This window comes from Belonocnema kinseyi, chromosome 4 (genome assembly GCF_010883055.1).
Source record: "Belonocnema kinseyi isolate 2016_QV_RU_SX_M_011 chromosome 4, B_treatae_v1, whole genome shotgun sequence".
Lineage (NCBI taxonomy): Eukaryota > Metazoa > Arthropoda > Insecta > Hymenoptera > Cynipidae > Belonocnema > Belonocnema kinseyi.
The window spans coordinates 90,708,208-90,779,869 of NC_046660.1; the positions used below are offsets into that span (position 1 = coordinate 90,708,208).

At 31.4% G+C, this 71,662-nt stretch overlaps 5 protein-coding genes across 12 annotated transcripts in view; 2 read left to right on the top strand and 3 right to left on the bottom strand.

Annotated features, from left to right (window-relative positions):
* Positions 1-2,920: 2,920 nt before the first annotated feature.
* On the bottom strand, positions 2,921-12,639 carry LOC117171707 (solute carrier family 26 member 6-like). Of its 2 annotated transcripts, none has more exons than XM_033359260.1 (12): positions 12,505-12,639; positions 11,836-11,916; positions 7,523-7,627; positions 7,177-7,449; positions 6,664-6,848; positions 6,425-6,589; positions 6,232-6,336; positions 6,012-6,145; positions 5,763-5,925; positions 4,091-4,291; positions 3,640-3,888; positions 2,921-3,560 (listed from the first exon to the last, which is right to left on the bottom strand). In XM_033359260.1, the coding sequence occupies exons 2-12, from the start codon at positions 11,861-11,863 to the stop codon at positions 3,129-3,131; spliced, it is 2,040 nt and encodes a 679-aa protein (XP_033215151.1). In that variant the 5' UTR covers positions 11,864-11,916; positions 12,505-12,639; the 3' UTR covers positions 2,921-3,128. The 2 variants fall into 2 exon arrangements, with proteins under 2 accessions (XP_033215151.1, XP_033215152.1); XM_033359261.1 differs by having other exon boundaries at positions 12,451-12,512.
* Positions 12,640-13,451: 812 nt separating this feature from the next.
* LOC117171469 (phosphoglucomutase) lies at positions 13,452-22,706 on the bottom strand. Its single transcript, XM_033358818.1, has 7 exons — positions 22,325-22,706; positions 20,264-20,702; positions 18,571-18,773; positions 18,272-18,473; positions 17,969-18,161; positions 14,039-14,222; positions 13,452-13,963 (listed from the first exon to the last, which is right to left on the bottom strand). The coding sequence occupies exons 1-7, from the start codon at positions 22,568-22,570 to the stop codon at positions 13,739-13,741; spliced, it is 1,692 nt and encodes a 563-aa protein (XP_033214709.1). The 5' UTR covers positions 22,571-22,706; the 3' UTR covers positions 13,452-13,738.
* A 4,465-nt stretch (positions 22,707-27,171) lies between these two features.
* On the top strand, positions 27,172-37,553 carry LOC117171170 (phosphate carrier protein, mitochondrial-like). Its single transcript, XM_033358232.1, has 6 exons — positions 27,172-27,301; positions 27,408-27,549; positions 32,093-32,253; positions 32,328-32,564; positions 32,754-33,050; positions 36,996-37,553. The coding sequence occupies exons 2-6, from the start codon at positions 27,432-27,434 to the stop codon at positions 37,221-37,223; spliced, it is 1,041 nt and encodes a 346-aa protein (XP_033214123.1). The 5' UTR covers positions 27,172-27,301; positions 27,408-27,431; the 3' UTR covers positions 37,224-37,553.
* Positions 37,554-45,507: 7,954 nt separating this feature from the next.
* LOC117171530 (mucin-5AC-like) lies at positions 45,508-70,850 on the bottom strand. Of its 7 annotated transcripts, none has more exons than XM_033358917.1 (15): positions 70,272-70,850; positions 67,849-68,554; positions 67,575-67,762; positions 67,414-67,494; positions 65,210-66,886; positions 64,956-65,057; positions 62,683-62,787; positions 61,758-61,965; positions 59,234-61,674; positions 58,397-58,801; positions 56,240-56,455; positions 55,620-56,143; positions 54,053-54,296; positions 53,859-53,961; positions 45,508-48,589 (listed from the first exon to the last, which is right to left on the bottom strand). In XM_033358917.1, exons 3-15 carry the CDS (start codon positions 67,677-67,679, stop codon positions 47,847-47,849), a joined length of 6,954 nt encoding a protein of 2,317 aa, XP_033214808.1. In that variant the 5' UTR covers positions 67,680-67,762; positions 67,849-68,554; positions 70,272-70,850; the 3' UTR covers positions 45,508-47,846. The 7 variants fall into 7 exon arrangements, with proteins under 7 accessions (XP_033214808.1, XP_033214807.1, XP_033214811.1 ...); XM_033358916.1 differs by having other exon boundaries at positions 47,847-48,589; positions 70,507-70,850; XM_033358920.1 differs by having other exon boundaries at positions 47,847-48,589; positions 61,758-61,902.
* The window catches only part of LOC117171531 (protein fuzzy homolog), a 17,258-nt gene continuing 16,398 nt past the window's right edge, over positions 70,803-71,662 (top strand). Inside the window, exon 1 of the mRNA XM_033358924.1 lies at positions 70,803-70,918. The gene's annotated coding sequence lies outside the window, so the exon portion shown is untranslated. The remainder of the gene's footprint in view (positions 70,919-71,662) is intronic.

A 71,662-nucleotide genomic window follows, 5' to 3' on the forward strand; every position in this document is an offset into this window, starting at 1 on the left:
AATGCAATGCTGGAAAATTCATTTCTTTCTTTAAATATTTAACTATTTTTTTCGCAATTTATCTTCTTTAATTGAAAATTAAACGACTTGGTTAAAAGTTGAACTTTGTCATTAAATACTCATATTTTTAGACTCCCCTTGATCTTTGGGTTTGACTCTTTTGTTGAAAATTTAATTTCTCGATTTAGTTGAAAATTAATCTTTTTTTAACATGTAACAATTTTCTTGACATTTTGGGTTTTTTGTTTTGTTTATAATTAATTTTTTATCTGAAAATTTGCAATTTTACATTTTTGTTAGAGATTTAGACTTTATAAGTTTAAAATTCAATTCTTTTTTAGAAATTCTTTTGTTTTGTTGAAAATTCATCTTTTTGGTCGAAAATTAATTTTCTTGATTTTTTTTTACATCGTCTTTTTATTAAAAATGCAATTGTTAAGTTCGAAATTAGTATATTTTGATTAATGATTTAACAATATGGTAGAAAATTGAAGTACGATTCGTTTGTTAATGAACTTTTCCGTGTTTTTTTCATGTTCGTTAAATCTAGTTTTTTTTTAATCATATTTCTGCAAGATTTACCTCTTTGGCTTAACATTGAACTTTTTTTGTTGACAATTTGGGTTTTTATGTTAAAAATTACTTTCTTTGAAAATTGCAACATGTCTACTCTTGATTAGAAATGGATCCTTTATAAGTTGAAAATTCAAATATTTGGTTTAAAATTCATGGAATTTGTTAAAAATTTGTCTTTTTGGTAAGAAAATTAATCTTCTTTATTGCAAATTCATTAAATAATAAATCACGATTTTTAAACCCTTAAAACCCCTAATTGGATAGTTTTTCTTTGTTATTGCAAACTTAAAAAAAATTCACTTGAAGAAATAAATAAAATCAAAATTTTTTTCAATCCTTGGTGGGAATTGTTTTACAATTACGAAAAATTATAACTATTTTTACAGGAAAACACCAAAGAATATAATAATTTTTTAAAATACTAAGAAATCCAGGTGGCCGTTTTAATCAAGGAAACAAATTTCTGGTCATTTCCCGGCTCGCAAAAAATTATTGAATTATTTTAATGCTTTGGAATTCTTTCCTTTTTCATTTTTTTTGTAATAGCCTTAGTTGCTGAAATTCACCCCTAAACGCCTTATATTTCTTTAGAATTTTTTTGGATTCTTCGATTCTTTGAATTATTTTTATAAACTCTTTGGATTTCTTTGAAGTTGTGAATTCTGATGAGCAATTGCAAGTGATTAACTGCCCTCAACCTTCTAAAATTAAATTTTAATGTGCAAGGCATAGTCTAGTTACTGGCTTTTGTAATTAAACAAATTATAAGGAAAAAGATTATACGTTTCAAATAATCAAGAAACAAAAACAAACAAAAAACAGAATTTTAATATAATTTTGATAAATAATTAAATGAGTAGTGAAAACCTTACATTTTTCCTTGGAATTAAATGTAAATTGTCAATTCGATACTACAGAGAAGTGTAAATATTACTTCAGTTATACCTTAATTATGCGAAAAAATAATAAAATAGTTTAGGATTTAAAAATACATGTAGGATAAATTTATACAGTGAAGTATTCGAACCTTCAATTCACTATTTTTGTACAAATTATATTTTTTTAAATAATGTTTGAAATTTCGCTACAATTCTAAAATATGACAAGAATTTTTTGAAACTTATTTATATAGTATTTCGAAAATTTCTCTTTTAAAAGAAACGAGGAATTAAATTAACCTTTTCCTTTAACTAAATTCTGAATAATTTTAAATTCATTTACTATCTCGAAAATGTCCCTTTAAAAAAAAAAAAACCGTAAAAGAAATTAATTAATTTTAACGTAATAATAAATATAATAATTTTAGGCCCTCATTAATTTTAATATTGTCGGCGTGCATGGACAGCCCCGAGTCAGCTATAGATATGGCTGGCGAAAGCAAGCACGAGAATCGAGAAACAGAAAATCACCACCGGCACTTTCGGCAAAGATATTATAAACTTTCGGTTTGGCTTTCGCCTTGGCCCCACCCCTCCCCTAGAAGTAGGCAAAGGACGCGGTTGCCATAGAAACATCGAAAAGTTGAAGAGGGCAGCACCTCGAGGCATGCAAAAATGTAGTTAGATAGATATATCGTTCTCCCAATCCGACCTCCCGTGCCGCATCAAATCTCTGATATTATCAAAAATATTCCTATGTCCATGGTCCATGTTTGTTCCATGTAGCCCACAAGATAAGTGGCTATTCTACATTACCGATTATTTATCGAAGAAACTCATCATGCGTTTATTATTTTCGTCGGGCTTGCCCCCCTGGTCAGGCCTCAATTATTTATGAAATTTAATATATTTGGTCTTGAATTACGTCATTATAATTATAATTCTGTGATATTGTCTTATCTGCCAAAATATCAATTTTCTTACTGTAAGTAGTACCATTAATGTCTATAACTTTATATTTCTGTCAGGCTTTAGTAAGTACCACTATCTCTATAAGAAAATATATTTGTTTGTTGAAGATTAGAATTAAAATGGTTCAATAATAGCGATGATATAAATAGTCACCTTAGCCCCACCGGTTGGCGCTGCCCTTCCTAACCCTAGATTGCCTTACAGAGAAGGCACCCCCAACTAAAGAAAAAGCTAAGCAAGTATTTTATTCCGTTATTATAAATAGCATATATATTTCGAACGTTTTCAAAAGTAAATTTTAATGTAGCAAAACAAAATTAGTTTGTTATTACAAATAAATTTCGATTATGAAGATGAAGGGTGAAAGAGGAAGAATTTTTCATATTCATGACAATATTGCTTAGAAGCACTTTCACATTTTTCGGTTAGCTGGGCAAATATATAGATTAAATTACGACTTAATTCAACGGAATGAAATAAATAATTACAAAATTAATTTTATATTTCGTTATCGTGTTATATATTGATTTCTGACATTCCTGTTTCGTTATAGAATACTCTTTTTTTAACGCTCCATAAAAAATATAAAGTCTATTCTTCATACAATCTTTGTACACGAGAGGCACTGATTACCATATATGATTTGTACCAAACTGCGTCATGTAGCTTTTAAAAAATGCGTTGTCTCGAACACCGTTATTTTTATGGAATTAATGGCCGTTCTGAATAAAATACTGCATCGTGAATTGTTGCGAAAATTCTAAAACTAGATATCCCTTTTTCATACAAATCACACTTCTGTATATTGTCAAAAACCGACACCGAGCAGGCTGCGAGATAAACTGGAATTTCAATTTGTGCGAACTCTTCAACGATTTCGCGCAAAGCCTTGACTCCGGTTGGATCAATATATGTTAAAGCACTCATATCAACTATTATAAATTGCACATCATCATTATCACAGTCATTTTCGTTTAAGTATAAGCCCCTTTTCGCTAGTTTCAACCTGTGTTTTAACACCTTCCGAGGAACAATGCCTACAGCGTTTTGTATCTGCGTTCGAAACTGCCCTTCAGTGACGAAATTTAAACTTCCGCAATAATGGACAATTTTTGTTCCTCGAATTTCCTTGGTCTGGAATGAGAATTTAATGAGAGAGGATTTCATGAAGAAGTATTCAGAAAAAGATGAAAAGAATTCGTGAGAAACTTACACCTTGGTATCGACTTTGATCTAAGTACAAATCCGTATTTGGGATATGACCCAAGAGACAAGTATAGGATTTTATACTGTGTATCCAAATACTTGCGAGTGAGGCTAAAATTCCTACTAATAACCCAACATCTATTCCTATTAAAACTACAGAGAGCAGAGTTACGATCCAGATTAACCCATCGGTTTTACTCAGCTTCCAAAATTTGAAAAGGGCTTTTGCTTGGATCAGCATTCCTTTCAAGGCGACCTGTAAATAATTCAAATTTATTATAAATCAAAAAGAGTATCTTCAATTTATTAAAAATCTACATAGATTTGAAATATCTATAAGCAAGGTGTTGATCTCGCTTGAAATCGTGTGTAAAAGCCTTCATGAAATATTGGAGAAATCTTTTCAAATATCTAAAATCGAGTGGTAAAAAGCCCTCATCTATAAATAGACATCTTACCACAATTATGGAAGCTAAAACACATCTTGGTAATGGCTCGAAAAATGGACCAATCCACAAAAGGATGCAAAGCAAAATTAAGCATGAAACAATGCTCGCCAGTTGAGTTTTCCCACCAACTGTCTGTTGAATCAGAGATCTGCTAAGGGATGCCGAGACTGGCATGCAAGAAAAAAATGATCCAAATATGTTTCCAGCACCCTACATTAAAGGAAAAACACTTGGCCATTCAAAACAATACAAAAAGCACAAATCCAGGGTGGCCATATTAATCACATCAAACAATTCTCTTTCATTTTCCGGAGTTTTGCCGGTTCGCAAACATTTTTCACGGTCAGTCAAATTAACAGATTCGAACTCTATAGCTAACATATTTTCCATTTGAAGTAATAAAAACTGTGCTGTAAATTACTTTAAGCAATTTTAAAACATAAATATTAAAAATTGAAAGATTACATTTTTGTTATAAACTGAACACTTCTTAAATTAAAAGAAAATTATTTTCATTTTAAATAGTTTAAAATTCCTTAAAAAGCTTCAAAATTCTATTTCGAAATCTTTAAACATATACATGTTATTTTACATTTATTCAAATTTTAAATTATTTTTGAAATTTTTTCAGAACTTCTAAACATCTTATCAAATGAATCGAATTCTTTCTAAATTTTTCTCCTATACACTGCAAAATAAAAACTACTTCCCTAAAATCTTCCAGATTCATTTTCACAATTTCGGAATTCTTATTAAATATTCTCCTAAAATTTTCTTTTAACTCTTAAAAAGTAAACTTTTTTTTAATTTGAAATCTGCAAAAATCTATATTTTGTTTTAAATTAGACCGTGAGCTATTTGCATCGAAATTCGGCATGGATAGCCGGATTTTTTCCTAACTTTATTCTACATCAAAATTTAACTATTTTACTTGTTAATTAAATTTCGTAAATGGGAACAATTGAAATTGTAACGTTCAAAGTTTACTTTTTTGTTAAGTTTTGAATATTTGATTTATAATTGCTGATTTTGCATGAACAATAAAATATTTATAAATATTATGCGATTGTTATTTTTCTTAATTACAAATGTCAAAATATTAAATTTTAGACTAAAATAATATTTTAAATTTAATAAAAGCCTTTTAATTACGAATATATTATTTTGAAGTTATTTAAAACTTGAAAATAGTTAATAAAGTTTCAATCGTGCTATTACAATTTGCTATTAAATTTTGAACTGATTTCTAATCTCCTTGTAAAATCAATTATTATTCACTTTTTAATCCTTATTCACATCTGATAAACCAAAATGTTTTTTTTTAATGTTGATTTCAAACGCTAATAATTTTTTATTTTGTAAGTCTGAAACTGCATTTTAAAATTGCTTAAATGAAAAATGTACGCTTAAAAATTAAAATCCAAAATGGAAAATTTGTAAGTGTAAGATTTTCAAATTACGGATTGTAATCGGAAAGATATCATAATTGAAAATAATAAAAATTGAATTGATTATATAAAAAACTAGCTTTGATATATTTTTTTCTCTAAAAATTTGGAAAATTTTGAGTAAAAGAATAAATTCATGGTCATTTCCTGGTTTTTCCCGTTCTAATAAAATTCCCGGTTTCTCAAGCCAGCGGCCACCCTGAAATATATCAATTTTTGAAAACATGTCTCACCATGGCAAACAATTCTTGATTAGAGTCCACATCGTAGTGAAGTTTTTGAGCAAATATCAAGCTCATAGACATGGTGACCGTATAAGAAACCATAGTCACTGCAATGCTATCCAACGCAACAGTGGATAGTAAATCAAAACTCGGTATCCCCGGGTTTGGGAGTCTGGTGATCAAATTACCTTAAAAATTTATAGGAATTTTACATCGCAGATGACAACTGTAGTTTTTGAATGTGAAAACTCTACTCACCCCGTTGGAATATGACCGACAGTTCGAATTCCGTATTCTGAAGGTAGATTCCAGTAGGTTGATACCAAAGTTCCACTGACGACTGCAATTAATTCGATAGGGATTGGAAAATTGCACAATTTGCTAACTTGGGGCTGAAATAGAGCACAGTGGAAATTAGGGTAATATAGAGTCGGAAATATATATTCTTATGTTGAAGTACAAATAATTGAAAACTTACTTTTAAAAGTTCGTTATTTATAACCATGATAATAATTGATACGGTTGATATGATCAAAGCAGCCACATTCGTGGTTTCTGAAAAACTAAATAAGTCTACAATCGTCTGAAATGAAGAAATTAATCAAATTAATATCTAGGAATTGTTTTTCGTAATTAAAGAAATGATTGCGTCTATTTCTTGTTCCACGTACATATACAATCTTAAAATACCCTTTACGTTTTGGCAATTTTACACCTAAGAGATCAGGAAATTGAGAAACTAGAACATGAATAGCTGCTCCAGTTGTAAAACCATTTACGAAGGTCTCACTTAAAAGTGTACTGATAACTCCTAATCGGAATACATACATCAGAAGCTAAAAGTAAAAAAGATTCTTGAATGAATTATAATAACCATATTATCATAAACTTCTTTGATAATCAAAATCACCTGCATTATTCCGACCATGCAAGTCACCGCAGTTGCAACCTGCATATGTGTATAGCCATCTTCAGCATTTATTAGTTCGGTATCAATGTCTACATTTGTAAAATTCGAATCACTCGAAATTACATCATGGGCTGAGTATGCAGTTACAGCTTTACCTGTCATGAGACAAACAACAGCGAAGGTTCCTATGAGTTGGGAATAAAATTCGCAGTTAAAAAATAGGTCACTAATACATCATTCTTATTCGACACATCGATACTTCTCTTATAAATATTCAAGAAGATTTAGAATATATTACAAAAAGATAATTTCAAGTAAAAATTGAGAATCAGAGGTTTTCAATGTTTAAAGCCTATTTTCATTCTTAATATAGTTTACCTCATTATGTTTTTTAATATAAAATTATTTCCAATCACTTCATAAATTTTACCTAACTTAACAAGCGATAGACTTATGAAGCAAGTATGTGTAAAGTTAATTAGTAAATTGAAATTTATTTTATTATATTCTTACCCATCGATACATGTTTTGAAGTTCCTAGAGCGAAATAAATAAGTACAGGAAAAAATGCCATATAAATGCCAACAACTGGTGGCACGTTGCCTAACATGGCATAAGCCATACCTTGAGGAATGTGCATGATTGCAACCGTAATACCAGAAACTACATCGCTCATGAAATCTTCTTTCCACTTATAACTTCTGAGCCAACTTACTGCTGGTACCATATTTGAGACACAATTTTTAAAACTATCTGGTGCCAAGGATTTTTTCAGTTTAGAGGAAACTGAAAAAAGGAAATATTTGTTTCTTATTGCAGATCTAGATATCAATCACTTTTTTTCCTTATAAATACTCACTGTTTACTTTTGGTTTTTCATAATTGTAGGTTTCATTTAAGGTCTGCTGATCATACAAGGGACGATCCACGTGTAGGTGTATTAAGGGCTGTTTTTCTTCGATAGCTATTCAACATTAAACGTTCAGTTTTGAATAATCCTAGAGTAGAATATATATGGAAAGAGTATTTTCTTGTGCTTCCTCGTATAGGGAGATTTTTAATATATCGTACATTTAATTTACTTTTTTGATCTATTTCGGTGTAATTCCACCCCGGGAACTTGAAAATTCAATTTTTAAATGTCCACGAGGTGCCTGAACGAACTCTAAATGGGAGTGACAAAAGAGGTCTTATATTATTTTTGGATTTCGTTCTAGAATGCTTCAGAAACAATTTTAAAAAAATTAAAATCATTCATCGAGCCGTTTTTTATTTTTGTTTTTTCTAATGTCAATTTTTTTAAGTAATTTGAAAAAAATGGATTTATTTTCGAAATAAGTTATGTTTAAAGTACAAAAATGATATTTAATCTTATTTTTAATATAAATCTTGTATAATAAGTGTATTTTTACATAATTTTTAATGTACTATTATATTCTTGTACACGTACATCCTTTATTAAATTATTGGAAAAATTATCATTACTTTCTTTAACCTTGAATTCGTATTTTTTGCAAATATATGCAACAAATACAAATAAAAGATTAAAAAGAATAATAAATATAGTTTTTGTACTTTAAACATAACTTATTTCGATAATAAAGAAAATAATAAATAATTTATGTTTAAAGTACAAAAATCATATTAATTATTCTTTTTAATATAAATCTTGTAAAATAAGTGGATTTTTACATCAATTTACATACGTTGGCACATTAATAATTATTTAAAAATACACTTATTATTCAAGATTTATATTAACCCTCATCACTTACATGGGGTCAGAATGACCCCAACATCAACTCCAGAATCAAATTTGAATTGGATTTTGAGAATTTTTGTATACACCTTAACATAATTTTGATTTTAAAAAACTGCGAGAATCTAATTTCTATGTCTTAAATAGCGTATACAATCAATATGACAATATTTCAAAAGTCAGCTGGGGTCAGTTTGACCCTATGTGAGTAATATGTCATTTTTCAGAGGTATAAGTGATGAGGGTTCAAAAGAATAATAAATATCATTTTTGTACTTTAAACATAACTTATTTTGAAAATAAATCCATTTTTACAAATTACTTAAAAAATTGACATTAAAAAAAGCAAAAATAAAAAACGGCTCTAAGAATGATTTTAATGTTTTTCTGAAATTGTTTCTGAAGCATTCTGGAACGAAACCCAAAAATAATATAAGACCTCTCTTGTCACCCCCATTTAAAGTTCGTTCAGGCACACCGTGCTAGGTTTGGTAGGATTTTGACAAAAATTTGTTGATATGAGAAATGCTACAGTACTATATCGAAAACATTTGTTCGCGTCTTCGAGATGCGCCTAATGATCTACTGAAGGAACGTTCTTGTCCTTTTACGATGTGGCAATACCTACTCACAATCTTTAAAAATATATTGTTTATATTGTTTATTTGGGGAAAACTTCTTTGATATTTTCCATACAAGAAAACTCTAAACAATGTATTTGTTCGCGTCTTTTATATGCCTCGATTGAACCACTGAACAATATTTCATGAACTTTCACGCCCTACCAATAACATGTTTTAATTTTGAATAGAAAATTATTTACCTTGTTTACAAGAGGATTTTTTAAATGAGGATATAACAGTATTGTATTCTATGTACTTTTCCACATCTTCGAAACGCGCCGATTGACCTATTGATCCACCTTTGATGACCTTTGATGATCAATCAATAGCGTAAATAAAGTTGACCAAAAAGATTACATTATTTAGCAGGAAAACTTTTTTTTAAATTGGAATATAGCACTACCGTTACTTAAAAAGTTTTAAGACAAAAAACAAAAGCTAAAAAAGTATATTAAAAGCTTCTAGTTTTTTATTATGGTATCTGATTTTATAAAAAAAAATCGGTAAGCCATAAACATAAGATTACAAAATATTGACTTTCCATTTTTTCATCTTTTAAAGAAAAACTCGGTATATTATCTTTTATCAAAGGCGAATGTTGAGTAATTAATTATCACGGATTATTGCACCAGAGGGCAATTTATTACTGTGGTTGCAGTAAATTTCTATATTTATATACATATAAATGTGCACTTTAAAATGGCTGTAAAATTACTGACTTCTAGGATACATTAATTGTGATTATAATAGTAATAGAAAAGTTTGCGCCTACTTAAAAGGCGTAGAAACCAGGACCCATTCTCAAAATTGAATTACCTTATATTACCCCGCAAATATAGAATTGTATATTTTTCTAGACAATTATGGCCTATATTCCGGTGTTGAATCAAGTCTGTATTCGGACTGGAAAATTGACCAATTGCAATAGTTTTTGTGTAAAACGTTTTTTGTATGCTCATTAGAATAGAAAAAAGCTGTTTTACACAAACAGTATTTAAATTAGCCAGTCTTTCACTCTGAATGTAGATTTGATTCAAAACTGGAATAGGCCCTAATTATCTAAAAAGTATGCAAATCTAGCATTTATGGAGTAAAATACTAAAATAAGACAATTAAATGTCGAGGTGCGGTTTTGGTTCCAAGACCCATAAGTGGTCAATTTTCTTCGCAACAGATATGCATATTCTCAGCTTCAAAGTAATTATAAAATTTACACGCCTTGTATAATTCTAAAGATACCCTCAGAAACAAGCTTTTAACATTTTACATTGACAAAAGGTTGTCAATATCCTATAAAACCTGACAATGAGTTTTAAACGAATTTGAGATGCGAATTGATACTGAGAAGCCAATTAAATAATTTACGTCAATTTGTTATGCAATAGCCTGGTTGACAAGTTTAAAACTTCCACACGTGTACCAACTTTTATAGTCCTTTACATACAGCATAAAGTAACATTTTTATAAAAATTATTCTATTCATAAACAATATACAATCAAGACCATTGCATTTCTTAGGAATAAAATAACATTCTCTGTTGTGAAACTTAATTATTTTTTAAACTGATAAGTAAGAAAAACTTAACAAATTCTCATTTACTTAAAATGTGAAAAATTATTGACAAAAAACAGTTGTTAATCTAAATTGTTCATCTAGAAAGTATAGAGAAATAAATGAAATTTCGAATACAAAAAAAGTATATTGATTAGGGTACCAATTTAAAATGAAATATATCTTTTCTAAATTTGTTCAGTATAACAACAAAAAAGACGACGTATTTTTTATTATTAAACATTTTCTTGATCCCGTAGGTTGAGACGCCGAAAATTGATTAAATTGGCTCAGATGCGACACTAAAGTAATCTAAGTTTTATCAGTTCATTGGTTCTTACCCACTGAGATTTTTCTTCGAATGAAAAAAATTTTCCCGTTTTTTTATTATTTTTTAAACAAAAAGTATCTTAGATCTCCTTGAAGGTGATTGAAGATAACATATGTATTCTTTGACTTTTCTAATCTATGGACTCTAATGAATAAATGAATATAATAAAAATATTTCATTTTTTTGCAAGGAACAATTTTTAATAACAGATTTTTTATCTCAAACCCTTATATGGAACAGTGCATCACTTAAATTTCAAGAAAATTGTATTTTTCACTATTTAGCTGAACTTAGGGTTTCAAGTGAAAAAATGTCTGTCAAAAAACATTCTGCTTTTTCACAAACATTATTTTTTGTTTATATCTGAAACATGAAATCGAAAAATAAAACGATAGGTGCGGAAATACTTTAAGTCTGTTGGTAAAAAAAGGTTTTATGCGAAATTCCAGCTAAATAAGTGAATAATATCATTTTATTGACATTTAAGTTATATACTGTTCGAAAGAAGGGTTTGAGATAAACAAGCTGTTATTTAAAAATGTTCCTTGCACAAAGTAAAATATATTTATTATATTTATTCTATCATTAGAGTCTATAAATTAAGAGATGCGACAAAAAAAGGAAATTTTTTATCTTCAATCGCCTTGAGAGGAATCTAAGATACGGTTTTTAGAAAATAAAAATCCTATAGGATTTTTTCTTAAAACAAAAAAATTACCCTTTCTTTTTCCTTTAAAGTTTAAAGAAATATTTAGCGAACCTATGCCTTTGAACGACTTGCGGGAGTTTAAATAAATTTTATTTAAAAACAGACGTCGTCTTTGTTTTTTTTTAACTGTATAAATTTATAGAGAAAAATAGGAAAAAAAATTTAATTTTAAATTGGCACCCTTGTATTTATTCTTACTTCGAAGAGCTTCTTGGGAACCGTCCATCCTGACACCGAAAAAAATGTCTCGTGTCTCGTTAGAATATTTGTCCGCACCAGCTGACCGGAAAGATAATTATAAATACATACATATATATATTATATATATCAAAGCAATATAAGATAATAAAATTGATAAATTACAATGAGTCATCAAGCATTATCACTATTGTCTTCTACTGGAAAGTGTGTTGCAAAAATTAGATTATGAAAAATTATTATTATTATTATTATATGAGTATATCAAAAATTTGATAAATAAAGGGAGTGTCTGAACGTAACGAAAAAAAATCAACTATTTGTACCTAAATTTTGGTGCGAATATTAGCTCCTTTTTCAGATTTCGCTATATTCGTATCAAAATGTCGATACGTGTCCACGGCCATAAATAAAAGTATAATAAGAACTAAATATAAAATATTCCATGCAAATTTAAATTGTTTTTCTGTCAATTGAAAATTCAGAATAAAATAAAAATATGAAAATTACGCCTGAATTTGGATTTCGTTGCTGAAATTTGGCTAAAATAACAGAAATAACTCACTCTGTTGAAGAATTGTGAAATGTAGGAATAAATGTTCGCAAAAAACTTACCTTTTTTATAATTAAAAAATACGTCAAACAGAATGAGAAAAATTAAATACGAACTTGGGAAACCTTCGCACGGTGACTGCTACAAGAGAGACATGTTTTGTATTTATCTTCCTGTCTTTCAAGGATAAAAACTAGAAAAAAATCTTCGCCAGTCATGAGAGAGACACTACACACACACGCACTCACAGCAACGCACACGGATTTAAACATCTGTTGGTCAGGGCCGAAGAATGCGAGAGGTAACCATGGGGTTTCAATTTCAAAATGTGTAGGTAATTTAAATTTTTAATTTTTAATACAAATTTAATAGTTTGTTAAATAAGAAGTCCTTTGATTAGTTGTATAATATTAAAAAATATAAAAATAGAATGGATTTGAACGATAAAATACTAAAAACATCCCTGTAAATAAAAAAAGATTCAAAAGAATTCAAAGTTAATAGGGGATAGTTGCAGGATTTATAATGAAGTTTATGGAACTTTCCGGATACATGACTGTTTTATTAGTAAATATCAAATAATTTCATTTAAGAAATTAGCCCGCACTAATATTCGACGGAAAGCTCTTCTCTCATGGATTATATTTGATTCCATTGATTCCAATTAAAAAGTTCTTCGAGACATAACCTCAAAAAAAATTACACCAAGGATTAAAACCATTTCTTCTAGTCATTATATTCGAGATTCGAGGTAATTTGACGACCAGGATTTAAATCCTGCTTCTCTATTAACTTTAAATTCTTTTTTCATTTCCTGAGATAATTAATAATTTTTCGAACTTGTCTCTATAAAGCAGTCCATGAATTTTAATAATTTAAACAAATTTCTACTTGGATCTTCTTATATTTAAAATTCAGTGCATATTTATATCTCTAATTCTTAACTTTTCAAGTAAAAATATTGCTTTTGCACCAATTCTATTTTATATTTTCATATATAAAATTGACTTAAACGATGAGGGGATATTGAATGAAAACGTAAGAATGTTTAAAAAATACGGAATTTTTCGTTTACAAATTATTTTATTATTAAGAATATCAACTTATATAAGACTAGACAAGCGCAGATCAATTGAACAATTCTCTGAAACTTTCTTACAACAAAAATAGCCTCTTTCAAAAGAAAATAAGGTTTATTATAACATCTCGTAGAATAATATATCTTTTGTAACGAATAGTAAAATATAGGTCATGATAAATATTAAAATACATTTTTTAAATATAGTTCATTGTGTGCGCTTTCCATTGAGGAACTGATGAACCTTGGAAATGATAAAATCGAAGAAATTTTTACGTAATCACGGTTGGTGCTTCCCTGCCAGTGTACTCTTTCAATTTGCTTAACTGCAAAGCAATTTCAACCAATGGCTTCAGTACTTTTTGCGCGTCTTCAGTAAATGTTGACGGATCCGATTCGTAACTTTCTATGTATACTCTAATCGTTGCCCCTGAACTACCGGTTCCCGAAAGCCGGTAAATAATTCGAGAACCGTCCTCGAACAAAATTCGCAAACCCTGAAAAGACCAATAACAAAATGTAATTAAATAAATGCAGAAAAAATTACAGAGAAGTAAAAAATAAGATTTTACCTGTTTGTCTGCGACGCTATTATCAACCGGATCTTTATATGAATAATTGTCAGCTTCTTTAACGACATACTCCTTGTTCTGGGACGACAATATTCTACCAATGAATTGTGGACTCTCTATTTTATCTTCTACCTCTTTGATCATTTTGTTTGCAGATTCGGCGTTGCAATTTTCATAATCGTATCTAAAAAGTAAGAAATTTACATTGTCAATTATGACTGCGGTCGTAGAGTTAATTCATTGTGTCTATAACTTTACATCTTGAAACAAAAATCCCTGACAATTTCAGGTTTTTTCAGGGTGGCCGCTGGACCGGGAATTTTTTGAGACCGGGAAATGACAGTGATTTTTTTTTACTGAGAATTTTACAAATTTGTAGAAGAAAAATCTGCCCACGTTCGATTTCAACAGTTTTTAAATCATTAGTTCAATTTTTATGTTTTTATCTTCTAGAACCTTCTTTGCAAATTTTGTTTCAATATTTTAAAATCTTTTTAAATATTCTCTTAAAATATTGTTTCAAAATGAAAAACTATTTTCAATTTTCCTAGGAATCTTAAGACAATGTTTTTATTCTTTTGAAACCTTTCACAATTTTTGAAAAGAATCTAATTTTTTTATTTAAAATCTGCGAAAATCTACATTTTGTTTTATAATAGGCTATCATTTCAAGTTTTACATTAAGTTTGAATCTTTTCCAATCTTCTACATATCTCTTAAAATTACTCAAATTTCGCCTATAAATAATAAATGTTCAATTGTTATTTATACATTCAAATTGTAAAGAAATTTTCTAAAATTTTCAGGATTTTCTGAAAATTGTAGTAAAAATTCTAATTATTTCGACAGATATTTAGAAGTTCTGAAAAAGTTTTCAAAATAATTTTAAATTTAAAACGTCTGGATTTCACAAGATTTTGAAGCTTTCCAGGGATGTTTAAACTATTTAAAAAGAAAATAATTGAATTTTTAATTCAAGAAAAGTTCAGTTAAAATTTTCAATATTTGATGTTTCTAGCTTAAAATTCCTTAAAATTATATAATTTTGAAAATTTTAAATTTCATTAATTGATTTTTTAATTTAGAGCATTGAAAATGATAGCGTGGATTTATATTTTTGTATATTTAAAAATGTTAGCACCTTCAATTTTATACGCGTAAGTTATTGAGCATTTGAATGCAACATTTTTAAATTAAAAACTTTTAAATTTCAATTTTAAAAGTTCAAAATTTAATAGTTCCACGTTGAGTGCTTTCATTTTTCGCTCAGTTTTGATTACGTCAAATGGAAGAACCCGGGAATTTATTTCGTCGATTAAAACGGCCACCCGGTTTTTTCCAGGCATCTGAAGTTCTTTTCCAGGTATAATTTTTCGTAGAACGAAGCCATTTAAATATTTTTCCTTTTTATTTTAAATTGACTCCGAATATGTATACAGTTACGCGAGTTTATCATAAATTGTATTTATTTCAGTTTCTAAGTATTCAATTAATATGTTTAATTTAGGTAGATGTGAAAAATTATATTAGCAGATAACCTTAAATATATTAGTACCATAGACTAATTAAGTAATTATATAATACTAAAAACACAATCATTTCTTAAATTTCTCTCTAAATTCCAAGAATTTTAATAATAATTTAAACACATTTTATTTACATTTTTATGTTTAAAATTCAGTGCATATTTAGGTAACATTAATGTGGGTACTACATTAAATTAAATTCAAACCGTTTCCAATTCCTAACTTTTCAGTTGAAAATATTGCAGTTTCAACAAGATAGATGAATTTTTAACCAAACAGTTGAATTTTCTTCCAAAAAGATTAACTTTCTAGTAAAAAGACGATTTTTTCACAAAATAAATTAATTCTCATACAAACAGTTGCACTTTTAACTTAAAGAGATCAATTTTTAACCAAGTAGTTCTATTTTTTACTGAAAAATATTAGTTTCAAGAAAAAATAGAATAATTTAATTTTAACTTCAAAACATTCATTTTCCACACAAAAAAAATTGTCAACCAAAATGATGAACGTGTTAACTAAAATGATGAATCTTCAACTTGAATTGATGCATTGTTAATACAAAATATGAATTTTTAACATAAAGTTTAACTTTCAATCAAGTTGCACTATTTTTCACTAAAAATTAAAATTTTGAACTAAAAGAGAATACTGGAATTTTCTACCAAAAAGATGAATTTTCAACAACAAATAATTTCCAACCATCAAGATTAATTTTCAAACAAAAATGTTCATTTTTCTACCAAAAAAATACAATTTTTAAACAAAATACATCACATTTCATCTAAAAAAGACCAATTTTCAATAAAATAAAATAATTTTGAACTAATAAAGGTCAATATTTAACAACACAAATTGAATATTTACATTTTCAGTGAAAAAAAAAATTATTTTCAACCAAACGGATGAAGTTTCAACGAAAATGATGAATCTTCTACTGGAATAGTTGTATTTTAAACCAGAAAGATGAATTTTCAATTAAAATGATGAATTGTCAACAAAGAATTGAATAGTTGAATTTTCAGTTCCAAAAAATTGTTAAACAAAAAAAAATAATTAAAACAAGTTACATTTTCATACAAAGTGATACATTTTTATCTAGAACGATGAATTTTTCAACCATAATAATTGAACTTTAAACCAAAAAGATGAATTTTAAACCAAGAAGATCAATTTTTACCACAGAAGACGATTTCTCAACTAAAAAAGAATATTATACAACCAAAAATTGAATAGTTCAATTTTCAGTTACAAAATTTAAAGTTTAACCAAAAAGAAGAATTTTCAAACAAGTAGATTAAATTTCATAAAAAACATTAATTTACAAACCAAAAAATTCATTATTTGCTGGAAAAACGATTCTAAAACACAACACATCAAATTTCAACTAATGAAAGATTAATTTTTAACGAAATAGTTGACTTTTGAACTAAAAAAGGTTAATTTTCAACCAAAATGGAATATTTAAATTTTCGGTAAAAAAGATTAATTTTCAACCAAACTCATGAATTTTCAATCAAAAAGATTAATTTTTACCAAAAAAAGGCGACTTATGAACTAAGAGATAATTTTTTAACTAAAATTTAAATAGTTCAATATTTAAATGAAAAAATTAAAGTTCAACAAAAAAGATGAATTTTCAATTAAAATGATAGAATATTCAACCTGCATAATTACATTTTCAGTTTAAAAATAATAATTTTTGACAAAATAGTTCATGTTTTAACTGGAATAGTTAATTTTTCAATAAAAAGCTTCTTTTCAGACGAAGAAAAAACAAATTTTTTAAACAAAATAACTTATTTTTTAACCAAAATGATGAATTTTCAAGTAAAATTATGAGTTTTCAGCTAAAATAGTTGAATTTTAAACCAAAAAGATTCATTTCTAAGAAGAAAGACAAATTTTAACTAAAATCAGATAATATTCAACTGAAATATGCATTTTCGGTTAAAAAATAATTTTCAAAAATAATAATAAGTTTCAGCCAAAGAAAAAACGAATTTCCAACAAAATAGCTAAGAAATATTGTACAGTCAACAACAAAAAAACCAACCTAAACTGTTACATTTTCAAACAAAAAGATGAGTTTTTAAACAAGAAGATGAATTTTCTATTAAAAATAACGAATTTTCAACTAAAAAACATTAAATTTTCAACCAAAAATAGAATAGTTAAATTTTCAATTGAGAAAAGTAATTCGAAAACGCAAAAAAAAAGAATTTTTAGAAAATAATTGAACACTGTAAAATAACGCTACTTCAAATATAAAGAATCACTGTTATTCAGCTTTATATTGCAATTTAAACAACAAAAAATAAGCACACTCAACAAATTTCCCTGAGAATTCCAGGTTTTCCAGGTGGGGTAGACATTCTGTAAGTTTTTAGCAAAAAATAATAACCTCGTGAAGAAGTTCCTTCCGTAAATCCTCCAATGATCCATGAGAATTTCTTCAACGGATTTTCCCAAACTTGCAACAACACTTAACCAGGCAAGTGCGGCCCAAATTCCATCTTTTTCACGAATGTGGTCCGAACCTGTTCCGAAACTTTCTTCTCCACAGAGCGACAGACGACCAGCATCCATCAAATTACCTGCGAAATAAAAAAACATATTTAAAATCCATAATGTCAACACTTTTCAAAATACAGAAAATCATTTAAGCTCGAGGAAAAAATGTGTAAGATTTTATAACGCTTCGTACCGAAGTATTTCCATCCAGTCGGTACTTGGAAGCAATTAATTCCAGTTTTTGTAGCAACCCTATCAACTGCAGCTCCAGTTGGCATTGAACGAGCATATCCTCTTACTCCAGTTTTTTGGAAATAGGGGATGACTTTCAAATTATTCGCGAGTACCGCCAGAGAATCAGAAGGTGTAACAAAAAATGCTTTCTTTCCAATAATCTACAAAAATTATTATTTTTAATTATTTAAATTATTTTTTTTTTAATTATGTTTATTATTCTCATATCCTCAATTAAATTCTGATATTTTCTAATACCATATTTCTGTCACCATCCCCATCAAATGCAGCACCAAAGTCAAAAGGTCCATTTTTAACCGCATTCACCAAATCTTCTGCGTAAGTTAAATTAGGATCAGGATGCAATCCTCCAAAGTCTTCGAGGGGTGTTGTGTTTATTAAATTTAAGTTCTTCACTCCCAGCTCTTTCTCGAAAATATCCTTCACGTATGGCCCCGTCACTGTAAAAGTAATTGAAACAAGATATTCCTAAATAAGTTAGCACCAACAAATAAATAAATAATACTAAAAACATAATTATTAATTCCTTTTATTTGCCTCTAAAGTCCATGAGTTTGAATAATAATTCAAACACATTTTTGTTTGATCTACTTATACTTAAAATTGAGTGCATATTTAGGTAAAATTAACGGGGGGTACTGTATTAAATTAAATTTAAACTGTTTCAAATTCTTAAATTTTTAAGTAAAAGTAAAATGATGAATCTTCAACTGGAATTGATAACATTTATATCCAAAGGATAAATTTTTAACAAAAAAGTTTAACTTTCAACCAATTAGTTTTAATTAAAAAAAAAAAGTATTTTCAACTAAGAAAGATAAATCTTCATTAAACACTGAATTTTTAAACTTAAAAGAAATCAAGAATCCAACAAAACTGGGGTTAAATTTTTAGTAAAAAAATTATTTTTTAACCAAAATGATTAATTCTTAACTAAGTTGATGAACCCTTAGCTGGAATATTTTAATTTTAAACAAACAAGAAAATGAATTTTCAACTACAAAATACATGATTTGCCAATTAAAAAATATATAAATTGTCAACCAAAAATTGAGTAGTTAAAATTTCAGTTAAAAAAAATTAATGTTCAACGAAACAGACGAATTTTTTAAACTAAAATGATGGAATATTCAATTAGAATCAGTTTGAAATAACAATAATTTTCAAATAGTAAAAAATTGAGTTTCAACGAAACAAATCATTTTCAAACAACGTGATTTATTTTCAACTAAAATGATCAGTCTTTTGCTACAATAATTGAATTTTCGAAAGAAAAGATGAATTTTCAACTAAAAAATATAATTTTCCAACCAAATCTTGAATACTTAAATGTGTATCAAAAAAATTAATGTTCCACCAAAGAGATGCATTTTTAACTAAAATGAATGGATAGTTATATTTTTGGTTAAAAAATAACTCATTTTCTAATCAAAATTTCAACAAAATAGTTCAAGTTTTAACTGTAATAGTTCAACTTTCAGTAAAAAAAATTAATTTTCAGTCAGAGAAAAAAACGAATTTTTAACCAAACAGCTCATTTTTTAACAAAAACGGTTCAATTCAACCAAAAAAAACCTTACAACATGAGTTGAAATTTTCAAGTAAGAAAATTATTTTCTACCAAAAACAACGAATTTTCAACAAAATACACGAATTTTGAACCAGTTGAATTTTCAAATAACAACAATAAATTTTCAACTAGAAATAGAAGAGATAATTTTCACTTAATAAAAATTTCAAACAAAAAAAAAGAATATTCACAAAATAGAATCATGTTATGCAATTTGATGTAGCAATTAAACAAAAAATTGAGTTTCCTATCGAAAAAATTTCCTGACTTTAAAAAAAATTCCGACATTTCCAGGTATACAAAAATTCCAGGTTTTCCAAATAACGTAAACATTCCTGTATTATTTTATAAATTAATTACCTCCGTTCATAGAGTTAATCAGGACTTCGAAAGCAGGACGTTCTGGACTTCCAAGTAATTTTTTTTTGATACTAGAGAAGTCAAAAATTTCCTTCATGAGGTCAACGTAATCCTTGACAGAGTCAATTATTTCAACGGTGAAAGAACGACCGTCTACTTGCAAAGTAACGGTCTGGATTTTATCAATATCTATGGGAACTTCGGGTATGGTTTTATATTGCTTTATAGTCTTCGTTATTTCGAATATTTTATTCGTGACAGCATCTGGTGCTGGACCTCCATTTTCGCAATTATACTTGATTCCAAAATCTCCATTGGGTCCACCAGGATTGTGAGAAGCTGTTAAAACAATTCCGCCTAGGGTTTTATATTTTCTGATGATTGTGGATACGGCTGGAGTCGATAAAATTCCATTTTGACCCACTAACAGTTTCCCAACCTAAGGAAAAGAATTTACTTTTAAATTATGTAAAAACGTTACCAGTTTTTGTATGTGTGTGTGTGGGGTGGGGGTGGGGGGGGGTAAACTAAGGTTGGTAAAAGTTAAGTTTTTTATTAAATTTATTTTTGGTTCGGAATTCATCTCGTTTGTTTAAGAAATCTATTATTTCTATCTATTATTTCTACTACTTTGTTAAACAAATTTTTTTAGTTGATGGTTCATTTGGTTGAAAGTTTAATAAAAATGATAAAAATTCGTTTCATGCTTTGTTGCAAATAAACTTTTTAAACTGAAATTTAAACTATTCCATTTTTTGTTAAAAGTGATCATTTTGGTTCAAAATGCAATTGTTTGGTTTAAATATCAACTGTTACATGCTTCGTTGAGAATTTATCTTTTTTAGTTGAAAAGTCAACTGTTGAACAAATGTGTACAAAAATTAAAAAAAAAAAATTTTCCTTGCTTTCGAATAAATGTGTATGTTAACAATTCTACTGTTTTGTAGAAAAATCATCTTTATGGCTTGATAATTCAACAATTCGTTTTTCTTTGGATTTGAAATTAAATAATTTTATTGAAAATTCGTCTTTTTGGTAGAACATTAATCTTCTTGGTCGAAAATTTATCTGAAAATTTAACTATTTCATTTTTGGTTGACACTTTATCCTGTATACTGTACAAGTTAAAAATTGAACTGTTTAGTAGAAAATTCATGTATTTTGTTTAAAAGTCGTCTTTTCGGATAGAAAGTTATTATTGTTTATTGCAAGTTAAACTTTTTTGTTGATAATTTAACTACATATCTTGGTAAAGATTTAAAGTTTTTGTTGAAAAATAATATTTTTCGATTTAAAGTTCTACTGTTTTCGAAAAATTGCGACTTTTTTAGCTTAAAAGCTTTACTTTTTTGTTAAAAATTCTTCTTGCATCGTAGAAGAGTAATCCTTTTTGGTCGAAAAATAACTTTTTTGCTAGAAGTCCAACTGTGTTCGAAATAATTCGTCTTTTTGGCTTGAGAATGTTTTACATAATTTGATTAAATCTTCAACTCTTTTTTTTAGAGAACTCGTCTCTTTTACTGAAAATGTCGACTATTTAGATGTGAACGCAACTGTTTACTGCAACTGCCAAACCCTGCCAGGCCTCGACTATACCACCGATTTAATATTATACTTTTTCCTTCTAGTGCTGCAGTGATTACTATTATCATTACGATTAGATTGTAAAATCTAATCTTAAGCCATTTAAATAAGTTGACTAAAAGAAACCTAAAAAATTAATTTTTTTTTATTTATTCAATATATTTAATTAAATATTCAATACATAATAATTTCTCATTAATTTTATGACCAGTTATTTAGACAGTCACCACCGATGAATAATAAATGACTTTAAATATACATTCAAAACAAACGATTGCCTTATCTTAAAAGTTCATAACCTTATTATCAGCAGAGTTTAGTTCGAAAAAAAAAAATTATTGACCACGATTTCAGTAATCAATTGATGTTTTCTTTTTCTCAAGGTAAAAAATGAATTCTTAAAGTATGATCAATACATTGAAAAAAATCACTTAATTAAAGGAAGTGTAGACAAATTCGAAAAATAAAACTTCTAACCCCATTAGCAGCAGCGATTCTGATGATTTTGGAAACGACTGCTTTTCCATAAAAACGCCCGTCACCTCCAACAACAAGAGTAGATCCAGCTAAGTCCTTTCCCACAGCATCAAGAATAGCTTGGATGAAATTTTCCGTATAATGTTCCTGTTGGAAAACAGTAACGGCTTTTCGAAGTCCAGAGGTACCCGGCTTTTGACCTTCGAAAACCACAGTTTGCACGACCGAACTTGCCACCGCAATCATAATACACGTAACTTTACTGGCTTCAATAACTCAAATGAGCTAAAACAATTTACTCGACGAAAAAATATGATAAAAGCTCAAGTTCTGCGATTAGATACACAATGACATTTCAAGGGCACTGAAAGTGGTGGCGGCAGTAGCAGACGATATTAAAATTTTGAATTTTTTATTTAAAGACATCTGGTGGACAAACAGGGAAGTAAGTAGGGATATTTGCGCACATGACATTTGAAGTGAGGTTTAGACAAAGATATAATATCTTTGGTTTAGACCTTTCGAAGAGCTCTGAGCAGGGCTGGGAACGAATAATACTCTTCGTCTTATACACGGTTTTATACGCGTATATTCACTACGTAAATACGTATTACTACCTATATTCACCCATAATATTACTCTTCACTATACAAAAAATATACATTTTCCGACAGTTTCTGTCCTTTTAATTCTCAAAACTCAAATTCTGACATGTGATTACACTATATTGAGTAGTATTCCCTACTATATACATAATTATTTAGTTGGTTTTGTTTATGTGCTATTTTAACTGATTTAATTCATAAAAAAAATAAATTTAAGGCCATGTGATGAGTGGGTCACGTGACTAGATTCTTAGCTCACCGGCACTGTTTGTATTTCCCAACTTATTTTCACGCAAAGCACCAGATCGAGTTGAATATTTGTGATAATAAATGAAAAGCACTAAGAAAGGTAGGTCTGGTGTTAAATTTGTATAATTATTAAAAAAGTTTTGTTTGTAAATAATTTTTTTTTACTTTTTTCATAATTATTACAATTCATGACCAGACACACCTTCCTCAGTGCTTCTTATTTATTGTCCCAAATTTTCAACTCGATATGGCGCTTCATGTATAAATAAGTTGGCAAATAAAAAAGTGTTGGTATAGTAGAAATGTAGTCACGTGACCCACTCGTCACATGCCCTTAAAAAGCGAAGTTAAGTGCACGTACAATTTAGCATGTCCGCCATCTTGGAACGTAACGTACTGGTTTTGACGTATAATACGTAGAATACGTCAAAGACTTCAGAGTTACGCGTAACTGACCAAATATGGCTCAGAGCCGGAGGGTGGGGCCGACCACGGTCTTGACCGGAGAAAATTATGACAATGATAAAATATTATGGATACAAAATAATCCGTTTTTCAGATAGATTTCACGCTAAAGTACTTGTCGATTTACGATTATGCTTTTACGTTTCTTAACACTTTTTACTATCCATAGATGTGCCATTAACCAACTAATAACATAGACATGAACTTCATGTTAAAATAATAATATAGTGTGCATCGAGTGGGAGGTGGCGATTTCAGACATGTGAAGTTTGCCGGGCGAGCGCAGCGTGCACGGCAGTCACGCGATTCGAACCGTCGTCTCGCACAAGGCGCACATAAAACTTTATCCAACACTGGCGCTGGAAAGTGGAAATGTAGCCGAGGAGGTCGTCAAGAGACGACGAAGTTGTCGATTCCTCAACTGATGACGTCACCGTGGCAGAAGTGAGTACTTTTCCCACTAGTGGGAAAAGTAAAGGGTATTTATCAACATCCTGTGCTAATAGGGGAATCCGTAGAGGACGATGGTGGTGTTAAAATCTCATCTGGTATTTGAGCAAGAAAGACGAAATTTCCTTCCAGTGAGCAGGTCTGCCTTAAATTTCCAGAAATTGTCAGTAATTCATCAATTTTATAGTAATTTTTGATTTCTTCGAAAAAGCTATCGATACCTTAAATTTCTGGACATTTTCGATAATTTATAAATTTTTTGAATATTTTCCAAATTTCTGATATACAAAAATTTCCTGCAACCTTAACTAACTTTATTATAAATTTCCAAAGTTTCCGGAAAAGATGTGTTTATTATTTTTTAAATTATTTGCATTTGCATGATTAGACGCAGCCATAAAGCAACCACATACCAAGTTCCATATTGAATTTCATCTCTCATCGACAACGGGTCTACTGCTTGTTTCGCTGCTGCCACCTAAGATTAGTTATAAATCACCAGAGCTGTTAATGAAAATTCAATACTTTTGTTAAAAATGTGTCTTTTTGGTTTGAAAATTCACTGAGGTTCAAGTTCATGTTGCAAAACTAATCGTAGATGGTAGCACCGAGCTGAGTATTAGACCCTCTTCGATAAGAAACGAAATTCAATATGGTAAATAAAATTTAAATATGTGTGACGTGCGCCGAAGAAAGGGGCTTACTCTAAAAAAATCGAAATCAAAGTTTTTACACATTTTGACAGTTTTTGAGCTGCTCTTTTTAATTAAACAATCGGGAAAAAAACCAAGCGTAATTATTGCTAATAATTGAGTTGTTAGGTACCCGAGTAAAAAGGCTTTGGCTCGAGATTCCGTGAAACATCATCCACCACTCACTATCTCATGTACACGCCTCATCTATACCCCGCCCGTGAGCCGCGTCTCCGAACTATCTTTTTCCGTGAGAATGCAGTGGTAAGTGGAGAGGGGAGATTTCGTGAGTCTTCCCTCTCTCCTACATTCCGGTCCATCGGGTCGACTTCAACCGGTCGCCCTGAAAAATCTCACTTTTCAGAATAAGCCCCCTTTCTTCGACGCACGTCATATATGTTTAGTTATTATATACGAGGGTACTGTATACTCTTACTGGAAATTGCATATAAAATTGGATATATAGTACATATAGTAGACTATGGTAATCCTAACCACACTTCACAAGTGAGAGCCAGAAAGGATTTATAAACATTTTACGAGTGATATATGATAAATATTGGTAACAAGTTTGTAAAATGTATTTTGTGATTTTTACAAGGTGTAAATGGCACTTTATACTTATTTACCAAATTTCTTTTATTAAAATTCGTCTCTCATTGGAAGACGGTCTAGTACTCGGCTCGGTGCTGCTACCTACGATTAGTTTTGAATCATGCACCTCATGGTTGAGGATTCAATCTTTTGCTTGAAAATTTAACTACTTGTTTAAAAGTTGAAATACTTTGTTAAAGGTTAATATTTTGGTTGAAGATTAATCTTTTTTTTTTAATTAGTCGTTTTTGGTGAAAAAGCAATTTTTGAGCTGACAATGAAGCTATCCTATTTTAAGGACATGTGATACTTACAGTTTCCCCGGCTTTTTTTCCACAAATGAAAATTTTTAAAAACTGAATTCGGAGATGCTATAAAATATCATAATGGACGTCCCCATACTCTTTTTTGAGGGATAATAACAAAAAACTTTATAGTGCTAAATAAAAATTGTATGCATATGCATTATTTTGAGGTTACGTCGTTTTTCATCTCTTCCTTTCCGATAATCTGGAAATTATTTATGAAATAAACTTTTTTGATTGCCTGCAAACAAGGTTAGTTCCGGGAGATTAGTTACTATGTCTATTTGTAAGTCCAAAGTTTTCGGCCAAAAATATTGTGTAGTTTGGAAGTAACGCTTGGGTGAATTGTAACAAACATAACCTCGAAATATACACGCACGTTGTTAGCAATATCAAAAATTTTTTGATGAAAAAACACAAAAAAAGTGTGTAGGGGCGTCCTTTAGCATGTTCGTTATCATTTCCCAAATTTTTAAGACAAAATATTTATTATTCTAGAAAAAAAGCCGGGGGAACCTAAAACTGGTAAAAGCGACAATTTTCTAAGTATCACATGCCCTTAAATTAAAATTGTATCCGGTTGCCGACGCATGCAAGTGCGAAAAGGTTGGAAGTGAAATCCAAGATGTCTGCTCGCCGAGGGCCAAATATATCAATTGCGTGAGACAAAACTTGATTTTTTTTATTATTCGGAAAAAAATGAGTTTTCATCATAAGTATATTTGGATATTATTTTTTGTTTCTCTAAGCCTATTTAATTAAATAATTAAATAATTTGTTTTTCAAAAATTGTTTTATCATTTAATTAAATAGCTTTTAAAAAATATAAAAAATTGTGTCCAAATACACTTCTGATGGAAAATAATTCTTAAGATCTAAATTATATTAAAATGTAAGGTTCTACCTATACAATTGGTATTGTTGATTGCCCCTCGACTTACAGCCATCTTTTAGCTAACGTAACATTGTTAAATACCTTTTTGGGAGCACTGCTGCGTTGCAGGGCTGGTCAGTTAAGCATAAATTTTTTACACGGGGTAAAATACGTATTTGCGCTGCCCCCCCCCCCCCCATAACAATCATCAGGTGTATTATATGTAATTACGTTATGTAAGATACTGTAATACACGTATTAAATCCCTCTAAACCTTTGCATTTTGAGATTCCAACATCAATTATCTATGTAAATTACGGAATTACCTTACGTGATTTACCTAAGGTGTATTACGTGTCGAATCTGTTGAACCCTGTTAAAAAGGTACCACAGAAATTTCAGGATATAATTTTGAATGGTAAAAAATGCAAAATAAAATCTTTAATTGTTATTGCGACAAAACACTTATATCGCAAATATTAAAAAATGTCGAATTATATACAATATTAACATATTAAAATCGTGAAAATATAGAATATATTTATCAATTCGTTTTTTTGGCACATCAAACCCGGAACCTCTTTCAAATCAAACTACCGCCACTTGAAATAAAAGATGGCGGAGCATTCACAACACGCCCTATATAATGTACAGACCTTGGTTTTTTATCCACGGTCACTTGGGTGATCGTCTTGAACAGTTCGTGGTAGTTTGTGGTTTTTCTCTTCTCTTTCTCCACGAAGGTGTGTACCACTGTTTCTCGGAGCACCCAGGATATTCAAAATTAATTAAAGTTAGACATTCAAGTTTTTAATTATAAAATTAATTTCGGTTATTTTGCTTTGACAGCGGCAGACTAGTTGGGAAGACAACATGTTCGATAAATTATTTGAATCGTCAAAAATGACACCCTTCAGCTCGTCCCAGGCTGCAGCTAACCAGGGACTTGTCAAAAATCGAGTTATCGCTGCGGCTTCCACAGAATCAGGTGGTAAGTACGAATAAATTTCCATAAAAAGTGACACACCTAGCGGCAAATTTGGTTATGCATCTTGGATTTCAATTTTCAAGCTTTTCCCTATTTTAAAAAAATATTAATTTATTCAGGAGTCGTGATTAAATCCGAATTTATTAGAGGTATGAACGTGTAAGGTTTCATTCGATTAAGAAATTCTATATATGCAGTTATGTAATCAGAAATATGCGGAAAATTCTACACCGGAAATGTCAAAGCGCACGCTCTGCCTTCCAAAAAATATGATTGTGGAGAATTCAATTTATTTAGATTTATGACTGTATTTGTCCTCCAGATCTTTCAGTTTGGCAAAAGTAAATCTAGTTTGGGTATCGGCAAAGTAAAATCCAAAATTTATTCTATTATTTCAAAGATATTAAGGTCAGAAGAACAACTATGTAAAAAGAATTGCATAATTGGCAGCCATCTTGATAGAATGCGACGGGCCAAGTCAAATCTCCGATTTCCTCTTTTTAAAATATGAGCACTGTCTTCTTTTGGTTCTGAAATGTGGTATATTTCGTCATTTTTTTACCCAACTTGTCAAAGATTTAAATACTTCAAATAGAGTACGCTTTAAGCTTCGAAGGTCGTGATTCGAAACCTTGAACTTCGTAGCTAGCCCCGTGATCTCGGAACAATTTTGGGTAAAAATAACTCATTAGTCCCTTTATAATGAAGGTGAAAGAACTAGAGTTGGAATCTAATGCATGACGCCGTTACTTAACTAGGACAAGGTCGCGTTCCTTGTCGAATTTTGAACTTACGCCAAATTAAATAAAGTACACGGTCACTCCTGTCGATCTGCTAATCATTGTCAACAATGCGATTCGATGACTAGTATTATTTCATTTCTGAGGGGCAAAAATCACTGTTTACTTTTCTGCACGAAATTTTGATCGGATTTGTTAGTTCCTTAATCAAAAGTTAGTCATTTCGTTTTTTACCTAGTTTGTATTATAGTATTTGCAATTGAGAAATTAAATGGTAAATGCAGTTTTGAATCATTACAAAAATGTGAATTATTTATAAAGAATCAAATAATGAAAATGTTTTGTTTTTGTTATAATTCGAATTATAAGTTTTATTGAGCGTAATCTAAACATATTTTTAAATGTAGGGAGGCCACTTGACAAGGAATCTTTGGAGACTGGGGAATGACTTAATTTATTTTTTAACCGGGAATTTTACAGATTTTCAGAAGAGAAAGCTATCCAAACATTAAAATACTGCACATTTCACATTACACGATGTAATGCTGCAATTTAGAATGTGTTTTATGCTAATCAACTACAAATTAATTAATGATTTTCAAAACTTATAACTGCACTTCGAGTGTTCAAAATGGAGCAACAATTGATTTTATGAGACGATTCTGAATCTGTTCAAAATTTAACCATTTAAATATTTTGTCGTGGAAAAATGAACTATTTTAATAAGAAAGCGTTAGAAGTGAAAATAATTTCAACATCTGAGTGAAACGTTATAAACTATTTTCAATTGTTAAATAAATAAAAAATAGTACATTCATAATAAACCGCTTTTATTTTATTGAAATTATTTAATTAAAAAAAATATAACAATTTCGTAATATTTAGCAATATTTGACTGTTCGATTAAAATGAGCAATTATAAATCATATATTCAAACTAAAATTTTTCAAATATGAACAAATTGATCACTAAAATTTCAGCGTATTAGATTTAAACTTTGAGCGTTATATTTCTAAATGCTCCTTTATAAAAATTTGCAATTTGTAAATTAAAGTCTTGAATTACGATATGTAAATATAAAATGAACAGTTATTAATTTTAAACGGTTTGTATTAAAATAAATCAACTTAAAAGGATTTATGTATACAAAATCCGTCTGAATTTCATAATTATCATTTTAAAAGACAGGGAAGAAATTTTGGTATTTAATTTATTTTTCGAATTGGAAGAGGAACATTTTTACATTTTTATTGAGCATTGAGCAACTTTGGTATTTTTAACGGTTTATTGATTTTGAAAGGAGCAAATTTTAGTTTTTAAATTTTCTTGAATTGTGAAAGGGACATTTTATGTTTTGCCAATTTTTATCCAGTTGGAAAGTAGGAAATTTTATTTTTCAATATTTTATGAATTGAAAGAATTTTTTAAACATTTATATAGAGTTGAAAGGGAGGAAAGTTTGGTTTTCAATTTTTTTTTCGAAATGAATACACTGTCGGTACCGGTAATAAAAAAATTGTTTTTTCAGAAAGCATATTTCTAGCAAGGTAGCGGCAGATCGCGCATATTCATGGAATTCGTGGAATTAATGGAATTCAAGGAATTCCTAAAATTCAAGGAATTCATGCAATTCAATGAATTCATGGCATTCAAGAAATTCATGCAGTTTAAGGAACGTAGTGGCTAGCCTGCCGGCGCCGGCTACATTGTTAGTTTCCGGCGCCGGCTACATTGTTAGTTTCCGACGCCGGCAATATTGCATGTTGCCGGCTTTTTTTCCTTTTTTTTTACATTTTTTTTTTGTTAAATCGTATACTAATGTATGTTGATGGGCTGATTGCAACCCTGGACTTTAAAGCACATGAAAATATAATTTTCAGTGTTAAAACTTTAAAAAATTACGTTTTTATTAACGAAGTTTATTTACACTATCTGCACCGGCAAAATGCATATGTCAATCATACGAAAGGTACTTTTACACATTTTAGAGTGAGGCTATGGAATGGCGGAGTTATTTTGAAAGTTTTTGGCTTTCGACGCGTTTAACGAAACGTTCTATGTATAAATCACACTTTATCGTCGATTTTTGAATCAAGAATTACTATTGACGTCTTGTGGGGGCGAAAATGCAACCCTGAGTCTAGTGGCAGAAATAATGTAAGGCCGCACCCCTACCCCTTTTCCAATACCGCGTGGGGGCGGGTAGGCACCCCTGTGACTGGTCACAGAAATAATGTAAGGCCGCACCTCTACCCCTTTTCCAACGCCACGTGGTACGGGAAGGCCCCCTAGTGACTGATTAAAGAAATAATTTAAGGTCGCACCCCTACCCCTTTTGCAACGCCATGTGGGGGCGGGCAGCACCCCTGTGACTGGTCGCAGAAATAATGTAAGGTCGCACCCCTACCCCTTTTCCAACGTCACTTAGGGGCGGGAAGGCACCCCTGTGACTGGTCACAGAAATAATTTAAGGTCGCACTCCGACCTCTTTTCCAACGCCACGTAAGGGCGGAAAGGCATCCTAATGACTGGTCAAAGAAATAATTTAAGCTTGCATGTAGACTCCACCTTTAAGGAATTCACAGAATTCGTGGTATTCACGGAATCCAAAGGAATTCATGGAATTCAAATTTTTATAACTTTTCTTCAACATCTCATGGGGAGGGGGACTGGAAGGCACCCCTGTGTCTTGTGATATAAATAATTTTGATAAAAATACTTACTCTTATCCAGCAACTTGTTGTCGGAATAGAAGGCACCTCTGTTACTGGTCAAAGAAATAAAATTTTTCCAAGGCTTGAGTCTGGAAAACAAACTAGCAAGATAGCCGATATTGAGGATCGAACAGTAGCAGTAAACACATTTGGGGAAAAATAATTTTTAATATCTTCTTTGCGCACTCTAGGCTATATCCTTAAAATATGCTTGTTAAAAAAACCGGTAAAAAAAAATTGTCGGTACCGGTAATTTTTTTTACCGTTATCGACATTTTTTCCCCCTGTACCGGCTTTGTATACACAACCTTTTTTTCTGAACTGACATAGGCCCTTTTTTGTTTTTATAGCTTTTATTAAGTTTGTAGAAATAACATCTGGGTTAATTTTTTCATAATTTAGAATAGGCCATTTTTTAAACATTTTTATTGGGTTGAAGGGATAAATTTAAAAAAATCTAAATTGGAAAAGGGAATTTTTTTAATTTTTTACATTTTTATTAAGTTGGAAAGAAGGACATTTGGTTTTTAAATATTTTAAGAATCGATAGAATATATATTTTTTAATTTACATCTTAAATTTAGTTGTAAGGGAGCAAATTTTAGTTATATTTTTTTTCTGAATTGGAAGAGGGAAATTTGTTCAATGTTTGGTATTATGAGTTAAAAGGGAGATTTAGTTTTAATTCGAAACATTAAAAAATTATAGCGTGGATTTATATCTTTGTAACCAGAAAATTTTAAATTGTTTAATTGATAAAAATTTACAATTTTTCAGTTTACTAGCAGTTGATAAAAAAAATTAAGACTTTCACTTAGAGTGATTTAATTTGAGGTTCAAGTTTTATTGCTTTAAATAAAATAATTCTGTTTTAAGATTCCGAATTTATTAATTTCAATGACCGTGAACAATTTTTGCGGACCGGGACAAAACCAGGAATTGCTCCTCGATTTAAACGGCCACTCTATAAACGACTAGCCATGTATGTCTCACATTTTGTAAAGATGGCCATAGGTCGTTCGTTGCATATCTATTATATTAGAAAAAGGTTATGACTAATCTACCAAAAATTAATTTATTTCTATTCAACAGACAGTTGTGTGTTCGGATCAAACCACTACTTTGCACTATGTGGTCTTGGTGGTATTCTGTCTTGCGGTCTCACCCACACCATGGTGACACCCCTGGATTTAGTCAAATGCCGTATTCAGGTGAATCCTGAAAAGTACAAGTCTGTCTTCACAGGATTCAGGGTGAGTTTCACTATTAACCATAAATTAAATCATTCTTCAAGGAACATTGGGTTAATTTTATAAATGCTTAACAGACCACATTCGCGGAAGATGGAGCCAAGGGATTGGCGAGGGGTTGGGCCCCAACCTTCTTTGGTTATTCTATCCAAGGAATGTTCAAATTCGGTCTCTATGAAGTCTTCAAAGTATACTACGCAGATCTTGCTGGAGAAGAGTTGTCGTACGAATACAGGACTAGCCTCTACCTCGTTTCGTCTGCCTCTGCAGAATTCTTCGCAGATATTGGTCTGGCTCCTTTCGAAGCCGCTAAGGTACAAAACCCGAAAATCCTATCCCGAATTATTTTGGCTCTTCCAAAAAATGGTTCCGATCGAAGACTCCGTCCACCTTCCTAATTCCTCGTCCTTTGTACCACTTCCTTTGTAAGTTGCATCAAATACCTTCATTTACACTTGAAAGCAGCGTGTTGTTGATCGAACGCGTTCACCTTGTTCTTCCAGGTCAGAATACAAACCATGCCTGGTTATGCCAACACCCTGCGCGAGGCCTTCCCGAAGATGCACGCCGACGAGGGTTTGGGTGGTTTCTACAAAGGTCTGGTCCCCTTGTGGCTCCGACAAATCCCTTACACGATGATGAAGTTCGCCTGCTTCGAGCGCACGGTTGAACTCCTTTACAAACACGTCGTACCCAAACCACGACTAGAGTGCACCAAAGGCGAACAACTCATTGTCACCTTCGCTGCTGGATACATCGCTGGTGTCTTCTGTGCTGTCGTCTCGCATCCTGCTGACTCTGTAAGACTTTAAAACAATTTAGGAAATGCATTTTAATGATTTAATGTAAACAGTGCCGCATTTAGGTCTCAGGGTTGTTCCTATAAATTTGCCGATCTCTTTTAATTTTTATTTCTATAGGTCTCGGACACTGATTTATCATAATTGTCCGCTAATTTTAAAAATTCTTTGCTAATCGGCTAAAATATATTTTGAACGAAATAAGATGAATTCGCAACAAAAAAATGAATTGAACAAAAAAAAGACGAATTTGCCACAAAATAGTTTGAGATTCATTTCTAACCATACAGTTCAATTTTTAACCGAAAACGATGAATTCTCAACAAAATACATACGTTTTTTACCAAATAGTTGAATTTTCAACCAAAAACATTAGGTTTCTGCCAAAAAGATGAATTTTGTAACAAAATGCGTTACATTTTTTACCAAATAGTTGAATTTTGAACCTAGAAGATAAATTTTCTACCAAAAAGACGAATTTTCAACTAAATAGTCTAATTCTTATCGGATTGATTAATTTTTAGTTTATATTTCGATATTTCTAAAAAAATGTTAACTAAACAGATACATTTTTAAATACAAATATCAATTTTCATTAAAAAATGAAGTAGTTAATTTTTCATGTGAGTGGATTTTGAATGAAAAAGACGAATTTCCGACAAAGCCTTTTAATCTCAAACAAAAAATTTAGTCTTCAACCCAATAGTTCAAGTTAAAAAAAGAAAAAAATTAACTTTCAGCAAAAATCGCAATAGTTGATATATCAACGAAAACTGATTTTAATTCAAAATAAAATATTGTTGAATTTAGCCAAAACAAAAAACGAATTTTCGACGAAAAAAACTTTAATGTTGAACTAAAATTGATTAATTTATAAACAAACCATTGCATTAAAAGCCAAAAAATTAATTTTTCACCTAAAAGCCGAATTTTCAGCAAAATACATAAATTTTTAACCAAATACTTCATTTTAGCATCAAATAATATTCTATAAAACAGTTGAATTTTCCAGAAAAATATTAATTTTTAAACGAAATAGATTAATTTTTAATCAGACAGTTGCATTTGCAAGAAAGTGCTACAGAAAGAGATGAATTGTCAAACCAAACAGATCAACTTCCCAACAAATATTTGAATTATACATTAAAAAAATGTTTTAACCAAGGAAGAAAAAAATCATTCAAATAGTTGAAGTTTGAAGCCAATGAGATAAAGTGCAATATAACTGTTGAATTTTTAACAAAATAATTCAATTTTAAACCAAATAACAAAATTTGTGTAACCACAAAAGATTAATTCCTAAACAAAAGTTCAATAGTAGATTTTTCAACAGAAAATAACGAGAAAAAGAGAAAAGACTATGAGTTCTAAAATAAAAAATAAAGTTTTGAAAAACATTGAAGTTAATTTTTAATACTTTTAAAATATTTGTTGAGAAAATTAGAAATTTTTCTTAAGAAACAAACTGAATTTTCATTTGCACACTTTTATTTCAGGCTACACATGCATTTCATACTTGAAAATTTTAAACAGTCCCGCTTTTAATTACAACGCATTTAATCACTATTTCTTAACTTTTTGTTAAAAAATATTTTTGAACTTCTTTGCTGTAATAGTAGATATTTTAACTATGCAAGTATTTTGCATCTTAAATCAAAATAAGGTTAATTAAAACAAAAATTAAGAATTTGCAATAAAGTAGTTGAACCCTCCAGCAAAACAGATTAATTTTCAACCGAACCGTTCCATTTTTAACAAAAAATATGAGTTTTCTACAAAACATTCGAATTTTCAACAAAAGACTAATTTTTTACTAGAATAGACGAATTTTATAAAAAATAATTACTTTTTTAACCAAATATTTGCATTTGTAACCAAAAAATATGCATTTTCAACAAATCCTGGATTTAACAATGGATGTTCTATTAGTCTTAATTTTATTTGACTAATTTTTAATTTATATTTTCTTTGTTTCTAAAAAGTTTTAACTACATTTTTGAATTTTTAAACTAAAAAAATATCAATTTTCAACAGAAAATGGAGCAGTGAAAGTTTTATCAGAGACAATTAATTTTCAATAAAAAAGAACAATTATATAAAACAGTCTAGTTTTTTGACTAACTAGTTGAATTTTCTACCAAATTGTTGATAATGTTTAGGCCAGACGATTTTTCTACTAAACAGTTGAATTTTGGACCCGAAAATATGAATTCTCAACAAGAATTTTCAACAAAGTATTTAAATTTTACGTTGAAAAACTTAATTTCTAATCACAAAGAAAACAAATTTGCAAATAAAGTTATATTTCTTCAACCAAAGAAGTGAACTTTTAAGGTAGTACTTCTACTTTCAACCATTCTTGTTAATTAAAAATCATTTTAGTTGAAACCTTAACTTGTTTTTTAAAATTCAACTATTCCAGTCAAAGATTAATCATTTAATTTGAAAATTCATTAGTATGGTTAATAGATTGATCTTTTCCAGTTTTGTTTTCATTCTTTTGATTTAAAATTAATCTATTCCAGTTGAAAACTCAATCGGTTTGGTTAAAAATTCATAATGTTGTTTGCAAATTTTGTACTGGTTTTTGAGTGGAAAATTATTTCTTAAACTGAAAATATAATTTCTGGTTACAAATTGATCTTTTACGGTTGAAAATTCAAATATTTGGTAAAGAATTCATGTCGTTTCTTAATAAAAAAATCATCTTTTTGGTAGTTGAAGGTTCACCATTTTAGTTAAAAATTCATCAGTTTAATGGAAAATTGATATTTTTTAGGTAAAAATTCAACTATTAAGTTAAAAAAATTATTTTTAGTTGTAAATTTTTATTTTCAAGGTGAAAATGCATAACTTAATTGAATTTGCACTAAATTTCAAGTATAAGATGATAAAATAAGAATTTGTTTGAATTATTTAATTAATCGGTGGTGTTAATATGTTTAAGAGTATCTTATAATTTGCCAAGCCTTTTGTAATTAAACATATTAATTTAATCGGTAGAGACTGGGAAAAAACATTATTTACAATAAACCCGTCAAATTTTATAATAAATATTCCGAGTCCTGAAATTTGTTTCCAGAATTTGAGTAGGCACTAGGGTGGCTCAAAAAATGAAATTTGAGAAATTTAAACGGGCACGTTGGCCAAATCGTTCTCTTAGGCAAATAAATTTAGCCACGTTTTTTCATTTGCAAAAAAAATATTTTTAGCCGTTGTTCTGGGGCTTCAAAGTTTGCTGATTTAAAATAAAGAAGTCCTAACACCAGCTACAGGTTCGACCCGGAGAGCAGTTATAGATTTATTGATTTATTATTACTCTGCCTTTCTACGTATTCTCAGTGATTGTATTTTGGGATCCAGCAAATACGGTGCACAATGAGAGGCCCGACCGAGTGTCAACTTTTTTTGCAATCGTCCACTACAGTCCCTTTAGCCGATGTTCAACTTAAATGTGTCAATTTTCATAAGCTTTTCTTACTCTTTTCTCAATTAAATAAAATGTTTCTTCAAAATATCAAGTTACACAAGTATATCCGAGGCTCACACTAAGCCTCCAAATACGGCCGTTTTATGCTATTTTTGATATGCCTAAAACTTTTGCAAAACATTTGTGAGATATAAAAATTCGGTAAATACAATATTCACTGATAAGAGATCAAGTATATAAAATTTCAAATAAATTGACTTATAATTTCCTGACCAAAATCGAAGAAGACAAAATTAGAAACATTTTACATGCTAAACTCCATAAGACATAAAAATGGCTAGAGCAACGGCTAAAAAAGTTTTTTTTGCAAATAAAAAAACATGGGTAAATGTATTTGTCTAAAAGAACGATTTGGTCAACGTTCCCGTTGAAATTTCTCAATTATTTCATTTTTTGGGCCACCCCATCGTCCCATCTAGACCCGTCTAATCCTGAATGAAAATGTCCCATTTCAGGTCGTTTCCAAGTTGAACCAGGAGAAGGGTGCGACAGCAGGCGACGTTTTGAGGAAGCTTGGATTCGGTGGCGTCTGGAAGGGTCTTGGACCCAGAATCATAATGATTGGTACGCTTACTGCAGCTCAATGGTTCATCTATGATGCAGTGAAGGTCTGGCTCCGTATGCCACGTCCACCACCACCAGAAATGCCCGAGGGTTTGAAGAAGAAGTATGGTTTAGCTTAAATCCTGCTGATTACTAATTGCTTTATCGGCTCCCAACTGAGTAAAGTTAGGAAAAAACTAGACGAATTTTTAAATGCCTTCCTGAAAAACGCCGTTGAATTTCATTTGAACACGATTCGATTTTCCCGTAAATGCTGTTACTGCCCACGAATCAGGAAGGTGTTGAAGAAAATACACCTGTGGCAGTTAGTTCTACGCGTACGATTCTATACTGTCTATCTAGAACTGTTCTAAACACGAGTACCGATATTAAGGAGTCTGCGATCTGCAGAAACCTGTCGCAATGTAAATATGATGATCGTGTCAATAAACGATCAGAGATTAAACCGACTGGTTTTGTTTTTATTCTACATTTAGGTAGTTTATTTCCCATTTACTAGATATCAGGCCTCACAGACTGGTTACTATATCCCCTATTGTACCCTATCTTCAGTCAAAGGAATTGAAATATTGTTCGTTATTTTTTCCAATCCTTTGCGAGTTCAAGAATTTTAGGAAATTTCAAAGGATTTGAAATATTTTAGGGTTTTTTAAACGAATATAAAGAAATTTTAAATTAATGTAAGTAATTGAATGGGATTTTAAAAGATTTGAATTTTTTCATTGAATTTGTAATTCGCCCTGAATTCTTCAAAATTCTATTCAATTCAATAGATTTTTTAAACGTTTCCGTTTAATTCATCTCGAAACCTTTCAAACTCACCTTAAATTCTCAGGCATTTCATCAAATCCTTTTAAATTCTCTTTTCATTTTCCTGAACTTATTTAAAACTTACTCAATTCAATGAATTTTGTTATATTCACTGGATTGTTTTAATGAATTTGATCGAATTCTTCTCCCTACTCTTAAATTTCCTTTAAATTCACTTTAATATGATTGGAAACTATCACATTTTTTTATTTAAAAAAATTGTCCAATTCATTTGAAGAGATTTGAAGTTTTTTTGAATTCATCCTTAATTCCTTTAAATTTTCAAATAGTTGAATTTTTAACGCAATGAGATAAAGTGCAATATAACAGTTGAATTTTTAACAAAATAATTCAATTCAATAATTCAATTTAAAACCAAGTAACAAAATTTGTGTAACCACAAAAGATGAATTCTTAAACAAAAATTCAATAGTAGATTTTTCAACCGAAAAGAACAAGAAAAAGGGAAAAGACTATGATTTATGAACTAAAAAATAAAACTTTGAAAAACATTGAAGTTCATTTTTAATACTTTTAAAATATCAGCTGAGAAAATTATAAATTTTTCTTAAGAAACAAACTTGATTTTCATTTGCAAACTTTTTTATTTCAGGCTACACATTCATTTCATACTTGAAAATTGCAAACAGTCCCGTCTTTAATTACAACGCATTTTGTTGAAAAATATTGTTGAACTTCTTTGCTGTAATTGCAGATATTTTAATTAAGCAAGTATTTTGCATCTTAAATCATAATAAGGTTAATTAAAACAAAACTTAAGAATTTGCAACAATATAGTTGAACTCTCAACCAAAACAGATCAATTTTCAACAAAACCGTTCCATTTTTAACAAAAAATATGCGTTTTCTACAAAACAGTCGAATTTTCAACAAAAGATTAATTTTATACTAGAAAATACGAATTTTCTACAAAATAATTAATTTTTTAACCAAATATTTGCATTTTCAACAAAAAAGTTAAATTTTCTGCCAAAAGATGAATTTTTCAATTTGAAATTTTTTTTTTAATTCATCCTCAATTCTTTTAAATTCTTTTGGAATGTTTTTAATTTACTTGAAGTCTTCTAAATTTACTCAATTATATTTAATTCAATGGATGTTTAAAAATTTTTAAAAGTATTTATTCAATAGATCCTAAATTGTGTTAACCTCACCTTGAATTGTTCGGTATTTCATCAATTTCTATTAGGTTTTCTTCAAATTTTTAAATTGTTATCAATTCATTTGATTTCTTTTTAAATTCATCTTGAGTTTTTATGAATTTCGTCGAATTCTTCTCGGTTGCCTCTAGTCTGCTCTAAATTAATTTCAAGTTTACGGAAATTAATGGAATTTCTTTACTTTTAGAAGATTTTCCAATTGATTTGAATATTTTTGAATTTAATACGAATTTTTTTGTACTCATTAGTCACTTCTTTTGCTAGAAGTTAGTAGAGTTTCGAAGATTTTAAGAGTTTTTGTTTTTGGAATTCACTCTGAAATCTTTTAAATTCTTTGGAGTTTTCTTAAATTGTATTCATTAACTTGAATTCTTTAAAATTTTGAAAGTTCTATTTGATTGATTGGATTTTAAAATTGTTTAAAAGTTTTTATTCAATAGATTCTAACTTGTTTTAACCTCATCTTAAATTCTTATATAGTTTTCTTCATATTTTTAAATTTTCATCAATTCGTTTGATTTTTACAAATTCATCTTGAATTTTCATGAGTTTCGTCGAATTCTTCTCGTTTACCTCTAAATTCATTCCAATTTCACAAAAATGAATGGAATTATGATTTTTTGCAAATTTTCCAATTCATTTGAATTCTTTTGAATTTAACTTGGATTGTTTTGTAGTCTTTAGTCACTTCTTTGGTTAGAACTTTGTAGGTTTTCAAAGATTTGAAATTTGTTTAGTTCACCCTCAGTTCTTTTAAATTCTTTCAAATTTTTTAATTTACATGAATTCTTCTAAATTTACTCAATTCTATTTAGATCAATCGATTTAAAAATTTTTTAAATTCTTTATTTAATTGATCATAAATGTTGTTAACATCGCCTTAAATTATCAGGCATTTCATCAAATTCTATAAAGTTTTCTTCATACTTTTAAATTGTTATTAATTCATTTGAATTTATTTTAATTCACTTTGAATCTTTATGAATTGAATAGAATTATTCTCGTTTACCTCTAATTTCCTCTAAATTGATTCCAAGTTGAATTTTCAACATATATATCGTTTTCAAAAAAGAAAGATGAATTATCAGCCCAAAAAGATTGATGAAAAAGAAAAGAAAAATGAATTTTAAAGAAATAGTTGAATTTTGAAAAAAATTACTAATTTTTTAAAAGACAGTTGAATTATTAACCTGAAAAGTTAGATTTTCAACAAAAGTAGATGAATTTTAACTCATTGGTTGAAGTTTCATACCAAAAAGACACATGTAGAAAAATATAGTTGAATTATGAGCCAAAAAAGTAGAATTTTCAACAAATAGATTGTTTTTAAACAATAAATATTAATTTTAACCAAATAGTATAATTTTTCACCAAAAAAGTTTCTTGAAGTGTAAAAGGGAAGGAAAAAGTTCTCTCGTACCCTACCCGTCCTCAGCTTAATGATTTTTTTACAAAAAAATTGTCAGAATAATTTTATTTGGAAATTTATAATCAACAAATCTTTCCTATTCCATGAAAACAGTTTTTCTATTTAAAACAGCCGTTTCAAATATTATAAATGTGCACAACTTCCTTACTCTTCAATAGGTCAATCGATTTGTCCTCGAATCAAGGAATATTTTCCATTCTTGAATCAATTTTTAATTATGTTAGTGAAAAAAGTTTTACTACAGAAATCCGCTTTTTCAAATATTATGCATAACATTGCTTCCTTACAGTTGAATAAATTGTATCAATATTATAAGTCAATCGATTCGCAAGCTTGAGCGCGCCTAGGGCGCGGGACGTTTGAATCTCGCACTCGATAATGGGTTACCTCGAGCTTCGCGCTCGGATATTTACACAGTGAAACCCTTCAATAGCCCTCCCTTCTATAGCCGTTCCGAGACTTGACGCCGCGCCGTCGGTAGGTATAACAGTAACCAAAATATCTTTGCAGTAACTGCGCGGGTACCCCGGAGTCTGCGGTTGTCACTCAGACGAGCAGTCAAGCGTGAAAAACCAAAAGCGGAGCGGGCTACAATGAGTCAGTTCACGAATAAAACAAATAGTACGCGCCCTATCAAGAAGTGATTCTTAAAGAAATTGTAGATCTTTTTTGGGATGACAATTTTGGTTAATTCATCTTTTTTCGTATCCTACATAGTTTGACAACAAAATAGAATTTTTGATTTTTCATTATTTTTTGTGCAATCAAAATTTGAATTTTCGATTTTCCAAGAAAATCCAAAAATTTGTTCTGATAATCTTGTAGAGCTTTCAAAAAGCAATGTTTTTCTTCTCTTTATTTTTTTTATACAGGTTGTTTTTTGGCTTAAAATTTTGATGTTCGGTTAATTACAAATTTTTTGAAAATGCTATAACTCTGAGAATTTTCTTTTTACCAAAAAAAGTCATTAGGAAAAATTGTTTGTGCTTTTTAATACTATAAATATCCGTAAATAGAATTTTCAAAATCAGAAAAAAGTGGTCTTAAAAATTTTCAAAATGCGCTCACTTTTTGAATTTTTATTCAAAAATGGCTGGTTTACGAACTCGTCCTTTCTTTTAGGACCTAGAAAAAGTGTGCCAAAGATGGATTTGATTCGTTCATTTTTTCGAGAGTTATCGTGTTTACGGCCATTGTAAAAACTTGATTTTCGTATTCAGGGGGTTTCGAAACGTGGAGATCCGTTGATTTTTTAAACATTATTAAGTGCTAAAAAAATGCAATAAATATTTTTAGAAATCCTTCGGTCAGTTTCAAGGTATTAGTGGTGACAATTAGCTCTCCAAATTTCATCAATTTATCTTTGCCCGTTTTCAAGTAATCGTGTTCACAAAAAAGTGACATCCACAAACACACAGACACACTCCGGACAATTGCTTAGAACATTGTATTAGATATTTTTAAATTGAGGAACGTTTGATTAAATGAATTAAATTTTTTTTTAATGTTGCCATTTATAGTGCTTCCTCTATAAGGAAGCAAACAGGGCATATAAGAAAGAGTGTGAAGACTGTAATTGAATTTAAACATTTTCAACTTGAAGATGTCAAACTGTTAAGTAATTTCACTTCATTGAGTGCTGAGGAAAAAAGAAGGGACGAAATCCGTATGATTTGGTTCATTTTTGCCTTATTTTGCTTATCTCGTCGTAAAAAATTAATTTTTTCTGTATAAGTATATTAGAAAAATAGTTTTTAGTTTTTACGAACTATTTAATGAAATAATAATTATTTATTACGAAGATATAAATCAGCTTTGTCACATTCATTTTTTCAACTGTCTTTTTCCTCAACACTCAACGAAGTTAATTAATGCTTGCATTTAAAAAAAATACAAACTTTGAATTTAAGAAGTTTAATTCTGATTAATTTGAAACTAAATATAGTGAACTTTTGAGAAAAACGGAATGTTGGTTAGTCGCATTTTTACATTGTCATCATTTATGATTGAGAAAGTATTAGAATTATCCGAAATTTGACACCAATGTTTTTCGACGGATCTCCACGTTTCGAGACCCCCTGAATACGAAAATCAAATTTTTACAATGGCCGTAAACACGACAACTCTCGAAAAAATGAACGAATCAAATTCATCTTTGGCACACTTTTTTTAGGTCCTAAAAGAAAGGACGAATTCGTAAACCAGTCATTTTTGATGAAAATTCAAATAGTGAGCGCATTTTGAAAATTTTTCAGACCACTTTTTTCTGAATTTGAAAATTCTATGTACAGATATTTATAGTATTAAAAAGCACAGACAATTTTTCTAATGACTTTTTTCGATAAAAAAAAATTCTCAGAGTTATAGCATTTTCAAAAAATTTTAAAACAACCAAAATTCAAAATTTTAAACCAAACAACGCAAGATATGAAAAAATATCAAGAGAAAAAAAACATTGCTTTTTAAAATCCCTATAAGACAGTCATGACAAATTTTTGGATTTTCTTAGAAAATCAAAAATTGAAATTTTGATTGCCCAAAAAATAATTAAAAATCAAAAAATTCCATTTTGTGGTCAAACTATGCAGAATGCCAAAAAAGATGAATGCACAAAAATCGTGATACCTAAAAAAATCTACAAATTAGTTAATAATCACTTCTTGATTAGAGGCGTACTTTTAGTTTTATTCATGAAAAATAACATTGAAATTAAAAAAAAAAAATTGTGGAAAAACGACTCAAGTTAAGAACTAAAATTGTGCACTTAAAACATATTAAAAAATTTGTTATCTATTACTTTTTGATAGGGCGCGTATTTTTGGTTTTTATCATAAAAATGACATTAAAAATAAAAAATGTTTGGAAAACGACAAAAGGTACGAAAGCGAATTAATAGACAAAAGTTGTTTGCCTAAAAAGCAGATGAGAATTTTTTATAATTTATTACAGTCTTATCATTTATGATGGAGAAAGTATTAGAATTGCCCGAAAATTGACATCAATAGGACTAGTCATTTTCTTTTTATTTCTCGATAGTATAGTATGCAGAACATCGAAAATTAAAATCTTAAGCTAATTTATGACGCAAAATATGAGGAAAAGTTTTTGGAGGATTGTTTCTCGTTTTTAATTAGTTTATTAATCGGAATTGGTGTGAACAAATAAAAAAATTCCAATATTACATCAAAAGAAGCTAGATACGTGAAAATGTAAAACAAAACTTGTAGGATATTTGGTTTTATCCATAACAAATACTATCAGAACAAAAACCTTATTTTTAAGATAACAACGCGAGATAGAGAAAAATGGCTCAAGCAAGGATTGTCGTTTTTTATAATATTCTAGGCATTTATGATTGAGAAAGTATTAAAATGGACAGAAATTTCACACCTCAGTTTTTCAGCGGATCTCCAGGTTTTAATACACCCTGAAATCTGAATCCGAAAATCAAGTTTTGGCGATTGCGTCTGTCTGTCCGTAAACATGATAACTCGAATAAATGAACGAATTACATCCATCTTTGGCACATTTTTTTAGGTTCTAAAAGAAAGGACGAGTTCGTTAACCAGCCATTTTCGATAAAAATTCAAAAAGTGAGCATTTTCAAAAAAATTTTAATCAAACGAAAATCAAAATTTTAAGCCAAAAAACGCAAGATATGAAAAAATTAAAGAGAAGAAAAACATTTCTTTTTGAAAGCCCTACAAGATTATCATAACAAATTTTTGGATTTTCTTGAAAAATTGAAAATTCAAACTTTCATTGCACAAAAAATAATGAAAAATCAAAAATTCCATTTTGTAGACAAACTACGTAGGATACGAAAAAATATGAATTAACAAAAATTGCGTTATGAATCACTTCTTGATAGAATGCGTACTTTTTGTTTTATTCGTGAAAAATAACATTGAAAATAAAAAAATAAAATAAAAATGTGTGGGAAAACGATGAAAGTTACGATAAAAAAAGATTAAACAAAACCTGTTTACCATGTCTGTCGGAAAATAGTGCCATCTAAAAAAGATATTTTTGATAAAGTTTTATTCAGGCATTACAAATGCAAAAAATAAATATCCGAGCGCGAATCGCGAGACCCAACCATCGCGCGCCGTAGGCGCGCTTAAACTTGCGAGCCGCGCGCGATGAGAGTTTGTCCGCGAAGCGGGCAGATTTTTCTTCAAAAAGTCCGCTTTTTTTAAGTTGAAAAATTTGCATTGTATCGCTGCTTACCGTTTATTAATTATTTACTTTGGAAGAAAAATTGGAGGTGGACAGGAATAAGGACACTGGAAAATTCTCATTTTCATGGGCCGAGTTTTAGATTTAAAAAAAAATTCCCATAAGTTGAAGCATAATTAAACTTACCTTCATCCAGATTGATTAATATTTCCTGTAAAAATCAGACATTTCTTATTTTTTTTAAGCTTTAAATTTAAAAAATGTATATTTTGAAGGCTCTTGTAAAATGAAATAGCTTTGCACAGGGAGTTCTTTAGATTCAAAATTAAATTACTTTTCCAGTAACAAATGCTTTCAAGCTTGAGATACTTAAATTTTAACAAAAATTAAAATTTTAAATCAGCCAAATTTCATCAAGGAAAAATCTGTTGTAAAAAAATGGCAGAATCAGTGAAGAAGAAGAAGAAGCGGGGAATGCGTAGCATATAAAAAAGTATAACATAAGAGAACTGTGTACCTGAAATCCATGTTTCTTATATACTCTTAATGTTATCACTTTCCTGCTACAAACTGTTCATAAATTCTATAGCTACATACATTTTAAAATAAAATTTCCTCCATCTTCACTATTCAACTCTTTTAAAAATTCCACATCTCTCAAATTTGGGGGTGACAAATTTTAAATTAAGAACTGTCGAAGTTATTCATATACAATCATTGCCTTTATTATTACATTCGCCGCGACTGGCAGCATCAGATGGACAGCTCTGGTGTGTGTAAATATTAAAGTCTGTAAAAATTAAGTCACTTTTGCCATCAAGAGTATAATTAAATATTATGTACAAATGAACATTACTCGTTAATTTATTACATCAAATATTTTGCATCCATTATCAGTATATATGTCAGTCTTGAATAGCTTTTACCAAAACTTTTTTCCTTTGTACAATCTGTACACTCTGAGGCTCAACGAGAATGTGCGCGAGAATGTAAAATTTGTGCTCGTGCGCATACACATGCGTCTGAAGAAAGGATATATACACGAATTGAAAAAAGCACACGACTGAAATACAGTATCTAGAAAAATGTACTAATCATAAATATTAAATCTACGATTCATTTTGAGCAAAAATGTCGACATAGTCGCACTAAGACTTGTATCTTTTCGTTCGATACTCGGTACCGAAGTTATTTTAAAAAGCTACCGATTTTTTCATTCTTACTATACATACATGCGAAATTCTATCCCCATATTTTACTCCCTCGGGCTCCGAATAAAACAAAAGAAAAGTTTCACCCGACGTCTCATTCTAAAAGCGTAGTACGATTATTAGTGTAGTACGTGAAAAGAAAGACTTGAGGTAGCAAGAAAAACAAATGATTATTATCCTTTCCTCAAACGCTTCGTGCACGTTCCACTGCCACGCTCGTGTATTCGAAGCGACATTGAAATCATTTGAAAACTAGATTCTACCAGCTTATAAAATCCAATTTGATTTTCAGTTTCAATTCAGACTGCGTTCACATTACCGATAATTATAATTACGGAATGAGTCGTATTTTGCGACTAGTTATCTCTGACAAACTTCCGTCTCAATTACCAATTCAGCAAAGTGACTACGATTCTAGGTTTTAGCGCGAGTCATCGAAGTCGACAAGATGAAAAAAATGTACAATAGTGTCGATAATAATAAAAATAATTCCGAGAGTAGATCTCAATAACAATAATTGTATTCATATTAAAATAATATTAATAGTCGTAATAATACAAATTAAAAACATATTTACAATTTACCAACCCATTTGATTTTTTTTTAAGTATTCGTAAGGTTCGTTTCGCCATTGTTTACGTACTACACATAGGTAAATTGGAATAATTCATTTTAAATAGATCCTTTTTACAAAATTACATTACAAACTGGTAGATTCAAATATCTGAGCCGGTTACTTAGCTACGTAATATACAGCTGCTGAAATCACGGCCAGTACAGACGCCACGTTGATAACAGGAGGATTAGCAGTAAGCAAGCCACCATCATATTCATTTTTTTAGTTTAATTTCAATTTTATTTTGCAATTTTGGACTCCCTTTAAAAATCATTCTATACTTGCTTACTACTCATCTTCTCTCACTTGACCGATGCAATTCCTCTTAGATTAATACGATGGCGTCACTACGTTTACTTTAATATGAAATTGTTTATACTTATATAAATAATTATTGCCATTGAGAAACGAAAAGATCCGAATCGCCCGTCGCGAAAACAAGTGATGCCATCCGTCCGTTGACTCTCGCAAAAGTGAATTTCGCCTCAGAGATGCAAAGCTTCCCTACTCCACAAAAGTACGCGAATCGTTTCTTAAAATATAAATACAAGCGAGAATCAAGATTGAACAGTTCGCGTTCTTTTTGGAAAGAAGTAAAATATTTTGCGGTAAAAATATTTTTGTACCATTTGTACTCTTGTTGCGATCGGATATTAATCTTAATAACACACAGTTTCACATTTTCATTAATTTTAAAAACTCCTTAAAACTTATAACTCAACGTAAAATATTTTTCGAACGTGGTACGATTTTCACTAACATGATCCTAATACTCCTCCTACTATAAGAAAGAGTTACAATTTCAATTAAATAATGTCGAAAATAAATTAGTTTTTAAATTACTTTTTCAGTTAAATTATCTCAATAAAACTAAATGTGATGAAACTTGTATCATTCTACAAGGAACGAGTCTTAATGCATTAAAAATTGGCAGCAGTGACTTCGTCACATTTGCATTCACCATACTGATATGCTTAGCGTAGAATTCAATGAACACCATTCTCTAAATTCTAATTGAAATATTGATATCGTTCGAAAGTTCGAAAGAAGGAGTCAATGTGACCCAGGGACAGACAGAACGTTCAAGTTCAAAAACTGAACACAATAATAAAACCTCATGTTTTCCATTCGAAAACTGGACTCTGGGAGGCTTCACATCTCGAGGCGCATTTGCAATTCAGAGGAGTCGCCCGCAAACGGTACAGAAGTGCGTGCTCTAAAGCGCTATTCGCCTCGATTACAGAGAGATCCGCAGCTCGATGATTAGTTCGCTATTGAGTGTCCTTTGACTCTTAACATACTTTGTTGAAGGAGGGTCACGAGCCTAGGATGCTACGTACCGCCTGGTCTAGCATCGCATCCTTGGATTCGGAGGGTTGCGGCGCAGGATTTGCACTGCTCGTGGGAACTGTGTTTGCAGGATTTTTTTTCAGGTTAAGGATACTGTCTATGGCCGATTGGACCTGGGCTGTGATGTCATCGTGCTCGTTGGGATTCACGGATTCACCCGAGACATCGAGCGAGGTCGAGCACTTGGTCTGAGAACAAAGAGCGAGGTCATCGAGGCTCTTCTCGGTGCCCTCCTGAAGGTCGCGTTCCAGTTCTGTGTCACTACTCAGGCGCCTCTCCGAAACTCGTGCCCCACTTTCGCCGTGCCCGAAGGTGTCTTTCGACGTACTCACAGCACTTGAAGAGCCACTCGCGAAATTCGCAGCACTCGCACGATATTCACCGTTAGATCGCGTTCTTTCAACCTTAGGCCTCGTGCTGGCCGAACTCACTGTGTTGCTACCAACCGAACTATTGTTTTTGCACTTTAGGGACTCCGATGTGGGTGGGTAGACCCCGAGCTCCTTCTGGATCTCAAGCCACTCGTCGTAGTCCCCACTCGTGCTGGATGGTTTTGTCATCGCCTTTGTCTCAGTCTGCACGTCGGGGAAGTCATCCTCCAGTTCGAGCTTTACTGAGGCGTTGCTCAGGGTCGGGATCAGAGACTCCACGTCGCTCAGATCTGACTCGATCTTCGGCACGAGCAACTTTTCTTCTTTCTTAAATTCCTCTGTGAAAGCAATCAAATTTGTAACTTTATTCTTGGCATGTTTCATATTACTTTGGGGGTGTGGATACTTTACAGAAACTAGTCGTGTCACTGGATTAATAACCCTGGAAGGATAAGTAGGGTTGTTGCATGAATTTTAGTTAGTATATTTTTGAAATATTGCATAATATTGTAAAAACTTTTAATATATTTAAACAATTTTTTTAATACTTTACTCTTGAAAAAAAAAATATTAAAAAATAAGTACCGAAAACTCCATTCAAACAACTCTGTGACCTTGAAACGTGAAATCCTTCAAAGCGCTGAACTAATCGGAAAAATGGTATGCGGTGATATATTGATTATGGGACCATCCATATATCACGCATACAATTTTTCACCACTTTTTGACCCCCCCCCCCGTAGACAGCCGTGGAATTTGGACCCCCCCTCCACCTTGTCAACGTGGACATATTTGATGTAAATATGGATATTATTAGTCTTCAAAATGTCCGGGAGCTCGCGACAATTCCATGAATGTCCTTTTAGTACCTACTAAAATTTCAGATTCTTTTGTTTTCATAGTCAACACTTCGAAATTCGTTGACTGGCTAACAGCTGTTGTTGCATTTTGCAACAATTTATCATTAAATTGGTCGAAAATTCGAGTGAAAAAACGTAATTTTAGTACTCTTCAAACCCACGGGGAATGATTGTTTGGATGCTAAAAACTAACGAGAAGTTTGACTGGCAGCTCCTGAGTGGTGCAAAAGTTGACTGACAGGTTGTCAAACATATAAAAAAATGACAGGATGACAACTAGAATCTTCATTTTAATATTCTTCAAATTTATTGGGGATGATTGTTTAGGTGCAAACATCTAACAAGAAGTTTGATTGGCAGCTCCTGAGTGGTGCCAAAGTTACTGGCAGGCTGTCAAAAATTCGAGTGAAAAAACGTCATTTTAGTACTTGAAAACTAGATTCTACCAGCTTATAAAATCCAATTTGATTTTCAGTTTCAATTCAGACTGCGTTCACATTACCGATAATTATAATTATGGAATGAGTCGTATTTTGCGACTAGTTATCTCTGACAAAGTTCCGTCTCAATTAGCAATGAAATTGAGTAAAAACTACTAATAAAAAAAAAAATAAATAAATAAATAAAAACTTAAAACTACTAAAATTTCGGATTCTTTTGTTTTCATAGTCAACACTTCGAAATTGGTTGACTGGCTAACAACTGTTGTTGCATTTTACAACAATTTGTCGTTAAATTGGTCGAAAATTCGAGTGAAACCCTTTGGGAATGATTGTTTGGAAAAAATTTGACTGGCAGGTCCTCGGTGGTGCCAAAGTTGACTGACAGACTGTTAAACATGCCAAAAATTCAAGTGGAGAAACGTCATTTTGGTACTCTTGAAACCCATTGTTGCTAGCTGTGAATTTACGTAAAAAGTGAGATTCTCGTAGTTTCTTTTTTTATATACACATTAGTTTTAGAGAAGTATCCTATAGATGAAAATTTTAGTTAATTAAAAGGACAAAACTTTCATTCGGTGGCTGATTAAAATTCCAGTCAACTTTGGCACTACTCAGGAGCTGCCAGTCAAATTCTTTGTTAGTTGTTTGCACTTGAATTTTCGACATGCTAGACAGTCTGCCAGTCAACTTTGGCCCCACCGAGAAGCTGCCAGTCAAACTTGTTGTTAGTTTTCAGTATTCAATCATTCCCAATGGGTTTCAAGAGTACTAAAATGACGTTTCCTCTCTAGAATTTTTGGCATATTTGACAGCCTGCCAGTCAACTTTGGCACCATCCAGGAGCTGTCAGTGAAACTTCTTGTTAGTTGTTTGCACCTAATCAATCAACCCCTATGGGTTTCAAGAGTACTAAAATGAAGGTTCTAATTGTCATCCTGTCATTTTTTTATATGTTTCACTGCCTGCTAGTCAAGTTTGGAACCACTCAGGAGCTGCCCTTCAAACTTCTTGGTAGTTCTTTGCATTCAAACAAACATTCCTCGTGGGTTTCAAGAGTACTAAAATGACGTTTTTTCACTCGAATTTTTGACCAGTTTAACGATAAATTGTTGCAAAATGCACCAACACCTGTTAGTCAGTCAACGAATTTCGAACTGTGGACTATGAAAAAAAAAGAATTGTCTCGAGCTCCTAGATTACAAGAAGTCCAAAAGGAGCGATAAATTGGCTGAAAAAATTTGGATTAGCTTAGAAACGTGAGCTTAAACGTGATTTGAATTTCGAAGAAACAGTCGTGACAAAAATTATAATAAAATAAAAATCAAAATTATATTGTGCGCGGGCACAATATAAAAGTTCGAGTATACCTGGAGTGTACCTTGTCTCATTTCAGTATATTTTCCACAGATTTAGGGAAACGTGTGTCCACGTGGATTCTAGCCCCCCCCCCCCCCCCCCCCCCCCCCCCCCTAAAGTGTTCACGTGGTATATGGATGGCCCCTAACGAAGTATCCAACTAACAGCTGGCGAAAAAATTTGTGGCCATTCACATGTCGATTTTTGGCACAATTCGCAATGCCACACTTTACGAATCCCGTTTTAGTGCAATTCTAAGCATTTTGAAGATCTTTTTGGGCCTTTCTTCATACTTTTCAAAGAAGTTTTGAATAATAAATTCCCCATCCCCCATCAACTGCGTTAATTAAACTGATTTTTTCTTCCGACGTTGGCTCAATCAGAATGTATCATATTCCCGCAAAAACTTTAAAAAGTATACTTTTGAAACATTAAAAAAAACTTGTTCTACAAAATTTTCCGCAAGTAATTATATTCAATTTTTAGTACTGTTAATTTTACCAGGAAAAAATATATTTGAAGATATGCAACAACCCCCTTTCGACAAGTAATAATCTGATGAAACTTTACACTCAACTTTCATTTCAAATAATAAAATTATTTTTCCCCGATACTGACAGGAAAAAGAAAAATTATTCCATGTTTTAATTGAGTGGTTAATGTTCAATAATAATCAAAATAGATTTACAACTCATAATTGTGAATTATTTAATCTGGGAGACAAATTACTCCTGAAATCTGTTCTACAAGCCTTTGTGAAATCTTTGAAATCATCCAAATCTTTTGAAATGTTTTAGATTTTTTTTACAATTAACTTACTGGTCACAACCGCAATCATCTGATATAATTAATTTAAATGGTACGGATAGGCAGGCCTCGGATTCACTTCAGATATCAATGTGTATCTCTATTTTTAAATAGTGTAAATAATGTTAAGAGATGTAAAAAACAGCGCCATAAAGTTGTTCAAGGATTAAAAATGAATTTCAATGATTATTTAAAATGTTATGCTTTATTCTAAAAATTATAAAAATTTCGATTTATTTACCACAGGTTTCATAGACCCCTTCCCCCTTTTTCTCATTTTTTTTACGTAAATGCGAAATTCCAAATATTTTTGGTTTGATGTTTTTGGTAGAAAAGTCTGATATTAAAATTGTGGTTAAGAATTAATCATTTTTGGTTAAAAAATGTATTATTTGGTTCATAATTGATTTCTTCCGTTGAAAATTCCACAATTTTGTTAAAAAGTCCTACATCTTGGTTAAAACGTCAACTGTTTTGTTGAAAATTTGTCGTTTTGGCTAGGAAACAGAACAATTTCATTGGAATTTTTTTTTCTTTCACTAACAATTTATTTTCTTATTAAAAATTCAACTATTTTGTCGAAAATGAATCCCTCTGGTTTGAACATTTCTCACTTTCTGTAGAAATTTAATCTTTTTTTGTTTGTGAAAAATGCAACAGCATAATTGGGTAAAAAATCGAATTACTCAATTCAAAAAGAGTTTTTTTTGTTAAAAAATTTTTTTTTTTTAAATTGAAAATGTAACTATTTCTCAATGAAAACTCAACTGCTCCATTTTTAGTTAAAAACTGATAAACTTTAGTTAAAAATTTAACTAATTAGATATAAATTTTAGAAACGAAAATAATATAAGCTAAAAATTAATGAAATAAAATTTAGACTAACATTACATCCATTGTTTAAAGTATTTTGTTGAAAATTCGTATTTTTTTGTAGAAAATTAATCTTCTTTGTTGAAAATTCATCTCATTCTGTAAAAACTCAAATCTTTTTTTTTGTACAAAAAGCAACGGTCTGGTTAAAAATTCACCTCTTTCGGTTGAAAAACTTTTTTCCTGAAAAATTAAATTGACGGGTTTTTTGATTGCACTTTTTTGTAGAAAAATCGTCTTTTCAGGTAGAAATTGCACACTTTGGTAAAAAAAATTGAACTATATCATTCAAAATTCGTTTTTTTTTTTATTTTAAAAATTAATTTTTTTAAACTGAAAACGTGAATATTTTGTTGTAAATTCAACTGGTTGCTTGTGAATTAACTTTTTTTTGTTGAAAATTCATATTTTCAATTCACCAGCTTGGAACAAAATTTAACTGTTTCGTAGAAAACTTTATTCTGGTATTGAAAATTAATTCTCTTCAATGAAAATTTAACTACTTAAATTAAACTAAAGATTAATAGACTAACATCATATTTATTGTTCAAACCATTTAGTTGAAAATTTATATAATTAGTTGAAAATTCGTTTTTTTTTTGTAGAAAATTAATCTTCTTTGTTAAAAACTAATCTTTTTCTGTAAAAATTCAATCTTTTTTTTACAAAATGCAACAGTTTGGTTAAAAATTAATCTCTTTCGGCTGAAAATTAACTTTTTTGTTATTAAAAATTTCGGGTTTAAACTTTAACGGTTTTGTTAAAAAATTCCACAATTCGGTAAAAAATCTAACTACTTATTTGAAAATTCGTTTTTTTTAAATATCAAACTGTTTTTTAATGTAAATTAATATAGATTTTTGTTAAAATGTCAACTATTACATTTTTCGTAGAAAATTCACGATTTTAGGTTGAAAATTCAACGTCTTGGTTGAAATTTGAAATACTGACATTAGCGGACAATTATGGGAAAATAGTGTCTTTATTGTTATTGCTTAAATATGGTGGTGAGTCCGAGGTTTGGAAATATATCAGGTTATGCTGCTTATTCCTTTAATTAATAATAATAAATCCTTGAAAGCTGCGTGAAATCTTTTTAAATATTTCTGTAATCTTTCAATTCTTTGTGAAATTTATTTGAAATCTTTACAATATTTCTTCAATTTTTGGAAAAACTTCTGAAATCTTGAAATCTAGTGTATACTCAAAAGTCGAATGGTGTCAGCCCCTAATATTTAATTGTCATTTTGGACAGCTATTCTACTTACCGCTGACTTTTGCTTCTTGCTCACGTAACCTATTCAACATACTTTCTTCCTCAGCAACAAAAGACCGATCGATCATCATTAATTCCGACGTTCTCACCTCGCGCTACAATGAAAAATATGACATTTAGAGTTAACTATTGAGAACTGTAGTCTTGCCAAAAGATAAAATGGGCACTCTGTCATTCAGCACTTACCATGCTTTCCATAAGAAGGAGATAGGTGTATTTATTCATCATGGAATTGAACTTGCTCAATAAATGCTTGGCAGTTTCTTCGAAAATCTCGTCTGCCTTCGCTAGATCCTTTTGACTAAGAACTTGCTCATTGTAACAATGATACCGCACGAGACGCTTACACGCGTCTCTTTTACATGTGAATGGAGTGTTCACATCGGGATTCGTTGCACCATTTTGATCCATTTTTAGCTGCTGCTCCATTCTACAAGAGAAAAGATATTGTTTTGTTTTCAAAAATAAAGTCCTGTAGAAAACCTAATTCTGATTTTTCCAATTATGGACCATCCATAAACTACGTGAACAACTTTGACCCTCCTTCCCTAAACCCTCGTTGACAACCGTTGATTTGGTTATGACCCTCCACCCAGAAAGTAACGTACCCTTTAGGTAAAACCCGACTTTACGTTTATAATGATTGAAGAAATAATAAAAAAATGTAATTCGGACATTATTGAATTTTTAAACTAAGAAAGGCAAATTTTTAACAAAGAATGGAATAGTTAAACTTTTAAATTACAAAAAAGAATTTTAAATGATAAAAAAACTAACTTTCTAATAAACAGTTAAGTTTTTAAAAATAAATTGTAGTAGTTCAAGTTTAAACCCTAGTTGTTAATTTCTTAACCAAAAAGATTAATTTTCGACCGAAAAAAAAAGAATTTTCAATAAAATTTCAGAATTCTCAATCAAAAAGTTGAATTTTTAAGAAAGAAATTTATTTTTTAAAAACTTGTTCAACTTTAAAATCTATTTGCTAAATTTTAAACCAAAAACATACATTTTTAAACAAAAAAATTAATTTTCTACCGAAAAAACGAAATTTTAACAATATTTTAAGAATTCTGAACCGAAAAGTTGAATTTTCAACTAAAAAAGAAGAATGTCTAAACAGTAAGATTAATTAAGTACCAAAAAAGACGAATTTTTAATAAAATTTTACAATTCTCAACCAAAAAGTTTATCTTTTTTTATTTTTAAGATAGTAGTTCAACTTATTACCAAAAAAGACGAATTTTCAATAAAATTCAAGAATTCTCAACCAAAATGTTGAATTTTCAACTAAAACAGATGAATTTTTAAACAAAAAGATTAATTTCCTACCAAAAAGTTGAATTTTCAATTAAAACAGGTGAATTTTCAAAACAAAAAGATTAATTTACCACCAAAAAAGAAAACAAATTTTCCATAAAATTCCAGAATTCTCAACCAAAAAGTTGAATTTTTAAGCAAGAAATTTATTTATTTTTTATCTTTAAGAAAGTAGCTCAACTTTAAATTCTATTTGTTAAAATAATAACCAAAAAGATTAACTTTCTAATAAAAAAAATCATCATCTGGAAACGTCCTAAAAACTTTACCATATGTACTTACAGAAAATAATTCTAAAAAGTTAATATATGTTTAACGATACTGTGATTGGACCCCCCCCCCCCACCTAAAGTATTAAATTAATTTATGGACGATCCCTTGCAGCTAGTTTAGCTTAATTTGAAAACAAGAGTTAAAAAAATGTCGGAATTCTTACAATTCACAACGATTGTTGTTAGGCCGACAAATAGGACTGGACGAAGGTCTTTTAACGCCCTGCCTCGGACTGACAAGCGGATTCGAAGCGCTGCCAGTACTCGCCATCTGTTTGACAGGATTACTGGCAATATTTACAGCACTTGGAACATTTTGAACAACCTTTGCGGCAATCCTCGGAGAAGTTACTTGACCTACAGGCGAAGTGTTCTGCACTTGCACCGGAATGGGGGACGGTAACTCCTGTTTGATGGGACTTGGTATTTGAATGTTTGGCTTAACATCCAAAGGATCGGTTTGGCACTGTGTCGACTGCTGGCTCTGTGTTTGCGGCAGAAGCTGCGGATTGTTCGTGGGCAGCAAATTTGTCGAGCTGCTCGACGAGGGCAAATTCGGCTCTGTCGAGCTGGACGGACTCAACGTTTGATTACCGTGACTTTGGTAAGACTTGTGTGGCTTACTGTGCACTTGATGTACACTCAATGGCGGAATACTCGGCCCGATTTGTTGGGTTTGCATGAATTGCTAAAATGGTAAGAAGAATAACAGAATTAAAGAGTGAGAAATCTTCCAAAACAAATCGAGAAGGACTTGATTTTGAAAGGACTTGGAAAAACTTACCATACAGTCACTCAGGTTATCACTAGGCATTCTCGTTACTTTTTGCAAGGATCCGAATTTGAAATTCACATTCTCAGCGTTCGCAGACGTAGTTGTAGTAGAAGCAGAGGCAGGTGTTTGAGTCTGTGCCGTTGATGTTTGGTTCTTACAAGTATTTTGAGTCAGCGAACACGTGGGGAGTGTCGATACGACGTTGACACTCGTGGTCTCAGATTCCTAATTAGATCATAAGCCGATTTTTTTAAGATTTTTTCTTTTTTTTGTACAGGGTGGCACTTGAGCCTCAAAAAAAAAACAATGCCATCTATTTCGCAGTTTTCAAAAAAATTTATTCGCTTATTCAAGTTGTCAAATTTAAACCTTCAAAACTAAAGATCAGGGTTGTTTTCAGGATCAGATATCACGTTTATTGCAATCTTTCCAAACAATCACTGAAATAACCTAGTGCAAAAGAGATGTTTAGTTTCAAATTAACAATTAAAAAACTATTGTATCTCAAATTGCGAAACAACCCTAATCTACATTTGTAACATAAAAAATGGAAAAACGTTCAAAATTAAACAATTTCAAACTTAAACCTTCAATACTGTATAAAAAAAAATTTTCAAAATTAAAGAATTTCCAAACTCCAAAGTAGAAGCCATCAAAATTGAACCATTTTTATTTCGAGGTTACAAGCAGAAAAATAAATCAAATTAACATTTAAGGGAATCAAAATTGAACAGTTTGAAAAAAATCACTGAACCTTATCCAACTATTTAAACTTTCCATTTGAAATTGTACATCATTGAGCGATTGAAGTTGTGTCTTATTTATAAATTGTCAAAATAAATGGAATGTTTACAGTTTAACTACCAGACAGTTTTTAGGCTTCAATGAAAAATTGAACAACTTGAATCGCCTTTAATTTGAAATAGTCTAATTCTTGAAATTTCGATATAAGTTCTACTTAAAATAATTAATTTATTCTAAATGGAAATACAATTTAATGAGTTTGAAATTGTAGAATTATAACATTTACATTTTTTTCAATTTCAACTGTTCCTAATTAAAAAATTATCTGATATATTAATAATTTATGTAACAAAATCTTTTGTTTATAATTCTACAGCATTAGACGAATTGAATTTAAAAAACAAAAACAATTTTGTATATTCAAAGTAAAATTATTCCACACATTCAGTTTCAAGTGTTTCTATTTAAAAATGTTGTCCAACTGTTCATTATTCAGTATTGAAGATATTAAACCAAGCTTCAAACTAAAAATAGCTAGGATATTAAGCATTTAAATTAAAAACTGTACAATTTTTAATGTTTGAATTTGGAAAAGCGAAGGGTTCAAATAGCTATTGTGAAATTTCAAACATAATATACTTGAAATTGTCTAATTTATCAAGTTTCGGCCCAAAATTATTTAATTTTAAAAGATAGAAATTAAACATTCTATAACTATTAAGACCTTGGTTTCAAAATTATACAATTTTCAGAATTTTTATATTTAAGGCAGAACAATATTGTATATTTTATTTGTATTTTGCATTTTCCGCGACGCTAGTGCACCTTTTTTACTTTCTGGGTATATTTTAATTTAAAAGTACTGAATCTTAAATTTTTCCAAAAGTGAAAAAGTGACTGGCTTGCAAGCTTCAAATAATAATAAAATAATACATTTTTAAATTATGAACATCCCGAAATAAATAATTAAAAATTTAGATACTTAAAATTTAGGTTTGTCAAATTGAAGCCTTGAAAATTAAATGATAAGATAAGATAAGATTTATTGTGTATTCGCTGCTAAACATTGTCTTAAACCAACACATGCTTGAAAATTAAACAATTTTACAATACTGAAATTTAACAATTTAAAATTAGAAGCGTTTCATAATGTAAAATTCCCATTGAAATCGTAGCCATTCTAAATAATTTAAAAACGAATTCGTTTTATCTTAAATTTAACACGTTTAATCTCACACTTCAAGCGATTGAACACCTTCTACCAAAACTAAGAATAAAATTTGCGATTAGAAAATAAGTTCACTGTCATTTCCCGCTTTTTCAGTCTGAAAAAATTTTCCATTACCCCTGGTTTAGGCTCCAAGAGCCGTTCTGTATATTGTATTTCTGACTTTTATTTAAGAACTTTAATTAAATACTCACACTACAAATAGGATGCGGCGAACTGCTGATGATTTTTCCACTAGCCAGAATCTTTGCCTGATCTTGATAGAGCTTGGTGAGAAGATTTTGTTCGGGTTGAGTGTTGGCCTTTCGAGCCAAGATGGCTTGTATTTGCGCCTGGATGTTCTTAAGAGCTTGTTGTTTTTGTGCAGGTAATTGAATGGTTTGAAACCTTTGGACAGGGGGGTTGTTTAACGTGGGTGTCGGAGGCACTTGACTTGTTGATGTCAGTGGACCGTTAACTGCAACTTGCACAGGTTCAGTCTTGATAGTTTCGCTACTTGGTGGAATAAACCCAATCGGCTTGGTGGCATTTTCTAACTTTTGTTGTAACGAGGCTGCTGTCACTATTGTGGATTTCGTAGCATTGACGGTTTTAGCCTGCTTGATAAAACAAATACAAACATTTGAATAAATCGCCATATAACAGAATAAAAATTAGAAATTTAGCAAGAACTTGTATATAATATATCAAGAAACGATCAATCTAAATAAATTACTTCAAGCTTTTAAACACCATTATGTTGATGACGGAAAAAGAGGTGTCAGTAGATTGAGTTTTCAAGGAAAATTAGTTCTATTTTTTATAAGTTAGTTTCAAGTAGGTTTTATCGCGGAAAGACAAGTAAACTTCAAATGTTGTTATCTCTACTGATAGTTTAATTTAACTTAAACAATCAGCCCTTTTTACACAAATAAAAAAAAATGAGGCATCATTTAAAAAATGCAGTGTCATGAGTATTCTAAATTCTCTAGCTTTTTCCATGAGAAGACTAGTTCCTTTAAAAACAAGCTAAAATCGCTTTAGAAAATTACCTGCGCATTCACGGTACCGTGCGTCATTGTAACAACCTTCGCTCTCCTCAAAACCTTCGCCTTTTTCGGAACTGGACTTGGAGTCTGTTGACTATTCCCGAGATTTCTAATCTGCTGTTGGTTCAAGTTATCAATAAACTGGCTCGGGAATCCTGAGTTCTGAATCTGAATGTGTTGCGGCATCTGTGATGGTGAAGCCTGCACCACAATATTTTGTATATTATTCTGAATGGTAGGCGCACCGCCCGAACTGTTGACAATAATCTGACTCGTGGGAGTATTAATTTGTACACCCTGCAAGTTCTGATTGCTCGAGTCGGGTTCGCCAATCACGATCTTCTGCGTTTGATTTTGATTCTGATTTTGCGGCTGCTGCATTGCGTTCAACTGACCCGAGAGAAACTGCTGCAGCAACTGCTGACTGATGACCTGCATCTGTCCATTTGCGTTCGCGATAAGCAGTTGATCGTTGGGATTCAGATTACTCAGGGCGCTCAGGATCTCAGGACTGATCTTCGGCGCGCTGTTCATCATGTTAGAATTAAGAGGATCGTGCTTCTGTTCAGTCTGATTACTTGGATTGTTAGATATCAAAATACTATGGTGCTGCATATGCTGCTGTTGCTGCTGCTGTTGCTGCTGCTGTTGATGTTGTTGCTGCATGTCAAACTGAACATTGCCAGCATTTGATTTCTTCCGTTGGTTAACATTCTGCGTATTCTGATGAATATTTTGAGTCTGGTGTATATTCTGGTTCTGATGCAAATTCTGGTTTTGATGTATATTCTGACTCTGAAGTACATTCTGATTCTGAAAAATATTCCGACCTTGAAGTACATTCTGACCCTGAAGTACACTCTGACCCTGCAAAACACTCTGACCCTGAATTACACTATGTCCCTGAATAACACTCTGACCTTGAATCACATTTTGCCCCTGAATCACATTCTGACCCTGAATTACACTCTGACCCTGATGCACATCAAACTGCATATTCTGATCCACATTTTGTATACAGCTTAAATCCTGCTGCATAACATTGATCGCCTGTTGTTGAATTCTCGCATTCTTCTGCATTATATTGACAGAATCGACCTGCATCCCTTCAGTAGTATTTTGTTGTATCTGCCCACTAGTGCCAATGTTCTGCTCGAAAATATGTTGCACATTTTGGGTCTGAACACTATGAGTCGCAATCTGCTGTGCAACATTTTGATGATGAGGCGAACTCTGTGGTAATTGTGTGTCTTCCTGAATGCTGATCTGCTGCACATTCTGACTGTTCTTCACAACCCTCTGCATCATCGTGCCACACTGAACCGTCTTTTGAGTCTGAAGATTCTGCTGCGAAAGCTTTGCGTGATTTTGACGTGGTGCTGTCGCTACACAGGTGTTTCTGACCCTCACTTGACTGCACTTGACCTGCTGGACATTCTGGTTAATAACACTCTGATTGGCAGGCGACCTCGCAGTGTTTGACTTCGGAGAAGTTTTTGCTTCGTTGTGCTGAATTGCGTTTCTACAAAACTGTACGCCTGCGTTAGGACCTTTACTAACTTGAGAAATAGGTTGTGGATGGAGATTAGAAGTTTGTAAGCAATTCATTGAAGTGCTTGAGGTGCCTTGAGAACTCGCAGTTGAAGTTAGATGGAGATTATTCGGATTCGAGTTGACATGAACGAATTGTGGAGACGTAATAGTTTGAGAAGTTGCAGGACTCTTGATACGACTCGTAGGTTGAATTCCACTGAGGGATGGTGACTTGGTGCACTTTTGCCTGTTCGGAGTCGTATTCTGAGACGCTTGGGCAGCTTGTGCCTGGCCAAGTAGCTGCGAGATGATCTGCGAGTTCTGACCGCCGCCTTGCGTCAAGGATCGAATCAAGGCTTGGGCGGTGGCTTGGTCGATTTCTGGCTGGTTTGGTTCCGGGGTATGGTGAAGTACGACTCTTCCATCTTCACCGACTGCTAGCCGCAGTTGTCCGGAAATTGTATTTTGTACGGGCATTTGTAACTGAGCGATCAGGTGACTGTTAAAACTATCCGAAGGTTGCGAGGGTTGCGACGCGTTCGATGCAGGTACGTGTATCACATTTTGAGAGGACGTAATCGGTGCAGCCGGACTCGGTTCTGTTTGCATGTGAGTGGCTGCATCCGATTCAGTCGTGAGATCATTTTCGAAGATGTCATCGTCGTCGTTGATGCCGGATATTTTTATGATGCTTGCCAAGTCTAGCTTCGTCGGTTCTTCATCCTTTTTCTTCGCTTTCTTTTTCTTCTTGGCTTTCTTCTTTGGAGGTGGGAGTAAACTCTGGTCGATCATGGTCTGCGCATTTTGAACGTTGCCTGTGTTACTCGCCGACGTTGTTTGACTTAACTGGGATTGGGGATTCTGCACCATGGCGTTCTGGATCACTATCGAGTTGCTGTTGCCCGAGTTTGCTGAAATTAAAAGAAAGGATTTTCGAATATTTTGCTATAGAGTCTAGAAATTATTGGTGAGGAATACGATTTGAGATATTTACCTGGTGCAGGACTAGAAGGTGTGTGTCTTATCACTTGTTGACTCGGCGAAGGAAAACCGTTTGGTACGGCAAAGAAAGTTGGCGCAAGACCTTGCAACTGCATACCTTGTGCAGTGACAACCCTTACCAATTGTTGTTGTGTCAGCTGCAATGAATAGGGAGAATTTAAAAAAAATTCGTCCTCATTTTCAAAACTTGAATGTGCAAACTAAAACCGACAAAAAATGTTTGAAATTTTAGTATTGGCTCTTCACATATTTAACCTACAATATATAAGGGGCGATTCTTAATCTAGGACTAAGCTGTGTAGGGGTGCTAGAACTTGACAAATGAGATCGAAAAGTACTCTTCTAAAACTTACGTTCATATAGGAGCTATAATAATATATTTTTTAAAGGTTTGCTTTTCGACTTTTTGTCAATCCTTTTAATCCCTTCAAGACTTAGTAACATGTTAAGAATTAGCATTTACGTTTGTAAAAACCAGACTAACTTACACTAGAGAATAATGACTAAATTAAAAATTCCAGTTTCAAACAATTTCGGATCCCAATTAAAACTTTTGAAAAATAAACGAGGAACTTTCGAAAATGGTAAATTTGCTAAAAAAGAATCTATATTATTTTATTCATTTAATATTAATAAGCAAATTTTCTCTTATAATCGATAAGACATCGACTTGAGAAGCTGCAGAAGAATTTCGTAACACGTAAGCAGACAACATGAACGACGGTGCATGAAATTAAAGTTGAACCAAACCTTAGTGTATATAATGATTGTTAAAAGAGACGCGACAAATATAGATCGTCATGAGGGTGATAATTTACAAATTTGATGGATTCGATGGAAAAATCATTGTTTGCCATTAGCTTCCCAGAGTGAAATTTGTAAAAATATGATTGTGTGCGAGTGGGTGAAACCATCACCTGTGCAGTATGCGTTTGTTGTTGAGCAGACGATGGGGCCCGTAGGATCAGCTGAACGCCACCCGGTTGCTGTTGAACGATTACTGGCCCGCTGGATGGCAGAACCTATATACCAAACCCAGTGAAAAAAAACCATTATGATGCCCTCTCGACAAATTTCGAGCTTAATACCATTCAGCCATATCTTTACAATGTCACAAGTAGAAATTAAATAGTAATAAGATGAGTTATTGGAATAAGAGTTAGATTTAAAAAGTGCTTCCAAACTTAAAACCAAGTGGCCACTCAAGACTGGGAAACAAATCTCAGTCATTTCTCGGTTCTTTTAGGGGACTTAACACTTATATCATCTCAGTTATTTAAGTTATCAAATACACGCCTTCAAAACTGAACTATGTATAATTTAAAGTATTAAAAAAGAATCTTCAAAATAGGAAATCTAATGTGCAACATTCTAATTTTAGTGCTTAAAATTGCAAAAAATTTCAAATTGAAAAATTTAAAACTCAAACCTTCAATACTGTACCAAAACAAAGTTTAAAAAAATAAGATGATCTCCAAATGAAAAAATTTCAAAATTATACAGTTCCAAAGTAGAAGCTATCAAAATTGAACAACTGTTATTTTTAGGTTTTCAAGCAGAAAAATTTTAGATATGGGACAATTAAATCTCGAAAAACTGATAAAGCAGCACAGAAAATTGTTCCTTCAATTATTTAAGCTTTCAATTTGAAATTTTAGAACAATGAACGATTAAAATTGCCTCTATCACATTTTTAAACCAAGGATATATCGAAAAATATTAAATTTTGAACAATTAAAATTTTAAGCTAAACAGTTTTTAATGCTTTAATTGAAAATTGTGCAATTTGAACCGAATGAATTTGAAATAGTCTAATTCTAAAATCTAATTTAACATTTTCAATTTTGAAATTGACTAGCATAATTATTTAAATATTAAGGCTTCAATTTTACAATGTACAATTTTCCACATGCTCTATCTTAAACGCATTCTGTTTAATATGGTTCTTTCCAATTTAAAATAAACGTTTAAAATTTTGAAATATTCTATTCAAAATTATTTAATTTCTTATGATAATACTATAAAAATTTCCAACTTATATAAACTATTTTAATCGTTCTGAAATAATAATAGTTAACATTTTTAAAAAGGCTTTCATTTATAATTTTGCAAGTAAAATTTGTTGAATGTTTCAATATAAAATTATTGAAGACATGTAATTGAAAGTCCTTCTATTTCAAATGCTTTTTCCTAATTATTCAATATTGAAGTCTTCAGCCTTAAAATTGTTTCAAACATTGAGTGAGATGTTTAAATTATTTCTTATTATAACACTCAGACAAATAAAATCGCTTCCCAGCATCTTTTTATTCGTAAAATTGCTCAAATATTAATGCTCTTAATTCGAAAAATTTTTGTAGAATCTTAAAGGGGTTAATTAGAAAATTTTACAAATTTAACACTGAGCTTAAAACTCATGACCTATAAAGGTTTTCATTTTGAAACTGTCTGATTTTTAATATTAAAGTTGGAAACAATTTAATTTGCAAGTATTGTTGAACTAATAAGATCTTGACATTTAAAATACACTATTTGGAAAAATCTAAAATCAAACAATGTTGTGTATTTTGATCGAAAACTATATGGTTTCAAATCCTTCAAAAATTGAAAGTCACTCGCTGACAGGCTTGAATTAAACAATCAAAATTGTACACTTTTAAATGATGGACGTTCCAAATTAAATAAGTGAAAATGTAAACCTAAAAATTAAAACTATGAAATTCAAGGCATGAGAATCAAACTTTTTTAAAATATTAAAATTTTAAAATTATAAGTTCTTTAAACTGTGTGAGGTTTTCCATAGGAAACGTAGACATTTTACAAAGTTTCAACAAAAAAGAAAAAAAACTCGTGATTGGACACGATTTTTTTTACTAAAACTAAAAATTAATAAAATTTCAAGACAGAAAATAAATTAACTGTTATTTCCTAGGAGTATTCCGACTCTAAAAAAATTGCCGGTCCAGTGGCCACCATGTGAAAGTACTAGAATTATCAAGTTGATCGCTACTGTGACAAAATTATGATCAAGTATCAGTAATTTTGATAAATATTCGATAAGGCTGATAAAGAAAAAGCAAGCAATTTTAAAATGTAAAGAAGCATATCATATGAGAAAGCTTAATGATTTAGACGATTTGTTGTAAGCATGCATGACAGAATCAAGACAATGAAACAAAAAAATAATGACCTGGTTCAGAAGGAGACCCTGTGCGGTGGGTATCATCGTAGCAGTTGGAGGATTTTGTTGCGGACCAGTTAGCACTAATTGTGGCTGCGATTGTTGTGTCACCTTTGATAAATGACACAAATTATTTACTGGATCACATGAACTCTGACAATCATCCGTTTATATATTGATAGACATTTTTTAATGAAAGCAGAATATTGAAAAACAGAGAGCGGAACACGATAAAAGGTTGAAAGCATTTCCGATAAACTTACTTGGCTCACTTGATTGGTGATTGTTGTTGTCACTCGTTGCTTTTGTTGCGATACACCAACTTGCTGATGTGGTGGCTTAGGCAGTATTTGTGGCGGTTGTTTGGCTGGTTTAGCAGCGGCAATTTGAATTTGCTGGTTACCAAATAAGTGGTGGGTTCGTGTCACTAGCTGAGCTGGCGCTGATTGGTATCCTTGTGGAGTCCCATGGATGATCTGGAGAACTTGCATTCCCTGCTGAATTATTGGAGTGTTAGGCCTTACGACAGGTGGCCCAGGACTACTTCCAGGTGCAGGACTTCGATTACTCAACGACCTTCCACCTCCAAGATGATGAGGACTCTTGGAATTGGGATAAGGGCTAGGCGCGGGACTCTGTATTTGACTAACACTGATCGGACTCTGCATGGGACTCTGTAGCTGCATTCCAAAGGAATTATTAGGTGTCGAACTTGACACAGGACTCGGACTGTTTCTGTTTCCCTGCATCGAATTTGAGGCAGGACTCCTCAATAAGAGTCTATTAGGACTCGGGCTCGGTGTGGGTGGAGCAATATTAGAAGCCGGGCTCTTCATCGGTATCGAGAATGGACTTCCTGGCGAGCTGCTGTTTTGACTCTGTATATTCTGCATCTTGATGTTCGGAATTGAGGCTTGCTGGCCTCCAGTTAAGGTGGTCGTTGTACTCAGAGGAGAACTCGAGATGTGCGAGAACTGCCGCTGAAATCCACCATGCGAGGCATTCGACTCGGACATGTGCGAGGTTACGACGCTGGAGAGATTCGAGGTCATGATCCCGAACTGCGCGACGTTGATTGGATGAGACGCATGGCTCGTGTTTGCTGTGGTTGCAAGAATAGGTCCACCGCATGTACTCGTAAATGTTTGGCAACTCGAGGTGGGTCCTGTGGAGATCTGGGAGGTGGAGATGTTCGTACTTTGGTGCTGGGATATGGCTGAACTTGGCACTGAGGTGATGTTGGACCCAACGATGTGCGGAGCGATGCTCTGAATGGCTTGAAACGGAAACTGATTGGCAGTGCTGAAATTGGTGGAGGTGAGACCGGACGCGAGGGCATTCAGAGATCGACTTGCCCCTTGGTTCGCGTTTAAATTAGAATTAAGAGTATTTAAGCTAGACGCAGAATTCGCTCCGCTCAGATGTGCATTGAGAGTGGCAAGATTTTGATTTAGAGTTTGGCTCAAGCTCGTCAAGTTGGAGTTCACACCCGAGACTCCGTGATTTAAACCCGACAATCCGGAATTGATACTCGTGGGATTTAAGGCGCTGAGACGATTCAAACCAGAGTTGATTCCATTTAGATCCTGGCCGAGGTTCGATATTCCATTGGTAATACTGTCCGGTGGTAAGTTAGTGTTAATATTCGAGTTAAGGGCGTTTAGAGGATTTATAGCCGTAAGGCCTGAATTTATGCTGGGGAGACTTAGATTGAGCAAAGGATTGGAAGTAGTGATAACGTTCGAAGTAAGCGACGTAAGGCTAGTGTTTAAGAGAGATAGTGGCAGTCCCATATTCAGGCCCACCCCAAAAGTGGGGGTGGCCGGGGGTAGGCCCATACCAGTCCCCGAGGAATGAATGGGACTCTGATTTAACTGGTTCAGTTGGTTTAAGTAAACTATATGACTTCCGCTTGCCGATCCATTCGCCTGATCCTGGTTCTGAAAAACAACAAACAAAAATGGTTTGATGATCAACCTATCGATGGGTGCAAATAAGACTATTACATCATTTGGTTCTGACATTAAAAAGACATAGACATTCATTTTTTATATCGACCTGTTGATATTAGTTTAACCTCGAAGGCGATTATCTGATTGAGACACATTACATACATTTGATTTTCCTCACTACATTATATTACCTTTTATCATGGTATTGAATTTAAATATGAAACGGAAATAAGATAGCATTTATCACAAACCATATAAAATTTTGTACATCATATATTGCTTACTTAAGAAAATTAAGACATGCATAGAACAATAATATATAGGAAAAACTTTTTTAAAAGCAAGGCAATTTCTGTCATTTTGATAATAATATCTTTCAAATGTAATGAGGACTAATGAGAACTGTAATTAGAACTAGCTAATAGTTTAGCGGATCCAATATTTACTTGATATGGAAGGGAAACATTTTGAAATGTCTTATTTTCTAATTTTCTAATAATAATAAATTTACTCACGTTATTTGAGGGCTGTTGCAAGGTGAACGTTACCGCTTGAGCAGTCGAATTATGAGTTTGAAGTTGTTGTAATTGTTGAAGCTGAAAGACAATAAGTTGAATATTTCCTCGTCGTAGGGGAGTAAGAACTTTGTCTGCAAAATATCTAATAGCCAATTTACCTGCTGTTGTGTGAGGACTGTTACCGGGTTGTTGCGACGTGTATTTGGGGATGTTGTAGAGGATACAGAGTCCCCGAGAAGAGGGCGTGACTGAGGCTGCTGCATGCCCACGCAGCACCTCGCGACTATGGGCAGCGTGGGGCTACCTTTTCTTTTCCTATTATATATCTACTAATTCAACTTGAAACCTGCAACATACCATACATTTCCTCGTGAAGTAAAATACAAATAACATTCCTAGATTTTTTGAAAACCTAGTGGCAATTTTTTGTACCTTAAAACGAGAGGATCGAAGATTGGTGTAATTGACAAAGTGATATTTGCGCTGCGACGCCATTCAACGCGTTTTCGACCAACGTCGCCCGGTCCTGACATGCATGTAACTTCTGTCTTCACTCGAATTTGATTTTTGCAAACATGTCTGAAATTTGCTTGTAGGTTATAGAAGTCGTTGCAAAAGCCGTCCGCAGCTTTTGAGAGATTTCAACCACGCTCGCATGTTAGAAGTATTACTCTGTCGAACGTGTTCCTCCATGAAGTGCATTATCCGTTGAAAAACAAGTGGACAATCGATTTTAGGACATTTTCTAACTTTTTTCTGAAGTGCATTTGCTCAAAAACTTGTTCCATTTATGAATACTTGGATGGACACTAATCGACTTCCGTTGATTTTTTATAAACATCGGGCGTGCATTACTTGAGTTATCTTAAGGATTATTTTAATTAGTACATCTAAAATCTTTGACTATGCCATCATATTATGCTTAGGTTGCTTCTTCCTGGGTCGTTTTTTTATCCCAAATCCAGGAGCCAGAAGTAATTGGCTGGCATTGTTTAAAATTTTAAATCAGGAACTGAAATTGGAACATAACGTTTAAAAATCGTAGCTGTCTTTTCTTATCGTTTCTGAGATTATTCAACACCCCGCTTATTATGCATTCTAATTCTTTTTCACTGGATAATAGTCACTTGTCTTCCATCTGCAACAAAATAATACAAATTATTAGATGTTGATTCGGTAGCTTTATACAACTATTCATCAAAAATAGACTGATGTATGCTTTGTAATAATTGTTTATTACATCTGTTAGATAAATTAATAAAACGATAAGAATTAAGTAATATTTTCTTAATTGTGCATCAAGATAATGCCGCGCATCAGCATCACAGAGCTAATTCTTACACAATATATTTTTATTTAATTCATCATTAAATGGTCAGTCTCGTTACTTATAAACATTATAAATATTTGGTTGTAAAAATAATCTACTGGATTCATCAAAACTAATAACTTACAAATCAAAATAAAAAACGAAATGGTTCAATTATCAATTTTTCGTTCTTATAATTTACAATTTACTGTATTCTTATCACTATTGCTGCGAGTGATACCATGATTTCTTTAGAAGCATCTAATATTCATAAACGAAAATCTCTTTTATTCTCACAGATAAAAGATAAAATTAGGTCGCAAGAATTGTTATGAAATTGTCAGACATTTAACCGGATTATAATCGAAAAGATAACGAAACTTGGAGTTTTCAGACGAATTCATAATGATATGCAATTTCAAAATAAATGCTAAAAATCAAGATATATTAATTTATTCTTCATTAATTAATTTATAAGGTTTTCCAGAACAAAATACTCGATATGCATGAATTATAAACAAGAGTTATTAAAAAATTTCCTGGAAAATGCAATTAAATTATTCTATTTGTCGATTTTTAAAATCTGAAAAAGAACGTTCGACTGAATTTATCGCTATATGAATTTCTGTTTACTTAAATCTTACTATAACTAAAAATTTGGTTGTTTTTGGAAACACAATTTTATTAAATATATTTTCTAGTGCTGTTCTCGGATAAGCATATCAATTAGACGTTCTAATGCAAACACATTTTATCGATACAATGGATAAAATTATAAAATAATTATTAAAGTCGAATTTTCTATATAAACTTAAATGCAATCAATAACAATTTTTTTAAATCTTATATATTAGTTAAAAGTCTAAGCCTATTGAATGTTGTGAAAAATAAAACAAAAAAATTGTATTTAAAAATTCCTCAAAGTGCCAACAAAAAAAGTCAAGTAATCAGAAAATGAATCCAGAATTTGTCAGAATCTCAGAATCCTTGCTCTCACTTATCTTATCTTAAAATTTCATTCCCAAATCTAAAAACTACACGCAGATCTCACGTTGTCAATGCAAACAATCTATATCAAAATACGTAATTATGCCCGAAAACGTATGGAACTAGATACTAAAAAAAAGACAAAACTTTGTGTCATACCAAATTCCCACACCAATTTTTTCCGAGTAAATAATTCTCTCTCCAAGAGTACAAACATTGAAAATAAGGTCCAGCACTCGTTAATTTGGAATCATAATGCGTGGCACGATAGATTTCTGAACGAAACTCTCTTCGGCTCTCTGCTTCCGAAAACTCAAACAAAAGAATATCACGTTCTGTCAAAAATTGGAGCACATCTAACATTGGCATTTTCGCACTGTCCACTCAAGAGGTCCGAAAAATGAAAAATACGACTTCTTTTGTATGTAAGAACTGAAAAGTCTGAGAAAACTGAAAGCTACGCACTGCGTTTACAAAGTGAGATCTCGCTCGGGATTTTCTCCGAGAAGAGAACGTAATGCAATTAAAAGTGAATTGACAGAAAAAGTGAAGAACTTACCTGAGGAACCTCATCGACAGCTGGAAGGTGGAATTTTTTTGAGGTTATAACTACGCGCGCTCGAGCGCGCCCTTAAAGCGCCCACACACACACAAATGCACACACAAACACACCAAGCAGCGGCGCTGACAAGGCGTAAACAAAACAAATTTTTTGAGAATCCCGAAAAAGGGACTTCCGCGGGAATTTCTGGTCGACGGAATCCAGGAAATCGATAAAAAATCGTAGGAATTACCTCGTTTTGGAACCCGTGTTGTCCACACACAAAATACCTCCGCGAACCAAGTTTTCATTCACCGAGACACTTCCAGTTTTTCCGTTTTTCCTCGTGGATCCCGACCATTGTTTTAATTAAATTATGCGTCACGAAAGTCACGATGAATAATATAAATATTTCCAAACTCGTTTAGATTCGTTTAGATTCGTTTATTTAGGGTATGTGTGAACGATAATCTAGTACGCGTTGATCGGTGGCAACGGCCATAATTAACTAGTGCTGCCATTAGTACGACTCTAAAAGCCCCCATCAGATTTATTATTATTATTGTCACCTGAAAAGTGATTTCAGAGGTTCAAGGTTCTTGTGAATTAAGTTTTTAGATCATTTTAAGTAAATGGGCTCAAAATCGGAAATCTTCTTATGTATTGTAAGTCTTCAAATGTTTTATGCATCTGCGAATTATACTATTTGATGCCAATATATTGGCGAAAAATTACTATAAAAATCCAGATTGCTTGTCGCTTGAACATAAAGGTAGAGAAATAGGGTAGGTTTTATCGAAATATTTCTTCGGAGTTTTTATTTTTTTTTTGAATTTTGTATTGGAAGGTGTAATTTCAAAGTGAATATTTGAACAATTATTATTGTGTGGAGTAGTTTTGTTTAAAAATTGTATTACCTTTTTGGTGTTTAAAGAACATTATGAATACTTTGGAGTAAAATAAACAAAAGAGAGGTGAATCGATTATTGATTGTTATAAGTGCTTTGTACTATCTTAGTGTTTTCTTTTTGTATTTTAGTTATTTAGAAGTTTGCCAAAATATAGTCTACTTAAATACAAAAAATTGTTCATATATGCATTTAATTTTAATATGTAAATTGTACAAATGAGGGCTGTGCTAAACAACGTTCAAATTTCGCGCGAAAATGAAAAGTAACTAGGATCTCCTAGGGATTTCACTGTTCTGCACGTTGAAACCCACCCCTTTAGTTACATTTCAAAATTTGCAAGTCGGCTTGACTTTATGTTCTTGATGAATCATGACTTTAAAATTAATTTTGCAATTACTGCAATTTGCAAAATTTAATTGCATGTGAATATAAAACCACATAAAAATAAAACACAAACTGTAAGCATTTGATTTTTAATTCATTATTGATCATAAGAAG

What these genes read in the sequence shown, in the direction of transcription:
- LOC117171707 (XM_033359260.1), bottom strand. Translation starts at nt 11,863, where the DNA reads ATGGACGGTTCCCAAGAAGCTCTTCGAA. An exon ending in GCATGGTCGGAATAATGCAG is followed by an intron (nt 6,590 to 6,663) that starts GTGATTTTGATT and finishes TTTTACTTTTAG; the next exon opens with CTTCTGATGTATGTATTCCG. An exon ending in ATCAAGAATTGTTTGCCATG is followed by an intron (nt 4,292 to 5,762) that starts GTGAGACATGTT and finishes CCTTTAATGTAG; the next exon opens with GGTGCTGGAAACATATTTGG.
- LOC117171469 (XM_033358818.1), bottom strand. Translation starts at nt 22,570, where the DNA reads ATGATTGCGGTGGCAAGTTCGGTCGTGCAAACTGTGGTTTTCGAAGGT. An exon ending in GACTGGATGGAAATACTTCG is followed by an intron (nt 18,162 to 18,271) that starts GTACGAAGCGTT and finishes TTTATTTCGCAG; the next exon opens with GTAATTTGATGGATGCTGGT. An exon ending in ATAGCGTCGCAGACAAACAG is followed by an intron (nt 13,964 to 14,038) that starts GTAAAATCTTAT and finishes TGGTCTTTTCAG; the next exon opens with GGTTTGCGAATTTTGTTCGA.
- LOC117171170 (XM_033358232.1), top strand. Translation starts at nt 27,432, where the DNA reads ATGTTCGATAAATTATTTGAATCGTCAAAAATGACACCCTTCAGCTCG. An exon ending in CTCCTTTCGAAGCCGCTAAG is followed by an intron (nt 32,565 to 32,753) that starts GTACAAAACCCG and finishes TTGTTCTTCCAG; the next exon opens with GTCAGAATACAAACCATGCC. An exon ending in TCTCGCATCCTGCTGACTCT is followed by an intron (nt 33,051 to 36,995) that starts GTAAGACTTTAA and finishes GTCCCATTTCAG; the next exon opens with GTCGTTTCCAAGTTGAACCA.
- LOC117171530 (XM_033358917.1), bottom strand. Translation starts at nt 67,679, where the DNA reads ATGCAGCAGCCTCAGTCACGCCCTCTTCTCGGGGACTCTGTATCCTCT. An exon ending in ACCTTCTAGTCCTGCACCAG is followed by an intron (nt 61,675 to 61,757) that starts GTAAATATCTCA and finishes TTTTAATTTCAG; the next exon opens with CAAACTCGGGCAACAGCAAC. An exon ending in AACAACAATCGTTGTGAATT is followed by an intron (nt 54,297 to 55,619) that starts GTAAGAATTCCG and finishes TTTCTCTTGTAG; the next exon opens with AATGGAGCAGCAGCTAAAAA.